The sequence below is a fragment of the Hibiscus syriacus genome, unplaced genomic scaffold, assembly GCF_006381635.1.
Source record: "Hibiscus syriacus cultivar Baekdansim isolate YM2019G1 unplaced genomic scaffold, ASM638163v2 tig00001802_pilon, whole genome shotgun sequence".
Lineage (NCBI taxonomy): Eukaryota > Viridiplantae > Streptophyta > Magnoliopsida > Malvales > Malvaceae > Hibiscus > Hibiscus syriacus.
The window spans coordinates 220,388-292,476 of NW_024061891.1; the positions used below are offsets into that span (position 1 = coordinate 220,388).

General features: G+C 34.7%; 3 protein-coding genes, 1 long non-coding RNA gene and 3 pseudogenes across 4 annotated transcripts; 5 read left to right on the plus strand and 2 right to left on the minus strand.

Annotated features, from left to right (window-relative positions):
* Positions 1-9,628: 9,628 nt before the first annotated feature.
* On the minus strand, positions 9,629-12,134 carry LOC120134278 (polyubiquitin-like). Its single transcript, XM_039150735.1, has 2 exons — positions 11,991-12,134; positions 9,629-11,197 (listed from the first exon to the last, which is right to left on the minus strand). The coding sequence occupies exon 2, from the start codon at positions 11,195-11,197 to the stop codon at positions 9,824-9,826; it is 1,374 nt and encodes a 457-aa protein (XP_039006666.1). The 5' UTR covers positions 11,991-12,134; the 3' UTR covers positions 9,629-9,823.
* A 3,991-nt stretch (positions 12,135-16,125) lies between these two features.
* On the plus strand, positions 16,126-17,307 carry LOC120134298. The gene is made up of 4 exons (XR_005517155.1): positions 16,126-16,219; positions 16,315-16,388; positions 16,478-16,521; positions 16,863-17,307. It is a non-coding gene; the product is annotated as an uncharacterized LOC120134298 (long non-coding RNA).
* Positions 17,308-17,864: 557 nt separating this feature from the next.
* LOC120134289 (insulin-degrading enzyme-like 1, peroxisomal) lies at positions 17,865-18,532 on the plus strand. Its single transcript, XM_039150740.1, has 3 exons — positions 17,865-17,985; positions 18,104-18,215; positions 18,371-18,532. The coding sequence occupies exons 1-3, from the start codon at positions 17,883-17,885 to the stop codon at positions 18,393-18,395; spliced, it is 240 nt and encodes a 79-aa protein (XP_039006671.1). The 5' UTR covers positions 17,865-17,882; the 3' UTR covers positions 18,396-18,532.
* A 1,999-nt stretch (positions 18,533-20,531) lies between these two features.
* LOC120134193 lies at positions 20,532-28,688 on the plus strand (annotated as a pseudogene).
* Positions 28,689-36,263: 7,575 nt separating this feature from the next.
* Positions 36,264-43,805, plus strand: LOC120134304 (annotated as a pseudogene).
* A 6,120-nt stretch (positions 43,806-49,925) lies between these two features.
* On the plus strand, positions 49,926-52,177 carry LOC120134212. The gene is made up of 4 exons (XM_039150691.1): positions 49,926-50,347; positions 50,440-50,726; positions 50,809-51,344; positions 51,398-52,177. Exons 1-4 carry the CDS (start codon positions 49,926-49,928, stop codon positions 52,175-52,177), a joined length of 2,025 nt encoding a protein of 674 aa, XP_039006622.1.
* A 785-nt stretch (positions 52,178-52,962) lies between these two features.
* LOC120134313 lies at positions 52,963-54,608 on the minus strand (annotated as a pseudogene).
* Positions 54,609-72,089: the final 17,481 nt, after the last annotated feature.

Here is a 72,089-nt window from a genome sequence, read left to right on the forward strand (position 1 = left end):
TTACAGCCATCATAAATAGGATGGAAGAAGGAGAAGTAGCGAGAATTGGCGCGGTCGCAAGTGTTAAAGTTACCAAGCTAGGGAAAAGACTTGGTCTGATTGATGGGATCAATGCAGCCAAGTAAAGATTGAAACGTGACGAGACTGCGGGTGTCAAAGCAGTCGAGCATAAGAAGGGATTCGGTGCGATAGCAAGAGATAAAGCCGTCAAGCCGAGGGTGTAAAGTGAGCAAGTCCGCTCATAGTATGCCAGGATAGAGGCGTGGTCCAAGTTGAGGCATCTCAGGCATAAAGGGACACTTAAGGAGTATGTGAGTCGATTCAAAAAACTCATGCTCAAAGTCCTAAGTTTGACTGAAGAAGATGGATTTTTCACCTTCATGTTTGGATTGAAGCCATGAGCAAAGAGAGTGTTGGAGCAAAGGGAAGTCAAGGAGTTGTCTAAAGCCTTGACAACCGTTGAGTCCATCAAAGAATTTGGAGTCAATAATAACAAGACTTCAAAAGCAAAGCCGAAAGCTGAGGATAGCGGTAAGAGATTCCATGATAAAGGCAAGTCAGAGGATGAGGAATATTGTTCCCCGAGTAGAAGAGAAAATCACTCAATAATGAACCAGATGGTGAGTGTGGGGAAGATGTGTGCACTCTTGGCACAAGTTCGAGTGTCAAAGATGCTAAGCCAAGGGTAAAGGTTGAGCAAACGAGGAGGTACAGACTTAAGATGCCAGAAGTGTTGCAAAATTACCCAGAGGGGAGCTGAGACATCCAAGGTGATGGATGAGCCCAAGATCGAGTTGTCCAGAGAAGATGACGAACCCATGATTGAAAAGGCGTTGAGAGTTGGTTCAATAAGGTTCAATTCTGCCAAGGCGAGTAGAAGCTAAGTGCAAGAAAAGTTGTCTGTGTCCAAGGAGTTTGTCGAGCATGTTCGTGTAGAGAAAATGGCTTCAGAGACCATCTTAAGAAAAGGGTCGAAGCAGGGGCTTGCCGAGGATGTTCAAGTGAGGAACAATCCTTCAAAGACTAGTGGACAAGATTCGAAGGGAGCCAAGACGTTGAGGGACAAGGCAACCACAGAGAAACTGCCCAATAACAAGTGGGTTTACAGGGCGTTGACTACGGACAAACTGAAGTTGTGTTCAGCTTCAGTTGTCATGCTAGAATAACAAGACCAGAAATACTGCTGCATCGATCGAGGTGTGAAGACATATTAAAATCAGTCTTCAAGTGGGAGATTGTTGGAAGTCAAAATTGGGGGCTTTGGAAGTCAAAAATTGAAGCTGAAAATTATTGAAAAATTGGCAACACATGGGCGGCTAAAATTGGTCCAAATTAGGCAACCATTTTAGTTGAAAATTATGAAGGGATAATTGCATTTAGTCCCTACACTTTAAGGTATTTACAAGATTAGTCCTTAAGCTTCAAATATAAATACCCTAACTCATTTAGCTTCAAAATCATCCCAAATCATTTCTTTCTCCCAATACTAGAGAGCTTTCTTGTGAGTAGTGAGTGTTTTGTAAACACCTGTAAATTTTTTCTCTTCAGTAAAAGATTTGCAGCAGTTCGGAGACGTAGGCATAATTGGCTGAACTCCGTTATCAATTTCGGGTATTATTTTTCCGCTTTTATTTCGTATTCTCGCTAATCTGGTTATAGGGAATTTACTCGTTTAGTCGTTTATTTCCCAACACGAAGTAAAAATTTGTGATTACCTGATTTTAAACATCTGTAGTCCATGGCCAGGCTTGATTGGATTGAGTCCTAGTTTTAAATTGATTTTCAAATCAATGTCCAATTCACTTAAATTGGTATTTTTTTATTTAATTAATAATAAATTATAAAAATATATTTTATATGAATATACAACTAAATCTAATAATAATATATTATTCAAATTATATTTGAGTTGGACCTGTAATTTACAACTTTTATTCATATTTGAGAAAAAAATTAAAATCTTTATATTTTAAGTTCTCATTATATATGTGTGTGTGTGATATTGCTCCGATAATAACTTAATAAACCAAGTAAAAACAGCAATATATTTTAAACTATATAGTTTTTTAAATGCTTAAGTATACAAAAGGTATCTATTTTATGCATTTTTTTTCAGTTTAGTATCTAACGTTTATTTCGTTTCAGTTTGGTGTTTAACGTTTTATTCTATAATTTGGTGTCTTTTATATACTTAAGCCTTTTTTAAAAATACCAATGAGTTAACTTTCATACTAGACTCGGTAAACCTTGAAAGTTATATTTAATAAATATATGGGTAAAATGGATTACATTTTTAATTTAAAAATTAAAAATAATAGTATATATAATGAAAACCACAAACCCTAAAATAGTTTTCTTTTAATCTCCTTAGATTTGTGATTTGTCCATAAAAGTATATTCTACATGTTTTGGCAAATGGAATTACTTATCTATCCTCAAAAGCCTATCGTGTGTACTTTGTTTATTCGTTTAGGTTTATTTAGAAGAATTTCCATTCTTGTGTTAAAAGAAAATATTTTAATTGTTTAAATATTACCACTCTAAAATTAGAAAGAAAAAAATGGGCTAAAAATTATGTGAATTCTCCAATCCACTTTTTTTTTAAAAAAAATCTTAACTATTACTAGTATAAAATAATCACTACAATTTTTTTAATTCAAAAAATAATAATATAAATGCAAAAAAATCTAAAAAAAAATCCAATAAAGACTTCCAAAACAAGGTGATTTAATTTTAACTAATTAAGGCACTAAACAATTGTTTTAGTTCATAATTAAAAAAACAAAATTGGGACCCATCATCATATTTCACTTTCAAAGCTCCTAAGAAATGGACATGGAAGGAGCATTGGTTCTAATTTTGACAACTAGAAAGCAACTTTGAATGTATTATTATATGCAATAAAGATGAGAAAAGATAGTCCCAAAATTTGGAGATTTGGGCATGTAGGGATGAGTTTGCACCCTTTTCAACTTCTATTTCATGGGATTGTCTCAAGAAAGGCGGGCTAATATACGGCGTTATCGGATACATTATAATATATTTAATAAATTCAGTTTAGCGCTACCTGAAATATCGAGTAATAACAATGTTGTAGGTGGAAATCATGAAGAAAATATTAAAAAATTTGGCAACCGGCAAACTTAGCTTGTCGGTTTGTGTCGATACAAATTAAAAATGTATCGATCCATAGCAATATAACAGGTAAAAATATGATAAAACCGGTGTCATTATGATAAAACCGGTAAAGCGCTACCGGATATATTGAAAGTGTCGATAAATTAATATAAGTGTCGACACTTTTGTAATCTAAAAGATAAGAAGTTATAGCGCCTAAAAGGTGTCGATACTTTATAAAAATGTGTCGATCCATAGCAATATAACAGGTAATAATATGACAAAACAGGTCTCGAAATGATAAAACCGGTAAAAAGCTACCAGATATATTGAAAGTGTCGATAAATTAATATAAGTATCGACACTTTTGTAATTTAAAAGAGAAGAAGTTATAGCGCCTGAAAAGTGTCGATACTTTATACAAATGTATCGATCCATAGTAATATATCCGGTAATAATATGACAAAAGAGGTCTCGAAATGATAAAACCGGTAAAAAGATACCGGATATATTGAAAGTGTCGATAAATTAATATAAGTATCGACACTTTCGTACTTTAAAAGAGAAGAAATTATAGCGCCTAAAAAGTGTCGATACTTTAAGAAAATGTTTCGATCCATAACAATATAATAGGTAAAAATATGATAAAACCGGTATCGAAATGACAAAACCGGTAAAGCGCTACCGGTTATGTTGAAAGTGTCGGTACTTTAATAAGTACGCGTAAACAAGTATCGACACTTTAAGAGAAATAGGTAAATATCCTCTCGAAAGTATCGACACTTCACATAAAAGTATCGACACTTATGTAATTGTATCGAACGCAATTACATCACCGAAGCATATTTAATCTGATCTCGATGTAGAATCCGACCAAATAAGATTATGCAACGCCCCTGATTCGTCTACCAAGTATGTCACAAAAAAACTCGGGATCATCATGTTTCTTATAATCAAAGTAAGCAATAAGCGCATTCACATCCCCATCGACGATTTCCTTTGCTTTGCCTCTTTGAAGTGCATTGTAGAGGTCTTTATGTGTAAATCCAACATTATGATAGCCCCCTGCCTGCTGCGTTAAATAGTTCATCACTTGTGACGTGCCAACACCGACCTCTTTCAATGTTGTTGCCTCATCGATATCAGCCTTACTTACAGCTCTATTAGAATGCATAAATGGTGTCATAGCAGGTGTGCACAATGCATGATTATGTTTCTGATAAGACTTACTTATAACCCACTGATCGTTTGTATTTATTGCTGTAACTACGATTCTAGCCTTGCATCCTGTTCTTGTGATTGGCGTATGAGCACGTTGACGATCAATGGTATTGACTTTTGATACTCGAAACCCTTCTTTGGAACAACAAAATTCTTGTGTCTTCACATTTCCTTCCATGTCAAGCCGTGTTGTTCCCCGACATGTACTAAACCCATGTTCCCGTGCGAATTCCTTGTAAAAGTACCAAGCTTGATCACGTGAAGAGAAGAGCTTACCAACCAATATGTCAGATTCATCAACATTATGTACTTTATTGCATTCCTCGGTTGGCTTAACATTGTCTGCATCAGTATGATCCATGCAAAAATTTTGTTGTGCAATTTCAGTGGTCCCAACAGGAGTTGATGGAGATGTATGTAAGTAAAGGTTCATTGAACAACATGTTTCAGTGGTGCTTTCAATAGGATGTGGTATTGGTAGTGGTGGTAGTTGAAGGGTGGGTACAACATTAAATTTGCAGGACATATTCAGGTATGTACAATAACTACAGAATTCAATAACTTTAAAGTAATATGTAAAATTACAATGTAGGTGGTAAAATTAGACTATTTTAATGACAAATGATATAATGTAATAGGTAAATTGACAATGTAACCAGTAAACATATACCGTTTAATTATAAAACAGGTTAACATAAAGTATCGACACTATTAGATTTTGTGTCGATAAATATAATGTAATAGGTAAATTTCTAATGTAACCGGTAGAAATATACCGGGTTCATGAGAGAATAGGTCAACATAAAGTATCGACACTTTGTTTAATTTGTGTCGATACATTTTTTCAAAATGAATAGCAAACGAGGTGTACGCATAAAGTGTCGATACATTTTTAAAAAGTATCGATCCTCGAAACATCGAAATCGATAATTATTATATAACAGGTAAATTTACAATGTAACCGGTTAAAATATACCAGTTAATTAGAAAATAGGTCTACATTATGTATCGACACTCTTTAAATATGTGTCGATACTTTTTTCCAAAATAAAGCACAAACGAGTTGCACGCATAAAGTGTCGATACATTTAAAATTGTATCGATCCTGAAAACATCGAAACCGATATTTATAATGTAATAGGTCAATTTATAATGTAATTGGTTTAAATTTACCCTTTTTATGAGAAAATATGTCAATATAAGCGCTACTTATTACATTATATAAGCGCTACTTATTACATTATATAAGCGCTACCTAATTTGTTATTGTACTTGATAATATTTTCGGTTAAATACCTATTTTATTATATAAGCGCAACCTATTACATTATCTAAGCACTACCTAATATGTTATTGTGCTTGATAATATTTTCAGTTAAATGATATAACATAACCGGTCTAAATTTTAACCGATCACGCCATTTTTAACCGTTTTTTAAGTGCCTCACACCAGAAGTTCCCTATTTCACCTTTGTTTTTTTTGACCGACCCCGAGGGTTTTGTTAAATCAATTACAAAGAAAGTCCACTATGACAATGAGGTTTTTGTTTTCATTTTATTTTGGTACGGGGTTTGTTGAATTAATAAATGAACCTTTATATTGGCAGTAGAGTTAAAAGTTTGGGTAAACTATGTTATACGTCATTGAACTTTAAGGTTAGTTACAATAAACCAAAAGTTGATATTGTTTTAGTATTAAATTTTTAATTTGGTTTAATGTAAGTTCAAATTGTTAAACTCATACAATGTAATGACGTGGATGAATTTTTTTTCGTCATTGAATATAAATTTACTGACCCACACAGGTCACCAACCCTCTTTTGAACTAAATTTAAAACTGTCGCCTCTTTACCATTATCATTATTGTCTTTGCGACTTTTTATGACAATTAGTGGCATTGAGAATATTCTTCCATCATCACCGTCACCTCCGTTTAAATCATTAAGTCATTGTAATTTTTTTTTTTTACAATCACACAAACAACCATTAGCTCTCAACCACTCGAGCCACCATCGAACTAAACTCCCATAACCCTTCACCTATAATCATAATCATAATTGTCATCATTCTCACTAAACAATTATAGATTAATATGAATTAAGTTATCTTAGTGGTTAAAGAGATTGTTGTTATCCTATAGGTCCCGAATTCAAACACTAATGATTATACATGATATTTAAGCGTTCATTGTTAAATTTTTGAAAGTCTTTAAAATAAATATTATCACTTATAATAACTTTAAATTCATAAAAAAAAACCAAAGATATACTTTAGCATAAATTCAACAATCTCACAACTTTCCAAAAGTTATATGTTCCTTTAACCAATAAGTAATACCAAAATCAAAATACAATCAAATTTGACCCCAAACTTGCCCACGCAACAACCAAGTAAAATCAAAATCTAGAAGAAAAAAAAAGTTAGAATAAAAAGAGAAATATAAACAATTATGTTAGCTCTAATGAACAATCGAAAAATGGCAAGAGAGGGTAAATTGACATTTTTTAAATTTTGGTGGAAGCAATCGAAAAATAAAAATTTTGCACAACGATTTAGAGTGGTTCGACTTCTAAATTAAATCTACATCCACTATCTTACCTATCCACACTAAGGATTTCTCAACTCCACTAGATTTGCAAACCTTTAAGGATAAGGTGTAACCTTACAAAGACACACAACGTTTATACCTCAAAACCTTGTTTACAAACTTTCCCAAAGAGAAATTACAAACTTAGCAAACAAAAGAAAACTTCACAAACGCAAATGAGTTTGCAACTAATTAAACACACACCCAAATTACACTTGAGCAAGAATAAACAAGAAGCTCACAAGTGTATTTACAAAGAATTTGACAATTTAGCACTAAAAACTTTTTTGATGTTGAAATGATCTTGCAATTAACTTTCTTGTTGCTCTCCATTTGAATCTTGGTCTATTTTATGTCTTCTAACATCAATCTAGCTGTTTGGAGTCATTGAGGATTGAATAGATCCGTTAGATTCATTAATTTTGAGCATTTAATGCTTACATGGACATTTGATAGCGAGACTGAGCCTTCCAACTGTCAAATTTATAGCTGTTAAACCTTTAGTATCAATATTGCATGAATCTGTATCGATACCTACCATTCGGTCTCAAGACTGGGACCTTGGTATTGATACCAAAAACCCTTCTGGAATATTGGTATCGAGACTGCTTGAGTGGTCTCGATACTGACAGTTGATTTGACAAAAATTAAGTGTTTTGAGCTTAAAAAATAATGTTTATAAAAAGCGGATTAACTCAAAAACACTTGAATTATTTTTAACACTTAAAAATACTTTAAAATTGTTTATGACATTATTTATAAATATTGTGAAATAACAAATTTTAACAATTTAAAATATTATAATAATCATGTTATATCAAAATCAAAATTTAGTTCAATAATCTCCCCTTTTTGATACAATAAAACTTTTGTGAAAAATTAATTTTAAAAGATTTTTCATATTTTGTGAAAAATAAGTCTCCTTAGAAAACTAATTTATGGCTATCAAATTTACACGTATACATATTTCTCCCCTTTTTATATTATAGCAAAATCAAATTAAACTTCAAAATATAAAATATGTTAGTGTAATAGGGAACTCAAATATTCAACATAAAATAATCAAAAGTCAAATTATGTTTATCATAAAATAATCAAGTTTAAAAGCATAATATCAACATCAATAATTCAAACATCAATCCATAAAGTATCAACAATAAGTATCAAACCTAAGGTAACATAAAGTTCCAAAATAAGTCATAAAGTGCATAAGTCCAAATCAAAATGCAAATGTCCTAAAATGTCAAATAAATGCCTAATCTTCCGGAGGCGGTGGCGAAGGAGAATGAGGCAACAAGTAATGATCCATGGAAGCCATATTAACACGTAAGTCCCTGAAGTTTCTCTTTCTGCCTAGTTGTCCTGGCAGTGGTTCCCTTGCGCCGTGTATCTATTTTGATTTCTGTACGACCTATAATGTTGAAAAATGCCTTTCGGCTTTCAGGAGAGGTGGTAAGGTTACCTAAAGGTGCTTCGCTGCCAGTAACACTCAAGGTTCTCGAGCATGAATTGTTCCACTTCTGTCCGATCAAGGCTAGTTTCTTCCCTTCCTTTTAGGCTACTTCTCGTAACTCGACTATGGTGGCTTATTGAATGCATTTTTCTATGGTGCAGCATATTATCAACAACATTTCATTTGCACCAATCGGCCTTCTCAACATGTTCAACAGCAGCGGTGCAATGGATCAGTACGAAGTGCAAACAACAACATCTGCCGAGAAATCCCAGTTCTTCGATGGCGAGGTTTCCTCAGAGTTGACATCATCTCTCAGCAACAACTGGTGTCCAACCACGAGGATCAGCCTAGAATCAGGGGTTGTGGGAGGTTCGGTGCTTACTCATCACACGTCCGTTGAAGTGCAGCATATTTAGACTCGAATCCCTACGAGCAGTCTGTACATCTCCTCCGATGGGACCGGCAGAGTTGGTGTTACCAATCCAGTGGCTGGGTTATGGATGTATCTCGACGGACATTGAAAGGAAGAAAAGAATGCCTCAAAATTTTATTACCAATAAAAAACCAGACCTAAAAAACCAATGAACCCATTACAAAATTACACCGAAAGCGCAATACATCAATCCGCCATCTTTAACCAATTCTAGATATAGCTAAGCTGCTCCACAACTAAAGCAGCAACCTCCTTCACCAATGTGGTAAACAGGGGCGAGCAAGATCCAGGCTCCTTAATCCAATTTGGTAAACATGCATCGTAACATGGATGACTTTTGTTAATAACTTAAATTTAACTAGAATCATCTTTTCATTTTAAAATTGAATATTATTCATTTAAATATAATAATTTATATTTCAAAAACATGGTTTGTTAGACATCAACATTTCAATTTTATGTCACTTTCAATTTATAATATATAATTTAAAATTTAAATTTGTAATGTCAAACCATGAGAAAGAAAACAATTACCTCGATCAGATAATTTATGGATGAACGAGTTCATTTATCAAAATAAAAATAACTACATGACATTATTGCATTGTTACGCTTTTACTAGTAAAAGTTGTTAAAAACAAATGGAATGTGCAAGTTTTTACAGGATGAAGAGGCTTAGCACACACTGAATTCAACGAATTCTATAAAGTTAAGATTCATTTCACGAGGAAGTCTTGTGCATAAAGAAAATGACAGCTGAAAATTCCAAATGCAGAGATCGTCCAGAAACATCCACAACAAAACGCAAAATTACTAAAAGCCAAAGCAAATTCGTTATTATAGGTCTAATAGAAGTAAGCCATTATGGCCAACCAGATTTAAAGCTGAAACAGCCATCACACAAGCAACCCATTCAAATCTGAAAACCAAACATATAGCTATAGTTCAAACAAGCTTAGACATCATTTAAAGGCCGAAAAGGCCACCTACAAACACAGACCATCCTTACTTAGAAACCACCGCGAAGGCGAAGGACAAGATGCAGAGTGGACTCCTTCTGTATGTTGTAATCTGCAAGAGTTCTCCCATCCTCCAGCTGCTTTCCAGCAAAAATCAACCTCTGCTGATCTGGTGGGATTCCTTCCTTGTCTTGAATCTTTTCCTTAACATTGTCTATGGTGTCTGAACTTTCAACCTCCAATGTTATTGTCTTCCCGGTTAAGGTCTTTACAAAGATCTGCATCCCACCACGCAAGCGTAACACCAAGTGAAGGGTTGACTCCTTTTGGATATTATAGTCTGCCAATGTCCTCCCATCTTCAAGCTGCTTGCCGGCAAAGATGAGCCTTTGCTGGTCTGGGGGAATACCCTCCTTGTCTTGGATCTTTGCCTTCACGTTGTCAATCGTGTCTGAACTTTCGACCTCCAAAGTGATGGTTTTCCCGGTAAGAGTCTTTACAAAGATCTGCATACCACCACGCAGGCGCAACACCAAGTGAAGAGTCGACTCCTTTTGGATATTATAGTCAGCCAACGTCCTTCCATCTTCAAGTTGCTTGCCAGCAAAAATGAGTCTTTGCTGGTCTGGGGGGATACCCTCCTTATCTTGGATCTTTGCCTTCACGTTGTCAATTGTGTCTGAGCTTTCAACTTCCAAAGTGATGGTCTTTCCAGTAAGAGTCTTCACAAAGATCTGCATACCACCACGAAGGCGGAGAACCAGATGGAGAGTAGACTCCTTTTGGATGTTATAATCAGCAAGAGTTCTTCCATCTTCAAGCTGTTTTCCTGCAAAAATCAATCTTTGTTGGTCTGATGAGATTCCTTCTTTGTCCTGAATTTTGGCTTTCACATTATCAATGGTATCCGAACTCTCGACCTCCAATGTAATTGTCTTTCCGGTGAGAGTCTTGACAAAGATTTGCATGCCACCACGAAGACGAAGCACTAAGTGGAGGGTGGACTCCTTCTGGATGTTATAGTCAGCCAGTGTCCGACCATCTTCAAGCTGCTTTCCAGCAAAGATAAGCCTCTGTTGGTCTGGAGGGATTCCTTCTTTGTCTTGGATCTTAGCCTTGACATTATCAATAGTGTCAGAGCTTTCAACCTCCAAGGTGATCGTCTTTCCAGTCAGAGTCTTGACAAAGATTTGCATACCACCTCGAAGTCTAAGCACCAGGTGGAGCGTGGACTCTTTCTGGATGTTGTAGTCAGCCAGTGAGCGGCCATCTTCAAGTTGCTTGCCAGCAAAAATAAGCCTCTGTTGGTCTGGTGGTATTCCTTCCTTGTCTTGGATCTTTGCCTTCACATTGTCAATGGTGTCCGAACTCTCCACCTCAAGGGTGATGGTCTTGCCAGTGAGGGTTTTAACAAAGATTTGCATCTATTAAATCAAAGGATCAAAAGAAATTAGTATCTCAACAGTTCACAATATTAGGTAAAATCAAACAGAAACAAACCATAAATAAGAATCTAAGAACGTGAATTATAAACCATCCATTATATTAGGGAATTTAGAATTAAGAAAAGGAATTCCGCAAGACAATCAAAAAGCCCCCTATTTAATAAGGAAAACAAGATATTTAAAATTCTTAAACTGAGATAGGAATACTACATATCAAAACTCTAAACAAACCTAACCAGCATAAATAAATTAAATTAAATTTCCAAGAACACATAGTCCACAAATTTGAAAATTTTACATGTTTACAACTGAATCTAGACAAACAAAGTTGATTCATTAAGAGATCTATCAATAATTTTAACTATCCTCATTTCAGGCAACACATTCAAGATGATATGACTAACAAACAAGTTTTGCTTTATCAAAAATATACAAAATCGAATCAGTAATATTAAAGAAATTAAGACTTTAAATTCGTCAAGAGATCCGCCAATCATTTCACCATATCCTCAATTCAGGCTAACATATTCAAGATAATACGATTAACAAACAAGATTCGATTAATTAAAAGTGATAAATCCAAAATTCATAGAAGCCATTAAACTATCGAAAGATGGAACAGAATTTAAAGCAACTATGATTGAAAATTCCCAATAAATTAACAAGCCTCTTTTCAGGTATAATATTGAAGATAATACGATGAAAAAACAAGATTCTCTTGATTAAAATATAAAAAATAAAATCCATAACTAATGAAAAAAAAACCGATTACCTTGAAAACCTAATTGGAAAAAAGCTTTGAAGCGTTGAGAATGGAATTGTCTGCCGATCGAGGAAAACTAAAGTGGCTAGGGTTGGGAGATTTACGCCTTTTTTTATAGATGGGATTTGCCCACTTCGTGACGATATTGTCAAAAATACAACCTATCTGTTCCTGCCACGTGTACTTCAAACCCGAATCCCGCGCTCAATTTTTTTGTTTGTTTGTATAAAATAGATAACATAAATAGCAAAAGCTTAAATATAGGCATTTATCTATATTTTTATGCTTTATATAGCATCCTTAGAGGTGTATTTATATCTATCTATATTTAAATTTGTGATTTAATTTGTAATTACAATAATGATTAAAAGAATGATTATTATTCTTAAATGTCACAGGTTTAAACGACTGAGTGACTGAAGTATTTAGAACATATACTATTTTATAATTACTTAACTTAATAAAAAAATAATAGTTTAAAAATTTCAAAGATAATTAATATTATTATAATTTTATGTTTATTTTTTATATTTATCTGATTAAAAATATATATTTAAATTATACTTTTTAGGTGTTTACTATTTTTATCAAAATAAACTACTAATGTTTCATAATTTCATTCCATTGTTTGTTTTAAGGTTGATATGTTACAAATGATTAAAAAAATCTTTTAATCGATGAATGCCTGACACGTGGTACATTTTAAATGATCAACACTATATATTAAAAATAAAATTAAATGGATAATTTAATTAAAAAAATCAATCCTATTCTTTTTCTCAACAAATAATCCTCCCTAAACTATTTTAATATCATTGTCGATTCAAATATTTTTAAACTTGGTTATATTTACTGAAATTATTTTTAGTTTACTATTACACTGGTTTAAATTATTAAAATTTTATGATTAAATCAGGTGTATTTTTTTAAAAAGGGTATAGTTGACTTCTAATGTTGCACTGATACGGGTACGGGGATGAAGACGAAAAACGACAATTTCTAAAATTACAGTGTACGGGATGGCAATGGTATGCCATATAAAATATTTTTTGATTAAGTTAAGGTGATTACAAAGTAGTATTTATTCTAAATATTCTCAACCATTTGACAATGAACGCTCAATCACCCTGCTTATAGGAACAATGATGATTCGTTTAATTATTGAGGTAAGTTGGTTCACGCATGCCATATAAAAAATTTAAAATTATAAATAGATGTAAGAAATCATAAATAAAGTCAAGAATACATAGAAAATTTGTGTAACACTCTAATCTAACCCTAATTAAAATCCTAACATTTGATACTTTTTCCAAATCCCTAAATTAATTTTAGTGGCTAATTCGAAAATATTGTAAAAATTATTTCCATATTCGAAAGCCCTAGAAAGCTCAGTGATTAACTGACAATTATACCAAATATTCTTTAAATTCTATTCTACCTCTTCTTCCTACCCGCGGCCGCTTCTTCTTCCTTTCCTTTCTTTTCCATATTCGACAGAACCGATTGGAGGCAATTCCGGTGAAAGGGTTGTGTAAGTTTTTCCAGGAGACAGGGTCGGAGATGCTTTAATGGAGAGCTTGTGAGAGCCTTGACATGTTTTAAGAGAGCCATTGTTGAAAGCGAAGTATAAGAAACCAGGGCGAGAAGGGTGTCGCTGCAAATGGTGTAAACAAAAACGACACCGCTTTGGCCCGCCGTCCCCATGAAGCAAAGCTGCCAAACTCACAACGTTCAAACCACCGTCATCCTATAAATCCTCTCTCTTTTATCAAACACCCCACTCCCTTCCCTCTTCGTCTCAGCAAACCCACCGTCGAACACCATCCCGATACTCGCCAAAATTACCACTGAGGACATCTTCGAAACGTCAGATAAGATTGACCGTCTTCGAATTAGATCAATCATACTCTACCACCTGACATGTCTTCAATACGTAACCCAGCTGTCCCCGTACTCATAAAAAACGTATCATGTACTTGAAACGGATTCTTTTCCGTCCTCGTGCTTCTTAAGTTGACTTTCTTAGATATAATTAAATATTCCTTTCATAATAATTTAATTATAATATAATTAAAAAGTTACACATATAATAGACAAGCAATCTTATAACTGTTGAAATTCAAATTCGAAAGGATTTATTTGATATGTATATGATGTATCAACTAATTAATTGTTAGCTAACTTTGAATAAAAATTTTAATGCGATGACCCATAAAGCATGGGGCTAATGGTGAAGTAAAATCATTTGTATAACTTGTTTTTGGATAACATTCCTTTTATATAAAATTTAGGTAAAGGGGTAGATGAAATCTTTGTACTTATTTTTAAAAAATTAATGTGAATTTCGAATTATTTTTATTCTTAATGCCATCCTCAAATTTAGAAAAATCTAATATGTCCCTTTGACTAACGTTTTCCTTCGTTGATTGTTATGGTACAGACGTAACACTTCATAGTGCTGACATGACAGTTTATAGTGGTTGTTACATGGATAATGACGTTAGGGGTGTGCAAATCCGGGTACCCGATTTTTGGGTACCCGGAACTTCGGGTCGGTGATTTATCGGTCCGTGTCCCGACCCGGATGTTACCGGTACCCGATAATTGGGTACTCGATACCCGTTTTTCTTTATTTTTCATTTTCAAATTATTAATTTTAAAAAAATATACACAAATTTAAATGTTCGAAACTTCGAATTACATAATGTAATATCCGAACATAAAATTTAAAAGTTTGAAATACAAAATCTAATAATCTATAATATAAACAATTCATTATATATTATATTATATTATATATATATATAAAATAAAAACTAATCGGGTACCCGGAAAAACTAGATTTTGTGACCCAGGCCCGACCCGGGAAATGTCGGGCCAGGTACCCGACACGGTCGGATAATTTTTTTTAGGTTCGGGTCGGCGGATCGTGTCAACCGGGTCGGATAGTTTTGCACACCCCTAAATGTCGTGACATATGAGCTAAATTATTTTTTATTGAGTTCGTGTTTTTTAAGTTTAGAGATTTATTTCATTTTTTAAATATTTTAAATTTAAAATTTAAACTATACAAATATACAAAAAAATAAACATAAAAATACTAAAAATAAAAATTAAATTACTAAAAATTAAAAAAAATATTAACTAGGGTGATTAAAAATATTAATGTTAAATAATTTATTAAATTTAGAGGCGGGTTCTAATGTGAGTTTTATTTTGTTTAGTAATATAATTATACTATTATGGTTGTACATGTCAATTTTAATGAGAACTTTATTTTATTTTTATTTTGTAGAGACAAATTTTCTATACCTTAAAAAAATAAATATTAGGGATGATAGAAAAACCTCAAACACGTGGAGTTTATATGCACGTTGACTTTAATAGAGTTGTTTTAAATAGAAATTGATAGGGTAGGGTAATTTTCTATTAATTTTTTTGAGATCGTGTTTAGATGAAGTTTACTTTTTCTTATTATGGTATATTTACTAAAATGTTATTCTTAATTGTATAACTATTTTTTAATATTTTTTAATTATATAATTTCATGATAATTCATCCAGTTATTATGTTTATTTAATTCAATGTTATAAAAAACTAGAGATAAAAAAGGTTAGGTTTATAAAAAAATAAAATTTGTGCAAGATGGACTGTTTATATAAATAAAATCAAGTTAAATTTGAATTAAATAATAATAATATAAAAGTTTAATATTTTAATAATTTAATTTTTGTTTTTGGTATTTTATATATATATTTTTTGAATATTTTTACATTTTAAATTTAGAATATTTTATTTTTCTAAAAAATCAAATAAGGCAATGAATTTTAAAAAAAATCAATTTGATCATTGAACTTTACAAAAAAATTAATTTAATCCATTTGTTATGTTATCAGCAACATCATCAATCATTATGGATGCCACGTCAGCATTGTAGATCACTATGTCAACATTATGAATTATCATGTCAATATCGTAATGATCAACGACGAAAATTATTAGTCAAAGGATCACGTTAGACATTCTTTTTCTAAATTTAAGAGCTACATTAGGTGCAAAAATTATTCGATGGCCACGTTAATTTTTCTTTTTTAAACTACAAGGGTATCAAGTACCTTTTTGCCTAAAATTTAACCCGACTTACAGCACGGAGGCAGCATAAATGCATTCACAGCTTCTGAGATGACCAACTATTACTTTGATGTCATCACTGATTGCTTTGAAGAAGCTCTGGACCGGTAGATGTTTGTGCAATCTTTCTTTGGATGTTATTTTCATCGATGTTCTTGTAATTTACGTGAGATTGTGTATTTTCGTGTCAGTTGCTCTTTAGGTTTGCACAGTTCTTCATCAAACCATTAATGTCAGCTGATGCTACCACGAGGTAAATTAAAGCTGTTGATTCTGGTTATCTCTTTGGTTCTTGGTTTATTTTAACACATGGATTTCCTCTACTTTAATCCATAATTAATCAACACAATCTTTTCCTTTTCTAGAGAACCAGAAAAACTTATTGTCTGATGTGTGGAGAATGAGCCAGGTATTATTTGCTTATTGTTGAATCAGTCCGTCTACTGAAAGATTGCAAAATCTAGCTCTGAACTAATTTAAAATGTTAATAATTTTTCCTTTATTGTTATTAGTTTTTCTGGAAGAAATGGATCCTAGAATTAGTCCCCCATCTCCCAAATCCCAATTGCAACTTCATTATTTTATAATTGCACCCCCGTCAATTCCTTTTATGGTGGTCATTGTTATCACTTTTGCTTTAGTGATTAAAACCAAAGCCCAAAATCTATTGTCTTTCATAAGAACATCTTGTAATGTTCTCTATAAATCACGTAGAAAATTCCATTTTCTGCATGTGCTTGTCATGTTTAGGTTCTCATACTAATTTAGTGTTTGGCTGGACTTTTCACATGGAAGCAAGTCACTTACTAACGACTAATGTGATTAGTTCCTCAAAGTGGTGAACTGAGCTTATGTTGGGAAGTGTTGTCTCATCCTTTGATGTTGATAGACGAGGATGATTGAATTACGACGTCATTAAGGACTGTTAATCAATTGCTTCTTCAGGTCCTGTTGAGGGCTTATGGTGTGCATGGTTATTGTGGTTCCATTGCTATTTTCCTTAATAAGCGAAAGATATCTGTGATTATTAAACACACTGGGTTGCTGTTTGTATTTTAGCGGTTTTCGTGAATCGCCATGCAATTTAGTCATCTCAATTGGTTGATTTATACCATTAAAATAGGTTAATAATTGTTAGAGTAAGCACACTTTTAGAAGCTTCCCATCTTTGTGTTTCTTGAAAATAAATAAGAATTCTCTGGATTCTGCATAGTTGGTCAATTAACCTAGTGACATTGGAGATGAATTATCACAAAACTGAATGAAAAGGTCCATAATAAAAAACCATTTATCATGCTGATGACAACTAATTTAGCATTTATTTATATATATATTCACCCCCAAGACTTCTGTATGGATGTCTTTGATTCTGAGATGCTTTTACTTTTTTAAAAAGATGCTAAGGTTTTCTTTATCTTGCCTGGATTTCTTGGATGGATTAGATTTTAAGTTCTTAATTTAATTACCCTACTTACTTTTCGAGTATTCTCTTGTTTTTCAACATTCCTTCAGTATGAAAGGGTAGGATCTTGCACTGGATCTTAATTTTGAGATACAGATGTATATCTTTCTTTCTCAAACAATTTCTTTGGTTTTCTTCCTTTTTTGTTCTTTTATTCTGTTGGATGTCTCTGATATTTCCCCCTGATCTCTTCACAGTTTACTGGTCTTTCTTTCGGCGTGTTTTGAACTTGTAAAGAAAGAAATGACCTCTAGTCCATTTTCTTATGCCCATCACTTGTTCAGGTACAGGGAACTGGGATACTCTGGATGTTAACCAAAAGCAAAGGGAGTAGAACAAGGCAAGAACTCCTTAAATTCTATAAAGAGAAATATTCAGCCAACCTCATGCATCTGGTCGCGTATTCAAAAGGTTAGTAACTAAAATTACAGCAATTTAAATTTAAGTCTGGGGAGTTTGGTAAGAAGAAAAGTTGTTGCTATAGTTCTTCGAATCATCAAAATCACAATTTCTTTGTTCTATATTTCAGAAAGCCTTGATAAAATTCAGAGTCTGGCCGAGGACAAATTCCAGGAAATTCGAAACTATGATAGAAGTCATTTCCAGTTTCCCGGTCAGCCTTCACATCCGAACACCTTCAGGTATACGGTGCTGTTTATGTTGCCTATGTATTGTCTATGCGCTATGCTTGTCAAGTTTCGAGAAAAGAAAGCAAACCCCTTCCGCAAGGTTCAATATTCGAAAAGGGTATTTTTTTGGGCTCTTTTTCTGCTTATTTTTTCTTTTGAATTGTCAGATTCTTGTCAGAGCCGTTCCAATAAAGCAAGGCCACAAATTAAGGATTGTATGGCCAATCACTCCAAGCATTGTTCATTACAAAGAAGGGCCATGCAGGTATCTCGGTCATCTCATTGGCCATGAAGGAGAAGGATCTTTATTTCATGTCTGGAAAAAATTAGGTAGGTTGCACGTCACTATATGCTTTAGGTAATCCAGTTTGGACATATCTTAAAATTCTTGTCCCCCTATAATTCGGGATGCATCTTTTTAAAATCTACGTTAAATGTAGACATGTTTTACTTTTTGGTTCTCATATTCACAAAATACCAGTCCATGCATATCCGCGGGTGAGGTAGATATTAGAACAAGATACAGTTACAATATGAAAGAATACGAGTCATCTTAAAATGCCTTGAATGCAGGTAAAAGAACTCACTCAGAAAAAGTAGTCCTGTAAATAGGTTTGGACTCTGACACTAATTCCTAAGAAAGTCAATAACAAATATGGTATTACTTGGGATGAACAAAATTTAATTTGACTTGAAAAAAATTGAATTTCAAGTAACTTAATTGAGTTATTTGGTTTTTTGAATTGTTTGATTTTTCAAATCGAGTCGAGCTGGATATTGGTCCTTGACAACTCGAATAAACCGAATAACAAATTTATGTAAATTCCAGTTTGGTCCCTGACAGTTTTGAAATATGTATATTGGTCCCGGTCCTCCAATATTGGCAGAACTATTGGCTATTAAAAGGGGTTTGGAACTCTTCTTGGAGTCTCGGAGGGATTCAAAGGGGAGGCTTATATTAGAGTCCGATTGTTTAGTTGCGTTGGAGTGGATTAAAAATCCCGGTTCTTGCACTCCATTGTTTGAGTCTGTGGTGAAAGAAATTGTTAGTACTGTTATGAATAGGGGTGTTTTTGTTAGGCATATTAAGCGATCTGCAAATTATGAAGCGGATGAGTTTGCTAAGTTAGGGATTGGTTAATGTTGTGTTTTCTGGTATATGAATTGGTCATTAGTTTTGTGGATGTATTGTGGTTGTAATTGGTTGGCTAGGTACTCTTGATGTACTTGGTATTTTACTAATAAAATTTTGAGGTATTCCTTCCAATGTCCGTTGAGTTATTTTTGTAGTTTGACGGTTAAGAAGGTGGTCTATTTTGAGGTATTCTTTTCCTCCTTCCAATGTTACTAATTGATTAGTCCAACTTAGGATTCCGCAGGGATTTCTGCATTTGAGATAGAATATGAACGTTGGATGGAAGAACAAAATAAACACATATGTGAACTGAGGGCTACTGACGCTTCGCTCCCCACTGGAGCAAAATGGTGTGTTTTCATAGATAACCTGAGCAGAAGAGGGCCGAGAAGAGCTCTATGGGAGCGGTTTAAACACCACGGCAAGGTTACTAGAGTGTTTATTCCTTTCGTTAATAGGAGGCCAAGGTACAAAGATGCGAAATTCGTTTTTGTTCATTTCGAAGCTAAGGAGGATACGCTCAATGACATAGATAAGCTTAACAATGCTATGATTGATGGGAGAAGGATTTCTGTTGCGGTGGCGAAGTATCAGAAATGAGTTGCGCAGAAGAAAAAGGTGAAGGTTGATGGGGAAGCACCAAGGAGGGAAACAGGAGACCATCCAAGGAGATTAGAAGTTAGAACGGCATCTTTTAACAAGTTTTGTGTTGGAAGATCTTATAAAGAATCATTGACGGGAACGAGGGAGGATCAAGAGGGTGATGGAGAATGGAAGAAGAGAGGTGCTGGGGAGACAAAGAGTCCTCTGAATGTGTTCATGCTTGTGGAAAAGGGAGTGGATTAAGTTGTCATTGACAGGTATTCTCAAAGCCACAATTTAGAAGCTGCCTGTTCGCCAAATGCAGTACTTTTCTTACCATCCTAAGGAGTAAGGACCAAAAACCTTATGGATTTTGTGTGATCTGTGATAAAAAAAAATTGTTTGAGCGGCTTGTCTTCCCGTAAAATAAATAAAAATATGCAAGAATAGACTTCTGACATGTATCACTTGCTAACACATGCTATTGGATAAGGACTGGTAAATGTTTTTTGTTAAGCCTTTTTATTTAAGTTCAATTTATTGGTTCATCAATGGAGCACATGATTTAGAAACACTTTTTTTGGTTTATTAATACATTTGCTAATACCGTTATGCTTTGCCTTTGCATTCTTTTGTTTTACCAGGAAATGGTAATTAAAGACTATCAAAATTTCAAGTTCCGGCAACCCTATCAACAGGCTATGTATTATTGCTCATTAATACTCGAGGACCAAACATGGCCCTGGACGGAACAACTTGAAGTTTTGCCTCATCTTAATGCAGAAGACCTTGCAAAATTTGCTCCAATGATTCTCTCACGGGCCTTCCTAGAGTGTTACATTGCAGGTTTGCCATTTTTTTTCTTGCCTCTTCACTTCAGTTGCATTCTTTATGCATCTAGTTGTACTTGCTTGGTTTTAATATTCTATTTCTTTTGCTTTTACTTATTTCACTCATAGGAAACATTGAACATGAGGAAGCCGAATCAATGATTCAGCATGTTGAAGATGTGTTCTTTAAGGGTCCAAACGCAATATGCCAACTGCTGTTTCCATCTCAATTTCTAACAAATAGAGAGATCAAACTTGAAAAAGGCATGAATTACTGCTTCAGTAAGGAAGGCCTTAATCCAAGTGATGAGAATTCAGCCTTACTCCACTATATTCAGGTAATTGTGTTTGTCTGGAGAAATAAACTTTTTGGTGATCCCATCTTGAGTGAATTTTCATTCAGGAACCTCTTTATCATCTATAAAGACAATGATGTTAAGTTTTGAATCAATGCATAACATGCTGAAAAGTAACCAATTGATGCCATTTTCATTTAAGAAAGTATTTGCTCTAAATATTGGAGCTTTAGTTCAGACAACTCGTCCTGAAAGGACATGTCATTGATGTTTAGCTTATTCATGTTTCTGAAGATATTTTTCCTTGACCAATAGTTGAAATGTTGTATCACTCATTTATTTAACTCAACCTGCTATGACTTTGAACTTTCCAGAGACCATGTGCTGGGTACGGAAATTGAAAATCTTGTATGTTTCTCTATTGGCTCTTATGATGGTGCAAAGCTTCATGAACAAACTTCTTGATGTATGTCAGTACAACCCTAAAACTCTGAAAGGAACATATTTGTGTTGAATAAGAAAATATATATTTGTATATGGAAGCAACATTGGTTTTTCTAAAAAAACATTGCATTAACATGTGGAGGATATGCTTTAGGCCTATAATTATGGGAAATACTTTTGGTCTCTACTGCTGATTCTGGGATATCTAGGGGACAAGCACATGGTCTTTCCATTAATCAGATGCCAACATAGTTATTATTTATTTATTACAACTTTCTAGAACCTCTAACTGTAAGGCTCTGGTTTTCAAACATCTGAGGAATGCTCTGGTTACGCCAACTTATCTCTAAATATGTAAAATGCTTTTCTTCCTTTTCCTTTTTTTGGCAAATGAAAGGATACCTAGGGCTTAAAGCGGTTGCTGCACTTGGAAGGTCAACATTTTTGCTATGATTTAGTTATTACCTCTTTAGTTCTCAGTGACACGATTGGATTTTACATATCACCTTCCTTCCCTGCCCCCATAGAAAAACAGAGCCTTATTGTTCTTTCCTTTTGTTTCTATTCTAGTGCCTGTTTGTCTTTTTTGCTTGTTTTGTGTGAGATTGTGCTGCATCTTGATTATCTGGATTTTCTGTTGAAAATTCAATATTAGCCTAAATAAGTTCACACCTAAATTAATGTGATGTCATTGCTTACATCAATTTAGTTTTGATGTCATTGCTTACATCAATTTAGTTAGGTGAAAATTAAGTATTTTTCTCATGTTTTAATTTCAATGGTTTAGATTATTTAGTGCTTATTTTAATGAGTGGTTTAGATTGTTTCTTGTAACCTATAAATATCCTACTTGTATTTGAGTTTTATCATCCAACAATCAAAGCTTAATTATAAGCATTTGAAAGCTTTCTTAAGAGTTCTTCCCTTTTGCAATTTTGTGAGATTATTCTAAAGAGTTTTTTCTTCTTCTCGATCAATTAGAGTTTTTACTCTATTTTGATTCAACAATTGGTATCCGAGCCACGTTTTTAAGGTCTCTTGAAATTCTGAGTATGCTTTGTGGCTGCAGTTTTTAACTGATCTTCCACATCAGAAAATATTTCTTGAGTTATTGTCGGGGTTATTACAAACCTTGTGGAGCTTCTTTGTGTTTAGGGTAATTTAGTACTCTGTACGTTTGTTACTCAAGCTTGTTCGGTGTAGTCAAAGCCTTGCCGTTAAGATGGGTGATCTTCAAGTAGTTGGAGGGATCAAGAAGCTCAACAACAAAAACTACAACACGTGGGCAACATGTATAGAGTCATACTTACAAGGTCAAGACCTTTGGGAGGTTGTCGGCGGTGGTGAAGTTACACAACCGGCGACAGAAGATGCCAATGGAATCTTGCGAAAGTGGAAAATTAAAGCAGGCAAAGCAATGTTTGCTTTAAAGACCACAATTGAAGAAGAAATGTTGGAGCACATTCGGGATGCTAAAACACCAAAAGAAGCATGGGACACTTTTGTTACACTCTTTTCGAAGAGGAACGATACAAAATTGCAACTTCTCGAGAATGAACTTCTATCAATGGCGCAACGCGACATGGCGGTTGCCCAATACTTTCACAAGGTGAAGTCGATATGTCGCGAAATTTCAGAATTAGATCCGACAGCTGCTATTGGGGAAGCCAGGATAAAAAGAATAATTGTCCATGGTTTGAGACCCGAATATCGAGGGTTTGTTGCCGCTGTACAGGGATGGCCGACACAACCATCGCTTGTTGAGTTCGAAAATTTGCTTGCAGGTCAAGAAGCCATGACCAAGCAAATGGGAGGAGTCTCGCTGAAGGGTGAAGAGGAAGCGCTCTACACTAGCAAAAGCAGAGGCACTTTTCAGCGGTATACTGGCAGTGGATCTAAAAAGGATGGTGACAAAGTAAAAAATTACCAAGGAAAAGGAGGCCCTCATTCAGGGGGAGCATCCAAGAATCGCGGTAATAGTAGAAAGTTCGATGGCAAGTGTTATAACTGCGGGAAGATGGGTCACATGGCAAAAGACTGTTGGACCAAGAAAAAGCCTGTTGAAAGTAATATTGCTACTTCTTGTTCGAAGGAGAATAGTGAAGATGGTTTGGATGCTGAAGCTTTATTTGCTACGGAGGAAGAAGAATTAGCTCTCACGATAACAATACCAGAACGGATTGACTACAAGAATGATTGGATAGTAGATTATGGCTGCTCAAATCATATGAAGGGTGACAAACAGAAGTTACAAAACCTGTCTGAGTATAATGGAGGTCGTGTGATGGTGACAGCTGACAACTCAAGGTTACCGATAACTCACATCGGTAAGACAATAGTTACGCCTCGATATAATACTAATCAGGTGTAACTCCAAGATGTTTACCATGTCCTAGGAATGAAGAAAAATTTGCTATATGTGGCTCAACTAACATCATCAGGCCATTATGTCTTATTTGGTCCCCAAGACGTGAAGGTTTATTGTGACGTCAAAATCTCAGAAACACCAACAATGGAGGGACGACGTTTGGAATCAATTTACGTGATGTCAGCAGAGTCTGCATATGTAGACAGGACAAGGAAAAATGAGACATCAGATCTATGGCATATGCGGTTAGGTCACGTTAGCTATTCCAAGCTAAGTGTGATGGTGAAAAAGTCGATGCTTAAGGGGCTTCCTCAACTAGACGTGAGAACAGACACGGTCTGTGCGGGATGCCAGTATGGTAAAGCACACCAATTACCATATGACGAGTCGAAGTTTAAAGCAAAAGAACCGTTGGAGTTGGTTCACTCTGATGTGTTCGGACCGGTTAAGCAACAATCAATTAGCGGTATGCGGTACATGGTAACATTCATTGATGACTTCTCCAGGTATGTGTGGATTTTCTTTATGAAAGAAAAATCTGATACTTTCTCAAAGTTTAAAGAGTTCAGAGACTCAGCTGAAGGAGAAGTGGGAAAGAAGATATGTTGCTTGCGCACAGACAACGGAGGAGAATATAGATCAAACGAGTTCTCTCAATACCTAAGGGAATGTCGAATACGTCATCAGTACACTTGTGCCAACACGCCACAACAAAAATGGTGTAGCAGAAAGAAAAAACCGGCATCTTGCAGAAATTTGTCGAAGTATGCTACATGCAAAGAATGTACCTTAAAGGTTTTGGGCTGAAGCAATGAGGACTGCAGCCTTTGTGATCAACAGACTTCCTCAACCAAGGTTAGGATTTGTTTCACCCTTTGAGAACCTATGGAACATAAAACCTACAGTTAGCTACTTTCGAGTATTTGGCTGTGTATGTTATGTGTTTGTTCCTGATCATTTACGGAACAAATTTGACAAGAAAGCTGTTAGATGTATCTTTGTGGGATATGACAGCCAGAGAAAGGGGTGGAAATGTTGTGATCCAATTAGTGGAAGATGCTACACGTCACGAAATGTGATATTTGATGAAGCATCTTCTTGGTGGTCCTCAGAGAAGGAGGTGTTGCCATATTCGAGAAGATCCAAATGGCGATGATGTCGAACAAAGAGTGACTCAGAATCCTTGGCAAACTGGCGTGTATCAACAACCAAACGAAGAAGGTGGGCCTAGTGAAACAGAAGAATCAATTCCACAATCTCAACTCCGAAGGTCAACAAGAATACGAAGGCCAAATCCCAAATACGCCAATGCAGCCATAATTGAAGAAGCGACGGAGCCTGAGACGTTCGAAGAAGCATCGAAGAGTTCTGAGTGGATGACAGCTATGAAAGAAGAGATCGATGCACTTCAACAAAATCAAACTTGGGATATTGTACCAAAGATAAAAGATGTGAAACCCATATCTTGCAAATGGGTTTACAAGATAAAGCGCCGTCCAGATGGGTCAATTGAGAGGTACAAAGCGCGATTGGTAGCTCGTGGTTTCTCTCAACAGTATGGACTAGACTATGATGAAACATTTAGTCCAGTGGCGAAACTTACAACCGTACGAGTCTTACTTGCACTTGCAGCCAACAAAGACTGGAACTTGTGGCAGATGGATGTGAAGAATGCTTTTCTTCATGGAGAACTAGATCGAGAGATCTACATGACCCATCCAATGGGTTTTCAGAGTCAAGATCATCCCCTGAATATGTGTGTAAGCTGCGAAAAGCACTCTACGGATTGAAACAAGCACCTAGGGTGTGGTATGGTAAGATTGCTGAATTTCTAACGAAAAGTGGTTATTCAGTAACACCTGCAGATTCTAGCTTGTTTGTCAAAGACAATGAAGGTAAGCTAGCTATCGTGCTAGTGTACGTGGATGACTTAATCATAACCGGTGATGATGAGGCAGAAATTCTTCAGACGAAGGAGAATTTATCAGTTCGTTTCCAAATGAAGGAACTTGGACAACTTAAGCACTTCCTTGGTCTAGAGGTTGATCGTACACACGAAGGAATATTTCTATGTCAACAGAAATATGCTAAAGATTTGTTGAAGAGGTTTGGAATGCTCGAATGCAAGTCAAATTCAACGCCAATGGAACCAAATATCAAAATGTGTGCACATGAAGGAAAATATTTGGAAGATGCAACAATGTATCGACAATTGGTAGGTAGTCTGATCTACTTAACCTTGACCCGACCTGACATTTCTTATGCAGTTGGTGTGATGAGTCGGTATATGCAAAATCCAAAGAAGCCTCATTTGGAAGCAGTTCGACGAATACTGAGATATGTGAAGAATACAATTGACTATGGTCTTTTGTACAAGAAAGGTGAAGATTGCAAGTTAGTTGGTTATTGTGATGCTGATTATGCAGGAGATCATGACACCAGGGAGATCAACAACTGGATATGTGTTTAAGCTTGGCTACGGAACAATTTCTTGGTGTAGCAAAAGACAACCAACGGTATCATTGTCAACCACTGAAGCTGAGTATCGAGCAGCAGCAATGGCAGCTCAAGAGAGTACATGGTTGATACAGTTGATGAATAATCTACATCAACCAGTAGATTATGCAATTTCGTTGTATTGTGACAACCAATCGGCAATTCGGCTGGCGGAGAATCCTGTCTTTCATGCAAGAACTAAACATGTGGAAGTACATTACCACTTTGTTAGGGAAAAAGTTTTGCAAGAAGAGATTGAGATGAGGCAAATCAAGACAGATGAGCAAATTGCTGACTTGTTTACAAAAAGCTTGAGTGTTGGAAAGTTTGAACATTTCCGTCGTCAGCATGGCGTGATTCAAAGAATGGAGGCTAACATTGAGGGGAGTGTTGAAAATTCAATATTAGCCTAAATAAGTTCACACCTAAATTAATTTGATGTCATTGCTTACATCAATTTAGTTTTGATGTCATTGCTTACATCAATTTAGTTAGGTGAAAATTAAATTTTTCTCATGTTTTAATTTCAATGGTTTAGATTATTTAGTGCTTATTTTAATGAGTGGTTTAGATTGTTTCTTGTAACCTATAAATACCCTACTTGTATTTGAGTTTTATCATCCAACAATCAAAGCTTAATTATAAGCATTTGAAAGCTTTCTTAAGAGTTCTTCCCTTTTGCAATTTTGTGAGATTATTCTAAAGAGTTTTTTCTTCTTCTCGATCAATTAGAGTTTTTACTCTATTTTGATTCAACACTTTCTTTAGTTCTGATGTGAATCACATTTGACTGGTCTGGTCAGGTTCATTGTGATGATTTTATACTGAATGTAAAACTTCAGCATTTTGCTCTTATTGAAGCAACCTGCCTTCCATCAGCTTAGATCCGTAGAACAACATGGATACATTACTGTTCTTATGCAGAGGTATGAAGAAATACCGCTTATTTTATTCTTGGATTGGTCTGCCAAATTTAAAGGCCTTTAATTGTCTCCCATTAGGAATGATTCTGGTATCCATGGGGTGCAGTTCATTATCCAGTCTACAGTAAAGGTGTATAGCAGGTTCTTTCTCTTGTATATACCTTTTTCCTTGTTCATTTAACTTAAGAATACGATCTCTCTTAACAGGGCCCTGGACATATTGATTCGAGAGTTGAGGCATTGCTTAAAATGTTCGAGATTTCCTTTTTTTTTTTGGGTTTTTATGGACTTTATTTTGAACCTTCACGACAGGCCAAGGTAAATTGTGAGATTATAGAATCTCAATTGATTCGTTCATTGGTTGAATGTCAAATATTAATTGAATTCTGTGTAAAACCTAAAATCCAAAGTTTTCGTTTCCCTAGCCCATCCGCCATGAATCTGAAGTTAAACATCCTGCCATGCACCATTGATTATCTAATAATAGGTTAGGGCTTTTGTCAAAATGATTCATGTTGTGTTTTCTTCCTTGTGATGGCTTTTCTTTGAATTCCAATATAGTCGATTGCTTGAGAATTTGATTTGAAACAGTTTAGTGGATTTGATATATACATAATGATATCTTTGTTGACAATTCAGCTGCATAACAATTAGAAAATCCTTTTGACTACTGAATATATTAGTTCAATTCTTTTATGCATTTAGTAGATTAAGGAATTTCAAACTAATTCCAATAATATTTTAGCAACATTCGACGCAAGATTGAATGCTTATGACTTTTGGGTATTCCATTCCATTTCTTTCTGTGTTTCGGTGAGTGTCCTCTAATCATAAACTGCCAACTTGTTACACAGAGCAATGTAAATGCATTGATCGATATGAAGCTTGAGAAGTTCAAGAATTTAATGGAAGAATCTCGATTTAACTGGCGAGAGATCCTCGATGGGACTCTCAAGTTTGATAGGAGAGAAGCTGAGGTATGCCCCCATCGATCTGATATTTTCTAATCACTGAAAAGGGAATTCATCTACTTCAATCTTTAAGTAGTTCATCTTTACCACCTGTTTCTTCATCTGCTTCGATCTTTAAGTAGTTCATCTTTACCACCTGTTTCTATCAGGTTGCAGCATTAAAGAAACTTACACAACAAGAGCTGATAGACTTCTTCAATGAAAATATAAAAGTGGGTTTAAAACGAAAGAAAACACTTAGCGTGCGAGTGTTCGGGAACCTACATTTGGCCGATTTCAACTCGCAGAAAAGGGAAGCAGATGAACCAAATACAATTCAAATTGATGACATCTTCAGTTTTAGAAGATCACAACCTTTGTATGGTTCATTCGAAGGAAACTGTAGTATAAAGGGTCGTCCCTTGTTGAACGAATACAAAAATTAGGCTCGCTTGCCCCAGTTGGTTTTCATAGAATTGTATGTCTGTGATTTTGGTTATATCGTAAGTATGGAATGTAATTCATTGATAGAATTGAACGTGTAACTCTATGTTATTGTACTTTGCAGTGTCAAATATGGATGTGTTTGTAAATCATATATTTTTGGTAGTTTTGCGATTTAATTTGTGTTAAAATAGGTAGAGTTGTAAAGCTTCTGGCCTAAAATTTGCCATGTATCCCACGCATAGACCGTTGATTTTGGGGAGTTTACCATAAACAGATACATTATTGTAGTTCTATCATGAATTGGCTACTTGATTACAAGGTGATATTTGTTTAAAATCTTTCTTGGTCATTGATAAAATGTGTACCCCTGTAAACAAAATTGCTTGAACTTAAGACCTCTAGGAAGAGTAATACTTGTTAGGTATGGCTCATATACCAATTGGAGGACAAATGCTGGAGCGGAGTTGTAACCTAAATTTGAAATTGTACCGGAGTTACTCTTATATACCGTAATTGTAACCTAATTTTGGATTATTGCGAATAATAAAGAGAATAGCTGCTCATCGCTCCCGAGGACGTAGGCACATTGTCGAACCTCGTTAAATCTTGTGTTCTTTATTTGTTTTATTGCTTGATGATTTCCTGAGTTAATTAGTCCATTTTCACAACAATTGGTATCAAGAACAAGGTTTGAGATGGTTATGTCAGGTGCGAAATTCGAAGTGGTGAAGTTTAACGATCATGGTAACTTCGAACTATGGAAAACAAGGGTAAAGGATTTGTTGGCGCAGCAAGGATTTTGAAGGATCTACGAGCTCAAAAGCAGAATCAATGAAGGACGATGATTGAGAAGAACTGCAACAATGAGCGGCAGGAACCATACGGTTATGTTTGGCAGATGAGGTTATGTATCACGTAATGAGTTTGTCATCTTCAAGAGACATATGAAAGAAATTGGAAAGTCAGTTTATGTCCAAATCCCTAACGAATAAATTGTATCTAAAGCAGAAGTTGTTTAGACTGAAGATGCAGGAAGGTCATGATTTGACGGAGCACATGAATGTCTTCAATCAAATAATTACAGATTTGGTTTAACTTGATGTGAAGATTGAGGATGAAGACATAGCAATGATTATGTTGTGTTCATTGCCTTCCTCTTACGAACACATGGTGACTACTCTTACATATAGGAAAGAAACAATCAGTGTTGAAGAGATTACTGCAGCCTTGTTGGCTCACAACCAGCGAAAGCAAAATGCGGCGGAAAACTCTCCTGCTGATAGTTTATATACTAAGGGTAATCAAGACTATGGAAGAAAATCAGAGAATGAGGGGTCTGAAAAAAGAAATTTAAGTTCAAAGTCTAGGGACAAACAGACAATTCATTGCTATAAGTGCAAGGAGTCAAGACATATGAATAGAGATTGTCCAAAGAGGAAAAAGAGTACTGATGAGAAACGTGATGAATCATCCAAGTTTGTGAATGTGGTGCAGGATGACAATTCAGATTGCAGTGATGGTGGTATGCTTTCTATTTCAACAACTCAATTGACGGATGCATTGATTCTTGATTCAAGATGTTCTTATCATATAACGCCTAACAAGGAGTGGTTTTCGACATACATATCTGTTAATTCTGGTTCTGTCTATTTGGGTGATGACAGATGTTGCAATATTGTTGGTATTGGTTAAGTCAGAATTAAGATGTATGATGGTACTGTTAGGACATTATGTGATGTTAGGCATATACCAGATTTGAAGAAGAATCTAATTTCCTTAGGCATTTTCCATAAGAATAGTTTTATTTTTAAGGCAAATGAGGATAGGGAAACCATTAGAGTTGTTAAAGGTGCATTAATTGTGATGAAAGGAAAGATGACTGGAGGGAATATCTATAAACGGTTAGTGTTGAGATTTGCGGAAGCTCGAATCGACAACCGAAACGGTTTGCAAAGAGGAGTCGAAATGGTTTTTGTGTTTAGGGAGTAAGGAGATTGAAAGATAAAGAATTGCACAGTGATTTATAGTGGTTCGACTTCTCAACCAAGTCTACATCCACTACCTTAGCTCCTCACCAAGGATTTTCCAACAAATTCACTAATTTGTTCTTTCTTTTTCAAGGACAAAGAGATAACATTTACAACTCCCTAGTTTTTCACGAGCTAAACTAGAACATTTCCCTAGCTTTTCACGGGATTAGCTAGAATCTTTCCCCTTTACAAAAGGATAAACGAAATAAACAAATAAACCTCTCTAAGGTAGGTGTTTACAAGAATTAAGTTCACAAGAACAAATATTTACAAGAGAAAGGAAAATAAGAATAAAAAGTTCTTCTCTTGTGTTTGATTGCTTGGATAGTTGTTCTCTTATTTCTTCAAGTATCCTTAGCTTGTATTTATAGCTTGGAATGTGTTTGAAGTCATATCTAGCCGTTTGGGGATTATTTTTCTACAAAAATAGGCTACCCATAACAGGGTGTATCGATACACTATCAAGGTGTGTCGGTACCCCTTCATTATATTCAAATAAACTAGCCGTTGTAGCCAGGGTGTATGGATACACTACAGGGTATATCGATACACTAGTGTATAGATACACTCATAGGTGTATCGATACACTATTTGCACTCTCTAGTTTTTCACGGGCTAAACTAGAACCTTTCCCTAGCTTTTCAAGGGATTAGCTATAACATTTATCCTTTACAAAAAGGATAAAAGAAGTAAACAAATAAAACTCTCTAAGGTAGGTGTTTACAAGAATTAAGCTCACGAGAACAAATATTTACAAGAGAAAATAAAATATGAATAAAAAGCTCTTCTCTTGTGTTTGATTTCTTGGATAGTTGTTCTCTTATTTCTTCAAGCGTCCTCAGCTTGTATTTATAGCTTGGAATGTGTTTGAAGTCATATCTAGCAATTTGGGATGTTTTGAAGCCGTTTAAGGATTATTTTTCTACAAAAGCAGGTTGCCCATAACAGGGTGTATCGGTACACTATCAAGGTGTATCGGTACACTATCAAGGTGTATCAGTACCCCTTCATTAAATTCAAATAAACTAGTTGTTACTAGGCGTTGCAGCCATGGTGTATGGATACACTACAGGGTGTATCGATACACTAGTGTATGGATACACTCATAGGTGTATTGGTACACTATTTATATTTGGTGTTTGAGCAGTCATAGGTGTATGGATACACTGTAGGGTGTATGGATACCCTTTGACACCCTTTAACATTTTTTCAAATCCAAATTTAATGGACTTTGAATTATTTTTGAAACCTTTTTTAAACTTTGAATAAATTCAATTCAAGTCCAAAAACATTTTGCCTTAAATTTGTTATATCGAAACATAATTCAACAGTTAGGGAGTACAGTTGTAGGTGGAGTTCATTCTGTTGAGTCATATGATGATGATACAAAACTATGGCATATGTGTCTTGCTCATCTTATTAAACGTGGAATGGTTGAATTGCATAAAAAAGATATGTTGCATGGTATTAAAAGCCGCAATCTCAATTTTTTTCTTGGTAAATAGACTATAGTTAGTTTCAAGATTGGAAAGCACAAAACTGAATGGATTCTTGATTATGTGCATTTTGATGTATGGAGGCCTACCAAAAAATCATCATTGGGTAGATCTATGTATTATGTTATATTTATTGACGATTGTTTCTAGGAAAGTTTTGGTGTACTTCATGAAATAGAAATCTAAAGTTTTTGCCAAGTTCAAGTTGTGAAAAGATGAGGTAGAGAACCAAACTGGTAGAACGATCAAGTATTTGATGACCAATAATGGCACAGAGTACACAGATTCATAGTTTCATAAATTTTGTGAGGAGCATGGGATTCAGAGACATTTTACAATACGCAAGACACCACAACAAAATGGTGTTGCATAAAGGATGAACATGTCATTGAATGAAAGGGTAAGATGTTTGAGACTGAATAGAGGACTTTCAAAAAGCTTCTGGGCAGAGGCTGTGAGCATGGCGTGTTACCTCATTAACAGATCATCGAGAGCATTATTGGGTGGCAAGGTTGCAGAAGAGGTATGGATGGGTAATGCAATTGATTTTGGTCATATACAAATTTTTGGTTGTCCTGGTTATGTGCATATACCTAGTGATGAGAGATCAAAGCTTGATGCAAAGTTAAAAAAAGTGCATTTTTCTGGGGTACAAGAAAGGTGTCAAAGGATACAAGTTTTGGGATCCGATTGCAAAGAAAGTGGTGATCAATATAGATGTAGTCTTTGATGAGTAATTAATATTGCAGCTGAACCAAGACAAGGCAGTGATGGATGTAGAACAGTATCCAGTAGCAGCTGAGAGAGAGGAAAGTTCTAGTCCCAAGTTTTGGTGGTTCTAGTACAATTGATTTGCAGGATTATAAACTAGCCAGAGACAGAAAGAGATATATGAATATAAAAGCTCCAAACAAATTGGGTTTTGAATACATGGTCTCTTTGCACTTCACAATAGTAGTGATGATCCAACTACTTTCCAAGGAGCTATTACTAGTCAAGAGAAAGGAAAATAGATGGCTACAATGGTTGAGGAGATGGAGTCTTTGTAGAAAAATCGTACATGGGAGCTAGTTCTTCTTCTAGGGGGAAAGAAGGCTATTGGTTGCAAATGGGTGTATATTAGGAAACAAACAGTATCAGAAAAAGAGGACGAAAATTTCAAGTCTCGATTGGTAGCAAAGGGTTTTTCACAGTAGAAATGAGTAGATTATGATGAAATCTTTTCTCCTGTGGTTAGACATACTTCAATCAGGGCAGTATTTGCATTGGTAGCTAGTTGGGATTTGCATTTAGAGCATATGGATGTCAAAAACTGTCTTTTTGCATGGTGATTTAGAGGAACAGATCTATATGCAGTAGCCAGAAGGGTTCACTCAACCTAAACATGAGCATTTGGTTTCCAAGTTAAAGAAATCTTTATATGGGTTGAAATAGTCTCCAAGACAATGATATAAATCGTTCGACTCTTATATGATTAAGATTGGTTGCAAGCAATGTGAGTATGATTGTTGTGTTTATGTTAGGTGCCTTGATGATGGTTCTTTTATTTTTCTACTACTGTATGTTGATGATATGTTAATTGCTGCAAAGAATATGCATGATGTTGTTGGTTTGAAAGCTTTATTGAGCCGGGAATTTGATATGAAAAACTTAGGTGCTGCAAAGAAAATTCTTGGAATGAAGATTCACAGGGATAAAGGCTCAAGGAAACTGTTGTTATCTCAGCAAGGCTATGTTGAGAAAGTGTTAGACAGGTTTGGGATGAGCAATGCAAAGCCAATAAGCACTCCATTGGCAAGTCATTTTAAGCTTTCTTCAAAACAATGCCCTAAGAGAAATAAGGAAGTTGTTGACATGGAAAATGTTTCATATGCCAGTGTTGTTGGTTGCTTGATGTATACAATGGTATGTACTCACCCTGATTTAGCTCATGATGTTAGTCAAGTTTGTAAATACATGTCTAAATCAGGTAGGCGACATTGGGAAGCATTCAAGTGGATTTTCAGGTATTTGAAGGGCACTGTAGAGAATGGAATTGTTTTTGGTAGTCAGCATGATAATCTTTTGGTTGTAGGATATGTGGATTCAGACTATGTAGGTGACTTGGATGATAGAAGATCTGCAACTGGGGTTTTTTTTACTCTTGGTGGAGCGCCTATATGTTGGAAGTCAATTGTCCAGTCAACTGTGGCATTATCTACAACTGAAGCAAAATACATGGTAGCAACTAAAGCTGCAAAAGAAGCTTTATGGCTTAAAAGACTAGTAAAAGAATTGGGTGTTCAGCAAGGTGGAGTTCAGTTGCATTGTGGCAGCCAAAGTGTTATTCATTTGGCTAAGAATCAGGTGTATCATGCTAGAACTAAGCATATTGATGTGAGGTTCCATAAGAATAGAGAGTTGATTGCATCTAGAGAGATATTGTTATAGAAGGTTCATACTAGTGAGAATATGCAGCTGATATGTTAACCAAGCCAGTTACTACTGACAAGTTCATGCATTACTTGGATTTGTTGAATGTTTACAGTTACTAGAGAAGTATGGTAGCCCAATCCACTTTGATGTTTGATAAACTTCCGACTTTTTTTATTTCATTTCCTAAGGGGCAGGATATTCGTCAAGGTGCAGATTTGCTAGGTATGGCTCATATACCAATTAGAGGACATATGTGTGTGTGAGAAAGAGTGTGAGCGAGAGAGAGAGATTTAAATCTAATGAATGAAAAACCAAACACTATTATTTTAATTTGAGAGAGAATTTTCATTTTAACTCCTAAATTTTATTTTTGAAAGGTAAATATTATATGAAATCATCGTTATTCTTATGGTTATTAATTATTTCTGGTACAACGTTTATATTATTCGGATCCTCTCCTCGTAGGCCTGTAAATGAATTGACGTTCAGTGAACCGTTCATGAACCGTGCGGCGGAAAGTTCGTTTATGTTTATTTTATTTATTAAATGAACGAACATAAACAAGATTTTGTGTTCGTTTAATTAAATGAACAAACACGAACAAAGGGCTCGTTCGTTCAATTACGTTCGTGAACGTTCAATTATATATTCGTTCATTTATGTTCATTTATGTTCATTCATTTATGTTCGAACAAAGGGTAAATTGAATATGTTACGAAGATTATTGAAGTTGTTTGGATTTCAAGAATATTGTTTTGTTAAACAAATTAACTTTAAGACTTTATTATGTTCATATAGCTTATTTATGATTTATGTATGTTTTTGTCGTATTCGAACAAATTAACTCTAAAGTTGAATGTTATATTAATGAATTTTAAGTTGTTTACTTTTTTTTACATTCATTTGTTGTGTTTGAATAAGTTTGTTTTTTGTGTTTGTGTTGTTCGTTTATGTTCGTTTATGTTCATTTATTATGTTTTTTTATGTTCGTTCGTTTGTGTTCGTTACGTTCGCTTATCATTTAAATGAACGAACATGAACAAGTTATATTCCTTAATGAACGAACATAAACAAAAAAAATTGTTCATTTATGTTCGTATTCGCTTATTTGTTCGGTTAAAGTTAAATGAACGAACATGAACATACCTCCGTTCGTGTGCGTTCGGTTCGTTTAGAAGACTATCTCCTCGTCATTTATGAATGAAGAAGGGATGGGTATATATCTAACCGCGGTTGTGGTTGTTAAGATAATTATACATCAATAGTTTATTTAAAGAAACATTTAACTTTTACGGAAATGAAAACATATTTTCAAGTGTAATTTAATTTGCATAATTGAGCGGTTGCTTAACTTGTGGGGAAGTGTAAATCTAAAATTAGAGGTTTATTGTATGGATGCTTATCTCGGAAATTCTAGGAAAATAAAAGATAAAATTAGTAAAAGAATACATTGAAGCTAAAGAGGAAGAAGAAGCAATATCAAGATGGCGCCGTTTCCTTGGTTCCCGGATCTTTTCTATAACAATCAACGACTACTTTATCTGCCACAAGCTCATTTCCCATTCGCTTTCAAATCCAGCCAAAGAGGCATATATCACATTCATCTTTCTTTTCTTTTCTTTTTTCCTTCTTATCTTTTGAGTTGCCAGTTTTTCATAGCTCTTTCCCTTCTCTTCCTTAAACTCGTAGGGATATCTCTCTCTAAAGTAACGTTCTCGTCTTCTTCTTCTTCTTTGATCATCGTCTGTTTTTGTTTTTCTCTGCTATAATCAAGGGCAACGCCATTGCCTTGATCATTTCCTTTGTGGGGTTATAAATCATCTCGACATCCATTTTTTTCGTGTTTCGTTTGGTGTTTGTTGATACGGGTACACGCTTGATAGTGTCTCGGTTTTACTGGGGTTTTTTTTATCTGCGTGTGCATGATGTTGTTATCCAATTTTCTGATTGATATTGTCTTTAAACTCTCTTTTGCTAAGTGTAGGAAGCTTTTAATATCATCAGCTATGGATGTGATTTAATTTGTTTGTTGTAACTCGTAACCACTGACACTGAGCATTGGAGATTAAAGAAGACCTTAGATTTTATTCTAGTTTTGAGCGATTGTTTGGCTCATCCAATTCAATTACATTTTTCTTATTGATCCCTTGATTGATAGAGCAGGATGGCATGTAACTGTTGCTTACATTGGCTTATTGCTAAAGACTGAAAAACCGAGCCGTTATAGAAAGCAAAACTGATTTGAGCTTTTTCCCTGGGTTGTATTATTATTATTATTATTTGGATTTGAGCTTTTCCCTGGGTTGTATTATTATTATTATTATTTGGTAATGTAACTTAATTTTCTTGCATCATTTGATTCCTGTATTTTCCCCAGTAAGTTTTTTGTAACTTACAGACAGCTAAAGGTTGGATTCTTAATCTCAGTGATACAGAAGAATTCCTAGAAATGGCTAGCGCTACAAAAGTTGTGGATCCTGCATTTCAGGGAGTTGGTCAGAAACCGTATCCTTAAAACAAAGGATTTATATAAGTATATATGTCTGTCATTCTTTTATACGATTATATGGGTATTTTTTGGTCTTTTAATCATAAGAGAACTGAAATCAAACTGCAATCTTTTCCCAATTACTAACAAGAAAAAAAGGAAAAAGTAAAAAAACTGACATTCTCTTTTCTTCTTGTTGAGGTCTGTGCTAATGTTCAGTACTTCTCCTGATATTTTGTTTGCATAAAGGCTGTTGGACTTAACATCTTGTAGTGGAATTGAAATCTGGCGTATTGAGAATTTTCAGCCGGTTCCGCTTCCAAAGTCTGACTATGGAAAATTCTACATGGGGGATTCTTACATTGTCTTACATGTATATAATCTACTTGTCTCTCCTTTACCAACCATATGAGATACATTTCTACGTGGACCATTTCCTTATTCCATTTTTTGCATGTATTTTCGTAGACGTCACAGGGAAAGGTTGGTTCCTATAGGTATGACATACACTTCTGGATTGGGAAAGATACCACTCAGGTTTGCTTTTTCTGCATCTTCTTATCTTATTTTGTTAAGGATTTAAATGTTCCTTCAAATGAACTAAAACAACATTTTGAGATAATGTTTCCATATGCAGGATGAATCTGGAACCGCTGCTATCAAAACCGTTGAGCTAGATGCAGCGCTAGGAGGCCGTGCTGTGCAGCACAGGGAACTTCAAGGCCATGAATCTGATAAATTTTTGTCATATTTTAAGCCTTGCATTGTACCATTGGAGGGTGGTATTGCTTCCGGATTCAAAAAACCAGAGGAAGAAGTGTTTGAAACACGGTTGTATGTCTGCAGAGGAAAACGAGTTGTCAAATTGAAACAGGTATCCGATGATCCTTACATAAGCTTGATGAGCATGGATACAAAGAAGAAAGAGAGAGAAAAAAGAGTTTCCTGAAATACTATTTTGGATTATGCTCTTGCAGGTTCCTTTTGCTCGGTCTTCGCTGAATCACGATGATGTATTCATCCTGGACTCTGAGAAAAAGATTTATCAGTTCAATGGTGCAAACTCTAATATTCAGGAAAGGGCTAAGGCATTAGAAGTAATCCAGTTTTTAAAGGAAAAGTATCATGATGGAGTGTGCGGCGTTGCAATTGTTGGTAAGGATGATACATTTACAGTATCGATTGATGATGATGTTTTTCCAGATTTTCTACTTCCTCTGCAAGTATTAATTGAATTTTGTACAAGGTTTACTTTATCTTACTCTATCTAAAGACGCAACTGTTTTAATGGTAATCATCCTGACAGATGATGGAAAATTGGACACCGAATCTGACTCCGGTGAGTTCTGGGTCCTGTTTGGTGGTTTTGCTCCAATAGGTAAGAAGGTTAGCCGTGAAGATGATGTTATTCCCGAGGATACTCCGGCTAAACTTTATAGGTATCTTCTAAAATTTTGTTAAACACTGTTACCATGCATCCTATTTGTATGTTGGTGATGATACTTCAGTTTTGTTGTGATTGTAACCAGATTACTAGAGGCCTGTAGGCTCAACTTCTTCCCCTAAGGAAATCAGCATATAAATTAAGCAAATGTTCTTAGATATTGTTTAGAGGTCACAACGATAAATCGATTATCTTTATAAGCAAGAAATCTGAAGTCGAATACTTTAATGTGCTGTCATGAGACAGCATTATAGATTAAGGCCAGAAATCATTTAAATGTGCTCGATATCAGTTGCTTCTTTTTCCTTGTCAAGAAATGAAAGGAGAAAATGTTGGATTTTGTTAACTAATGATTTGGAATCACTGATTCCTGTAGCATAACTGATGGCAAGGTGACACCCATAGAAGGCAAATTATCGAAAAGCTCTTGGAAAACAACAAATGCTATCTACTAGACTGTGGTTTTGAGGTTTTTGTTTGGGTTGGAAAGGTGACACAATTAGAGGAGAGAAAAGCCGCCAATCAAGCCACTGAGGTAGAGATAGAGAGAGGCGTGGTACTGGTTTCTTTATGTACATCAAGAATATGAATTCTCATTTCCGACCTTTTATCTCCAGGCCTTTATTGCTAGTAACAATAGACCAAAATCAACACGCCTAACCCGTCTCACCCAAGGTTATGAAACCAATTCATTCAAGTCCCACTTCGACTCTTGGCCGGCTCAATCTACAGCTTCTGGGGGTGATGATGGAAAGGGAAAAGTAGCCGGTACGGATCACTTAAGAGTCTACAATTGATCCTATTACATTGTGTGGTTAACATTTTTTGAATACCACTATTTTACTGCCAGCTTTGTTGAAGCAACAAAAAGTTGCTGCCAAGGGGGTGACCAAACCTGCTCCTGCAGTACAAGAAGAAGTTCTTTTGCTTGAAGGCGGCGGAAAGTTGGAGGTCAAGTTAACAGTTTTAGTTAGTTATTGATATTTGACTTATAGACAAAATATTTATATGACTATGTTGTTGCTTGTTTTTCAGGTATGGTGCATCAATGAGGGTTCGAAGACGCCGTTGGAAAAAAGAGGATATTGGTAAATTTTATAGTGGAGACTGCTATATTGTGCTTTACACATACCACTCAGGTGAGAGGAAAGAAGATTTCCTTCTTTGCTGGTGGATTGGAAGGGATAGCGTTGAGGTAATTTACATTGCTCATAGTTGGTATTGAATAATTTAAATAATAAGCCCAATATATATCTTTCGACTTGTTGATTTTTAAGTGTCAGCAATAAGTTGCCTTCTAAAATTCGTGCAAGTCAACTTGGACTGCCATTTTTTTTATTGTCTGCAATAAGCTGCAATTTGATTATCAATATTGATTTTTAAGAATTGCTTTCTAGCTCATTTACTGGCGACAGTATCTCCTTCATTCGATTTGTTCTCTGCGTTGAATCTAAATCCCCTCTTTTCATTATTTTCACGTTCACAGCTTCCACACTTCATCTGCTATAGGAGAAAGTTCATTTTCTAAAAGTACATATGTTTCTTAATTCAGGAGGACCAAAAGACGGCGGTCAAGTTGGCTAATTCAACATTTAACTCACTTAAGGGGAGGCCTGTTCAGGTACTATATTACCTTTGGCTGAGTACTGTTAAAATAATGCTTTTGTTTCTAATGGATGCTTCTTGCAGGGTCGTATATTTGAAGGTAAAGAGCCACCCCAATTCATTGCACTTTTTTTCAACCTATGGTGCTCCTCAAGGTATTCAATTTGACCTCAAACTTTTAGAATCTTACTATCAATGTACCATTGCATGGGGATTTTTTTGGATTGGGATCGAAAGTTATCAGTTTTAGCATGACTGATTCCCATTTAGGGTGGCCTAAGCGCTGGTTACAAAAAGAGTATACAAGACAAAGGCTTGACTGATGGAACATACAAAGCAGATTCCGTTGCTCTGTTTCAGATAGCAGGAACTTCACCATGCGATAGTAAAGTACCGCAAGTTGATGCGGTATGCATTAGTTGGTTTTTTCTTGTCACGTTTTCCTTTTTAAATTTTATTTGGTTGGTTTGGTTTTTCCAAAAAATATCATGCAAACAAGCAGTTTAATTTTGTATTGCATCCAAGTAGTTTAAGACTCTTTAACATTTTCTGTTGTCACCCTTTGACTGTACAATCTCATTTGATGAAACACCTTATCCAATTTGAACTTTTCATAATGCTATTTTCATAATCTTTTCATTATTTTACTGGTAGTGAGGTACGAGCTACTTTTATTGGACATCAAATGTGTTGTGATGGCTGTATTCCTGATAGGTTTTTTTTATGATGTGTTGAATGACTGCCTATTCCTTTTGTAACCTAACATGTATACTGCTGGATATCCCTATTCTTGGATTTCTAATCATTGTTTAGGTGGCAAAATCATTGAACTCGACTGAGTGTTTCGTCCTGCAAACTGGACCTTCAACAACTTTCACTTGGTTTGGAAATCAAAGCTCCAAAGAACAGCAGGAATTGGCTACGAAAGTTGTTGAATTTTTGAAGGTATACTCTACAGAAAGTTATTTACTTTTTGGCTCTTCTTGTGACACAAGATTAAAGCACATAGGCTTTATTGAGAAGCCTGGTAATAACTTGATATAGTTACAGTTTAATATTGCCTTCCCTTATGTCGATCGATCATCTAATAATCTTTTGTATTCAGCCAGGAGTTACTCGGAAACATTGTAAAGAAGGAGCAGAGGTTTCTGCCTTCTGGTCTCCACTTGGTGGGAAAGACAGTTATTCCTCCACCAAAAAAGAACCTGATGAGACTGTCAGGGATCCCCACTTGTTCAGTATCTCTCTTAATAAAGGTGTATTTTTCAACTAAAAACGTGATTTGCTTTGCCTCAGTTATTAATGAAGAAGCTTATTACCATTCTAACTTCCATTGTTTTATCTTTCCGGACACGGATGCCTCAGGAAAGTTCGAGGTGATTTTTCTTTCTGTAATTTAAAACTTGTTCTTAATATATGCAATATACATATCCAAAGTCCTCTATGTGTAAGTTTACATTCCATTGTGCAGGTTGAGGAAGTTTACAATTTCTCGCAAGACGATCTCTTAACTGAAGATATTCTGGTACTCGACACGCATGCTGAAGTGTTTGTTTGGGTCGGTCACTGTGTAGACACCAAAGAAAAACAAAGTGCTTTTGAAATCGGCCAGGTAATACAAAAACTTGAAGTTTTTCCATAGTAATATCCTTTTCGTTTGCCCGTCATTCATTTTAGAAAATTTCATGCAGAAATACACAGACAGGGCTGTATATCTAGAGGGTTTGTCTCCAAAGGTTGCACTTTTCAAAGTTATTGAAGGAAACGAACCCTGCTTCTTCACTGCATACTTTTCATGGGATTCTCATCGAGCTATTGTATGTGTTTCCTTGACTAGATTAATGTTATATCGCTTTCATTTTTATCAGCAACAAATTGAAGTTATACTCTCAGTTTATCTACATAAACTGGGATGAAATTTGATAAAATGCAATTGAAACGCTTTTAACAAATGCCATTGTTTTCCAGATATACAAATGTTTGAATGCATGTATAGAGAGTCCCTATGATATAGCTATACCTGTAACTTCGGTTTCACCAATTTCTTGTTTGCACCTAAAAGGGTCAAAAGTAGTATAGTAATGTTATATGGCTCAGAGAATTGATTAGCATAGTGCACTTGTTTTAAAGAAAGTACTGTTTAATCCTTCCAAAAATTAGACTTCGAGGATCATCTTATTGAGAGCATCTTGTATCTTGTATGAGACATTCATTACCCTGTTAATTGTATGCATTCTCCGAAAATTTTATGAAATGCCCTGTTGTTTTCTCTAAGCCTTACAGCTCTTTGTATGGCATGGTTCATCCTTTCTTTCATATGTATTGCTTCCACTGCATCTGTTTGATATTTATGCTTTTGATGTTATCTGTCGAACACAGGTGCTTGGAAACTCGTTCCAGAAGAAGGTGGCATTGCTCTTCGGGGTTACCCATGCAGAGGTAATTCCTTTGCAGTATATTAATTTTCTGTTTAGCATACAGACATTTAGATCGTAAATGTCGAATCGAAAGTTCAGTGAGAAACAAGGGCTTTCATTTCGGAAATTTATTTCTGTTTTCCCCATCTGCTTTCAGTTAGCTTCAGCCTGATAATGCATCTGTTTCCCTTCGTTTCGATTGTTTCGAAGATTAGTTCAGCTTATTTTCATATATAATGATCATTACTGAAGTGCTGTGTATTTTGAGAATTCAAAGCATTCATTTAGGTTGCTTATTACAGCAGCAGGATAAATCTGATGGAGGTCAAGGACCTAGGCAAAGAGCTGAAGCTCTAGCTGCCTTAACATCTGCATTTAACCCATCATCAGACACCAAAACCTCAGCTCCGAAGCCTTCCGGCGCTGGCCAGGGATCACAGCGAAAAGCCGCTGTAGCTGCTCTCTCCGGGGTTCTTACAGCTGAAAAGAAGAAATCACCTGACGGATCCCCTAGAAAATCCACTAGCAGCCCTCCTTGTAAGTACCCTTGTACTCTCTGCATAAGACCAATACGTCTGATCTCGGTGCAATTTCCGATATGTAAAATCGATATACGTTTTTATGCATAATTCTCAAACTGTGTCTGATGAGATTGTGCAGCTGATGCTAAGGGTGAACTGGATCCTTCGGAAGCGCGTGATTCTCAGGAGACAGCTGAAGCCGAGACAGGCGAAAACAACCAAGAGACGGGTGATGCTGGGGATGAGGGTGAAAAACGTACATATAGTTACGATCAACTGAAGTCCAAGTCCGAAAATCCTGCTCCTGGAATTGACCTCAAACGTCGAGAGGTTCGTCCCACCATCGATGTTTTTAAGCTCACTCTTATCCTTTTTTCCGAATCATATCGGTATTCTTACTCCTTTATCTTTGATTCATCAGACTTATTTGGCCGACGAGGAGTTCGAGACAATATTCGGGATGACAAGAGAAGCATTTCACAAATTGCCAAAGTGGAAGCAAGACTCTAAGAAGAAGGAAGTCGATCTGTTCTAAGTGCTTCTCAATGCATTCTTCCTAGCAATCCCTCTTCAATTCTGCCCCATAAACATCGTTTCATTGTTATACGATGCCTGGATTACCATTTTTGTTCCGTATTTTCCGTTCCGATTAGTATTAAGATCGACTCCGATGTGACATGGATTACCATGATCATATATTGTAATGTTTTGCAGGCCAATAACATCCTTTGGTTTGTTTGCAACATATCTCATCTCACCTTCTCGGTTAATCACTTAATTGAGTTAATCATATAATATGACTTTCATGCTGATCCTTATTGGTCGACTCATCTCTTGATCAAAGACCCAAGGTTAACTTGCCATTTTAATAGTGTAAAAGTTTGCGCCAGAATCTCACGCATGTAATTTTTCCAACAGACCCTTCTTTTTATATTCTACAATATTTGGGGACCAATGAACAAATTTGACAGCTAGCATTTGTACAGCCAATCTTAAAATGTCACTGTCAAATAAAAGAAAAGGAAGGCTGGCCAACTAAACCCCCGTTATTGAATGCATGCACTGCAGTTTCCGTACCCCCAACTTTGAATTCTCTTCATTTTCTGGACTCATGATCTGTGCATTTTAGTACATGTTTTTATATCTAAATAGTTTTAAATTTTGCGATATATATATATATATATAAGGCAATAGACGAAGTCTGAAATTTAATATCAATTAAATCTTTATTTTAACCAAAATATTATTTATGAAATTAATCTAAATTTTAATTTTTAAAATAATTTAATTCGACTTGTTAAATAATAGCTCATATAAATACATAACGATCCTTATTGATGGGAATAAGATTTTAAAGTTTAAAATTAATTTTTATCTTGACCGTTTAAATACTTTACAAAAACTTATTGAAACTAATCAACATGTAAATATGTTTTTTATATTAAAATGCTACATGTGCAGTTCGAGCCAATGATTTCAACCGTTAAAAATCAAAATCAAAATAAAAAAAAGTGGGTGTATACGAACCAACTTATCTCATTGATTAAAGAAATTATTATTATTTTTAAAAGTTACAGATTCGAACACCAACAGTTATAACATGGTGATTAAACGTTAAGTATTAAATGATTAAAATTATTTAAAACATATAATATTTTTTAATCACGTGAATTTAATAAAATAATAATAATAAAATAAAAGGTAGGCGTAAATGTTCATGTATGATTCATGTGAGCTATAGGGTGTCGGTGGGGATTGGGTTTTGCATATGTCACCTGTCTGTGACACTCAACATTTACCATCCACTTTATAGCAATTTGTTTTATATTTTATTCTCATTCCAAACAATGGTTTTTAGAACTAGATCGATTAGCGAACAGGTAATGCTATCGGTTCACTGGTTCAACCGGTCGAATCGGTCCGACCGGTCGAAAGAATCAGACGATATCATAATTATTTAAAAATTTAAATAAAAATACCAAAAATATTTAATAAAAAATAATTTTTTATATCACAAGTCATATTCAAAGCAAGTCATAACATATATAAGTTAAAAACCATAAAATCAAGTGAAACAAAATTATTCAAATTAACTACAACATAATATTTAAGGTAAAACATATTAAATAATAAATATAATTATATAACTATAATTAAAAAATAAATTTGGGATTAAAAAATCATAACAAAATGATATTGTTTGGTTTAATTTTTTTTTTAAAAACAATCTCACATGGCTAAGAAACATAGAAGAGCATCCCAAAAGTCTAAAGAGTAAAAATATGAAAACAAAACAATCTCACATTGCTAAGAAACATAGAACCGCATCACAACTAACTTCTATAAATAATATAGGTAATTTGACATTCAAAATCATGGAGCCTTTTGGTGAGCATTGAGTGAACTATTCTTTCACTTTAATCAAGCTCGAATTTTAGGCTTCAATCGAGCTTCTAATTTTTTTTTAGTTCAAGCCTTTTTGAGTTCAAGTTTCAATATTATATTTCGAGTTTGAGTTGAACTTGATAATTTTTAGCTTGTGAGTTTGAGTTGAGTTGAGCTTACTTTTAAAGTTTTCAAGTTCGAGTCGAGCTCAGCAATACTCAAGTTCGACTTGGCTCGTTTAACAAACGACGTTATTTGGTTTAATTTTTTTTTAAAAAAAATCCGGGTTTTCCCGGTTTTTCCCGATTTTTTTCAGTTTTCAGCCGATCCGGTTCGAACGGTTCAACTGTTCTGGCCGGTTTACTAATAACGGTTCAACAGATTTAGATTGAATCGAACAAAATAACAATTCCCGGTTAAACCGAACGATCCGATCCGATTTTCAAAACAGAGTTCCAAACGCTGCTCCATCCTCCCTCCTTCCAAGTAATTTCTTCTTTGTTAATTCCGTACAGCAGGGAAGATTGAATGTCAGAATCCGCATTTCAATATTTATTATTAAAATTATTTTATAATTTTAATTTTTTAATATTATTTTGCTTAAGAGGAAATAAAATTTTATTTTATTTATTTTTTTAGTTTTAAATTATTTAAATGAATTTAAATTAAGTGCACGAATTATCTTATCTTAGTAGTTAAAAAATCGTTGTTATTTTTAGAGGTCACGAATTCGAACACTAACGATTGCAGCAAGGTGATTGAACGTTTATTGTCAATGGTCAAAATTATTTAAAACATATATTAGTTTATAATCATCTTAGCTTAATCAAAAACTTAAATTAAATATTTAAATTTTAAATTCAAACCAAATGTAAATTTTGAAAATTTAAATAATAAAAAATTAATTTAAATTATATCAATTTTTATCTAATAGTTTATTTTTATGATTTATCTCTATTTTTTTTAAAAAAATCATTTTTCTCTTTATCTCACAAATTTATTCGCTATCATTATCTAACTGCAATTCTTTATTTTCAAAATATATTAAATAAAAAATTATTTAAATTTTATATTATATTATATTATATTTATTAAATACAATTAAAATTTTTATTTATATATGTGAAAATTATGATATATATATATATATATATATATATATTATAGATAAATAAAAAATTATTTAAATTAGAATCAATTACAATTTATATATATTTAATTTATTAAATACAATTACAATTTTTATTTATATATGTGAAAATTATGATATATATATATATTATAAATAAAAAATTATTAAATTAGAATCAATCCATAACATAATATTATAAAAAATTATAGCTAAATTTTAAAAAATCTAATAAAATATATTGAATTTGACCTAAATTTATTCTAAAAATCAACTAATAATTGGAAATAAAATTTAAATTATAAATTAATACACAATAATTCAATTACCTCAATTTTTTCTACCACTCTTATGAAATAAACACTCGTCCATAATCCCGATACTGTTAAAAAGAGAGAAAATCTTACTGGGAATACCAATCACATACTTAATTTCCTGCCCTCCGCACGTGATTAATTTTTTATATATAAAAGACTGTTTAACGGCATAATATATATATATATATATATGAACAGTAACAATATTTTAAGTTTATATGTTGAATGTAATAACTTATTGGCATTACTTTGACAGCGGAGCAGAACTAGATCACGGTCACGTCCACATCCACATCCACGTGGTGCTAATCAACATGTTCGCGATTTCCTACGCCTGTAGTTTGAATTTTATACTTCATCGGTCATTCCTTCAAAAGAAAATATACTTATCAATTACTCTCTTTCAAAATACATTCCATGAACAAGAAATGCAATTATATAACAAAAGGTCAAAATTGTAAATAAAAAAATATATGTTGTTTTTATTAAATATGTAACGTGTTTGCATAGAATCATTTGATATATCTTGCTTATAAGTAAAGGAAATTGACTTTTACATAAATCGAGCAATCTCGGTGGTAAGTGAATATTTGTCATTCTTTAAGGTAATATGTTCGAGAAAAAAAAATCTAAAAATATAAGTATTTAATGTTAAATGATTAATAATTATCTTTAAATAAATACTAAATTATATTTTTTCATAAAAAAATTGGTTTTTGAGGACACATAATGGTGGAATAATTAATATTTTTAAAAGATTTATATACAAAATGTGATTGGCTATAAAGGGTCGATGGTTTTTTTTCTTTCAAAAAGGTATATGATAAGTTGTTTTTGTTCTTTAGTTCTTCTTTCTTTCTTTTGGAATAAAGTGGGAGAAAATGAAGAAGGAATTTTAGCAATGTGTAAACAATTTTCATTATTGGGTCAAATCAATCACAAAGGTCACCGTACTCAACTCATTTACTGTGGAAATTGTAGTTTAACATTGATTGCACCTAAATTCCATTGTTCCTATACCATGAATGGTTGAATTCTTTATATAAATTAATTTTAGTATAAATTATATGTTTATTTATTGAACTTTAAATATTAATTTTTTTCATTCCACCGTTTACTCAGTAATGAGATGTTTACGTGACTTATTTTAATAATAAAATATATCACGTGTTTACTCACTGAATTTTATTCTTTCTCATATTGCACTTATTGTACTTTTAATTTTTTTTCAATTTTAATTTAACAGCTTTAAAAATTTAACAGTCGAGTGACAAAAAAATTAATATCTAAAGTTAAGTGAGTAAATTGAAAAAATTAAAAGTACAGTGAGTGAAATAGGAGAGAGAGTAAAATTAAGTGAGTAAGCGTGTAATTTACCCATACCTTTAATATATTAAAATTTATCATTTTTATAAATATATTATTTATTTTATTAATTAGTTTGATCTTTGATATTGTCAGTTTTACAAATACGATATTTAATTTTTTTTATAAATTAAATATTTATATTTATTAAATCTTATATCTTTGATATTTATATTTATTAAATATACAATAAAATAATTAACATTAAATAATTTAAAAATAATAAATAAAATGAAATTCATAATTCACATTATACTTTTTAAACATTTGACGTTAGATTTAATAAATACGAGTACCAGATATGTAATGTTTGATGTTATAGGCACCAAATTGATCAAAAGAATATATGTATCACATTTATAAAAATGATAAATTAATGTATCAAAATGTGTAAGGTTTGACAATAATAAATATTGCTTTACTTTAAAAAAATTATAGTTATAAAAATATATAATGATAAAAAATATGAAATAAAAAATCCAAGGTCAAATTATTTGATTTATGTTTATCGTTTTCTTTTACAATTTAACTATAAAAATGTACCTGGCAAAACGACATCGTTGCTTGCTTTCAAGCAAGTATAGTCGCAGAATTCATTGCCCAATCAACTAGGTGAAAAATTGCAAAGTAGATACCCATAAAATATAAATTAAATACGATTTTGGTGTAATGAAACTTTTAGCTCCTCCAACTCCTAAAAATAGACATTTTAATCCTTAAACTTTTTTCTGCCAAATTTGACATTCATTTTTTTATTTAACCAACAAACAAAAATATATCGGATTTCTTTATAATTTATATATATATATATATATATATATATATATATATATATATATATATATATATATTTACAAATGTTGATATTTTATAATTTTTAGCAAATTAATTATGTTTTCATATATTTTGGAAATATTTTTATAATTTTTAAATATTTTATCTTTTTAGTTTCATATAAAAAAATTACTAGCCCATTAATTCTGCTTCTTTCCTGATATGTCTGATTTCCAGAGATGCGTGGAAGTATTGGGAATCTTTGATCATCAGTTTACTGGCCCTTTATTCACCTGGTCTAACAAACAGCAGGATTCTTACTTGGCTCGCAAGTTGGACCGTGTCCTCATCAATCCTAGCTGGGTTATGGCTTTTCCGTCCTCGGTGGTGGAGTTCCAAGCTCCTGGGGATTCAGATCACTGCCCGACCCTTGTCTGGCTTAATAAGGATGCCCCCAGTGATAAGTCGAAACCTTTCAAGTTTTTTAATTTCTGGGCTTTGCATCCAGATTTCCTCTCTATTGTTAGTGATTCGTGGCAGCTTCCGGTTCTTGGAAATCCAGCTCAATCTCTTTTTTGAAGCTCAAGCGTTTAAAATGCCGTCTCAAAGAACTTAATAAGTCTCACTTTCATGATATTTCGGGGCAGGTTCAGGCGAAGAGAGATGAGCTTAAAAGCATTCAGCTCTCCAATCTATGTTCCGGTTCTGTTGGCAATTTTGTTATAGATGAACTGGCGGTTGAAAGAGATCTTCGAGCCCTTAGCAAGCGGAGTTGCTTTTCTACAAACAAAAGGCTAAAGTGGACTGGATTAAGGATGGTGATCAAGGTACTCGTTTTTTCCACTCCATGGTGGCCAGCAGAAGGATGAGCAACACTATCCGAGTCCTTTATGACCAAGATGGGGTTAAATTGGATTCTTTCGATCTCATGTCGAATGAGGTCATTCGTTTCTTTAAGAAGCAGCTCGGGATGGTTGACCCGAATGTCAAGTGTTGTAATGCTAATGTTATCAATGACCTTCTTGATTTCTCCCTGCCAAGAGGTGCTGCGGATGCTTTAATCAAAGACGTTTCTGATGTGGAGATTAAAGATGCTATTTGGGGGCAAGATAATAACAAGTCCCCTGGGCCGAATGGCTTTAATGCTTACTTCTTCAAGTGTGCTTGGCCTATTGTTGGGAGTGATTTCGTGGCAGCTATTAGGTATTGTTTCGAAAATTCTTTTATGTTACCGTCTTTCAACGCTACTGCTGTAGTCTTGGTCCCTAAACCTCCAACTGAAACATGGTTAAGGATTATAGGCCCATTTCTTGTTGCTCGGTCATTTGCAAAACTGCCACTAGGATTTTGGTGAATCGGTTGTCTGTTATCTTCCCTAGCATGATCTCTATGAATCAATCCGCTTTTGTGAAGGGGAGAAGCATTGTAGATAACACGCTTCTTGCTCAGGAACTTGTTAGAGGCTATTCTAGGAAGAATATTTCGCCTAGATGTGCTCTTAAAATAGATTTGCAAAAGGCTTTCGATTCTTTAGATTTTGAATTTGTGAGAATCATATTGCATGCTTTGGGTTTACCTGAAAAATTTGTTGGCTGGATATGGACATTTATTACAGGGCCTAGCTATTCAATTGTCCTTAATGGTAGCCTAGTTGGATACTTTAAAGGTGCCCGGGGTGTTAGGGGACCCTCTTTCCCCTTATATCTTTGTTATGGCTATGAATGTTTTATCTAGGCTTTTAAACCTAGCTGCTGCTAAGGGGGTGTTTAAGTATCACCCTAAGTGCAAAAAAATGGGGCTCCCTCACCTTTACTTTGCGGACGACTTGCTCGTTTTTTGTAAAGGCTCCATGGACTCTGTAGTTGGGGTGCAAGCTGTTTTGGACATTTTTTATTCGATGTCGGGTCTTAAGTTGAATGCTAGCAAATGTGAAATTTATCCTGCTGGAATTTCTGCTCAGCAATGTGCTGCTATTAAGGACATTACCGGTTTTACATTGGGTAGTCTCCCGGTGAGATACTTGGGTGTTCCGTTGGTATCTAGGAAGTTATCTGTGAAGGATTGCCATAGCCTCATTGATAAAATCAAAGCTAAATTGAATATATGGGCCAATAAGCACCTCAGTTTCGCTGGTAGACTACAGCTGATTCGGGCTGTTTTATTTAGTATGGCAAATTTTTGGTGTAGGCAGCTTATCTTGCCTAAGGAGATTATTAGAGCTATTGAGCAGCTATGTTCTAGATTTTTTTGGAAGGGATCTGATATGCCTGTGAAAAGTGCTCGTGTTAGATGAAGGAAAGTTTGCTTAACAAAGTCTGAAAGGGTTTGGGTGTACAGGATATTGGTGGTTGGAACAAGGCATGCATCGTGCACTTAATCAAGAAACTTTTAGCCAACGAGGGCTATCTTTGGGTGGCTTGGTTGCGGTTCTATGTGATAAAAAATGATGACTTTTGGCAGTTGAACATCCCCAATAATGTTAGCTGGAGCTTCAAATGCCTTTTGAAATTTAGACCTGCTATATCTCATATTTTTACTGGCTCGGTTTCTGACCTTAGTGTGAGACAAATCTGGGAAGGCATGCGTGTCACAGCGCCCAAAGTCCCTTGGCAGCACTTGGTTTGGTTCTTGGGGCGTATCCCCAAGCAGAGTGTTATTACATGGATAGCTTTGTTAAATCGTCTTCCTACGTGGGTAAGACTACAAAAAATGGGACTTGTTATTGATGATGTCAATTGTGTTTTGTGTGGTCTTGAGGCAGAGTCTAGGGAGCACATATTTTTTGGCTGTAGTTTTGCAAAAGGCCTTTGGGGATTTATCCTTGCTTTGTGTGGTGTGTCTCGAATGGTCAGCAGTTGGGATGGAGAGCTGGCTTGGGCGATTCACTGCCTCAAGTGTAAGTCTCTCATTGTTATGATTCTCAAGCTCGCCTGGAATGCTCACGTCTACTGCACCTGGAAAGAGAGAAACATCAGATTGTTCGGGGGCAGCCCGAGGCCGTTGGAGGCTGTTCTGCAAGACATTAAGGAAGCCGTTCAGATTCGTTTGTCCGGGATGCCTGTTAATAGAGCTGACTTGAGAAATGCTGGCCTATGCACTAGTTGGGGCATTTCTTAATTGAATCTTTCTCCCTTTGTTTCCTGCTGTGTTTTTTGTTTTGTTTTGCTGGTTATTTTATGGCTGCTGTTTTATGAACTCTGTATTTTGTAGCAGGTCTCCTGTTTCTTGGGTAATGAATGGAATTATCCAAAAAAAAAAATTACTAGCATTACCTAATGAAAATAATTAGCACTGCCTTAACAAATTTATTACTTTTTTTCATCGGTTAATTTAAAAATTTAAGGTTATTTTCTCTTAATTTAAGGGCCAAAATTGTTTTAAAACCTACAATTTTTTTACTCCTTTATTATTGTCTCATACCTACTTGACAGACTAAACCGTACCAATTTTTTTTTCATTTATTACAAAATTTATGTATCTGATTTATAACATAAATTATTACCATAAAAATTTAAAATTATTATTTATTTAAAAATTATATATTTTTTATTGAAAATTTATTGTCGACTTATAGAATTGTATAAGTTCAAATTCACCCCTTTTAACATAAGATATTACGTCCGTCCTAATTATGAATTTAGAATATATAAAAAATGGATTCAAAATTATTTAATTACTAGAATTATAAATTATAAATTACTAGAATTATAAATTATATATAGAAAATTAATTCACAATTAGGAAATATTAACAAAATAACAAAAGGAAGAAAAAAAGGTTGATCATACAAACAAAATTATCTTCTTTATTGGGCTAGTAAATCAATCCCTATAATCTAAAACTATTTATACATTAAAAGAAGAAAGAAAGTTATATATATTTATTTATTTTCAAAAGGCTAATTAATATATTATATTTTTCTAACAATCCCTATAAACGTAAGAATTTGTTTCCGATAAGCACATTAGCTGCATAATTATGGGATGAAGATCATGATTACTATTACCACGTTGGATTATTAAAAAATCTGCTGCAGCTGAGTTGGACCTGGAACCCGTGAGTGAACTCGCTTCCTGAATGGACTCGCTCGATGTGATCACATCAACATTCTTCAGTACATGCCCATTGCCGACCAGTTGACTCAAGATTTCTGACTCGGATATCGAATTCTTCTTCTTCTTATGCTGCATGGTAGCTCTAGCAATCTCCGTCAACATTGCATTGGCTAACCTCCGAATCCCTCTAGCTCCACCCATCAAAATGGCCGAGTTAATTTGAGAATGAGACTGGGTTTATCCGAGTTCCTCTTGCCATGCTTGCCGGAACTGCTTTCCTTTGTTAACAAGTAAACAGACTCGGGACTCCGATTCCTGACACGGCCGAGTGGGTCACTAAGTACCATCAAGCTTTTAACATCCAATAACATTATATGCTTAAAATTCCGCCTGATTCTTCCTAATAGCATCGGATAACAAGCCCATCTTCTGAAACTCATCGAAACGTGATCTAAAAACCCAGCCAGCGAGTTCTCTGGATCCAACTCGTTCACATCGAATCCCACAACCGAGCCGTAAGTCAACCGAGTTGACTCACCTTCAGCTTCAGTTGAATTACTAGAATTCCCTCGGGCCCCCTTCTTTCCCCAAATAGTCTCCCCAACCTCTTTCTTCCCAGATTTCCAAAACTGGGTCGAGTCAAAACCGAACACCGAGTCACGGTGACCCTTACTATTAGGCTCATTGTAGTGTTGAATGAGTTTCAAGAACGAGTCGTTCTCTTCATGAATAACGTTGCTGAATGTCGAAGTTGAAGAAGCAAAGAGAAAAACAATGTCGGCTTTCGAAGTGATACCGGACCTATGCAAGACTCTCAAGAAAAGCCTGAGCTCATCTTCAGTCAAACCTTCATCAACATGGCCGACTATAAGATCGTTCATGGCTTTCGTCCCACGTCTATACAAAATTCCCATCCTCTGCAAAGCGAACGAAGAGGGAGAAACACTGGGTTTCTGCTTGACGCTCAGTGGTTTATAATCCCAAATCGGGAAGAAGCCTTTAAAGGGAGGAGGAGGAAATTGAGTCTTCTGGTACAAGATTCGACGAGGGTTTTTGATGGTGGGAGAGGGTTCAAAAGTAGAGAGAGTGAAGAGTAGAAGAGTGATGAAAACCAAGAGAAGGCAAATCGAAATGGTGAATTGAGCTTTGGAAGAAAGGAGAGTGGAACTGGTTCTTCTTCTCATTAACCTTGTTGTTGGTGTAGTATTAGTGGTATTGTTTTGGTCATTAATGGCTGTGGAATCCGATGTGATTTTGGTTTGATCTCCTCCGCCGTGGAAGAACACCAAGAGTAAACCCATGACCTTGCTTTCTTTGTTGCAGTTGCTGGTATTGGCGCCTGGTTTAACTGATGCGAAACCCATTTTCCCTCTTTCTATCTATCTATTTCCATTTTCACATCTTCTGTTCTCATGGCCTAAGATTTTTGGCTGGAAGTGGGGTGGGACTATTGTTTTCACAAGGGCATATGGAGGAGGCCGAAGGCAAAAACCTGCGTGGCTCAGGCCAATCGCTCTCTGCCTGTCACTAATCCTTTTATTTGGTTGAAAATAATGTGATCACTTTACAAGTTATAAACTCAATTTAATTATTTAGTTATTTCATTATTATTTTTATAAATATTTTATATTAAATATGATAAATTCTCACCTATGTAATTGATTATAATAAAAAAATAAAGTTAATTACACTACATGTCCCTAACTTATAATCTTTATTCTAAATTGGTCGTTAAATTTTTACATTTTTTGATTTCATCTCCACACTATGACTTCTATTTTAAATTAGTCTCAAACTTTTGAATATTCTAAATTTATCTCCCAACTATAATCCTCATTTCATATTGGTTCCCAAACTTTTGAGTGTTCCAATTTCATCTCCAAACTTTTGAATGATTTTGGGAGACATTATCATGCTCAGAAGTTTTGGGATTAATTTAGAATGATAGTAAAAATTTAGAATGCTCGAAACTTTTGAATGATTTTATCAGGATTGGATTTAACGTCGTTGCGAATGATTAAGATGACGCTTCTTTGTTATCCTGTTGATATTCTCTTCTTTGGACCATCAGATTGAACTTAGATATGCAATTAATGTTCGTAGATAATTTTCTGAAAAAATTTGACTCTAACGTGTGTTTGTCGATGATCTTTCAATAGTTTGATATCTTGTTTTGGTCCATTTATTAGTGCAATCATATATATTTGTTTCTATCATTTGTTCACATTTTTTGATGGGTTTATCATATTTGCCTTATATGGTCCTTGTATGATTCAAAGTGACTAATTTTTTGTGTCAATAGTTTTAAGATAATATTTTATTTATGTGATTATTTTACAATTATGATTATAAACTTTGTTATAATTTTAGATATATTTTTTAAATTAGTTATGTAGATGCTTGATTTGTCCGGGGTGTTATTTGCATTTAATCGGGTTTTATTATTATTGTTATTATAATTTTGGTTATTATTATAAGTTTGATATTATGTAGTTATTAATATATATATATAGCTAAGTAATTAAACAATTAAAAAAATTTAAAAAATACACTAAACATTTATTTGATTTTAACAGGCCTGAATTTAAGGAAAAAAAAGGTTACAACAGTCCTCCCAGAAGCCCGAGCCAGCACTAGGATCTGTCTGCCATGCCTGTCGACCACTCTCGAGCAGACCGAGACTGTCGCAACTGCTCGATTCCCCATCACCCGTGCCCAGGCTACTGCCGCCCGTGAGCAGCTCGCGCCCGTGACCTGCAAACACACCAAACAAGAAACAGAGCAGAAGGTACAGAAAAAACAAAGATGAAATCAACTAGAAATAACAACAAGAGAAACACAAAAAAACAACCATCAACACAAAAAAAATAGAAAGCAAGAGAAAAAAAGATCAACCACAGCAAACGAGAGATCCACAAAACAAAGAAAAACATTCATAACCAGAGAGTGAAACAACTGAAAAATAGAAAACGAAACCCGTACCTTTATTCGTCTGAAGAAACTCACTCACATCGCTTAAGGCCAAAGCCACCACCAGTCGTTAAGGTAACCTCTTTTGACCTTAGATCTATGTTGGTTTTAGGGATTTAGGAGGGTTCTCAATGAGGTTTAGGTTTGGCTTGTGAGTCTAGGTCCTGAGCGAGGGGAGATGAGGGTCATCGGGTCTTGGGTTTTCTCGGCGAAGCCTTGAGGGAAGAAGAAGGGTGGTGGTGCATGGGTCTTGATTTTGTCGAGATATTAGAAGTTTTGGGTTCAAGGTTGTTTTCGAGGTTGAGATCGTACCGGTGTGGCTCCTCACCGGAGCTCTAGGAGGGGTGGCCATGGCAGCCACGGTGTGGTTTGGGTCTCGTTGAGGGTTGAGGAAGAAGGGATGAGAGAACGGCGAGGGTCGGTTTAAGGATGAAGAAGATAATGAATTAGGTTAAAAAAAATTTACCCTAAGTATCAAATACATCCAGTAACCAAAACGGCGTCGTTTAGAACTGAGCAAAAAAGGCAACGCTTTGAGTCCGGGAGTGATGCGACGTCGTTTGGAATGGGTCGAAACGGCGACGTTTTGAGAGTTATATCACATCCGTGTTTTAGGTCGTTAGGGGTAATCAGGTGCGAAGTCCAGTATCTTTTAATTAATTATATTTTAGTCCTTGAGTCAGTCTTTTCCGTTTTCTTAATTCGGTTCTACTAGTTTACGCGCATTCTGTTTTGGTCACCAGCTTATGTTATTTTTCATTTTCGTTTATTTTGCATTTAGCTTGTGAGTTTTGATGTTTGACAATTTAGTCCTATGGCAGACTTGAGTAATGTACTAATCAATTTGTATTTTGGTTAATAATTTGATGTTTAGCTATTTTCATCCTTTATGGTATATATTAAATTCAAGATTGGGTTATTCACAGTAGGTTTTTATTTTATTTTAATGAATGTGCGTGTTAATGTATGTATACATATATCGTATAAATGCACTTTAGCATAGACAACATTTTAATGAAAATAAACATTATTCTAGTCATAATTTATTTAGCATGAAAGCCCTTGTAACATATTAATAGGAGTATGATAGGTTTAATAATCTTAGAATATTAAGAATTTAAGATTTCCTTTGTAAAATAAATAACCATAAATGCATGTGAATATTTTATTTTAGACTTAGATGTTATTTCAAATGTGTGACATTAATTAATTAATTTTTGTATGATACCCACATCAGCATAACTTGACATTATTACATAATTGGATTAAGGGTAATACTCTCTCAATTTAAATTCGTTTTAAGTGGGTTGTCTTAACTATTAGAGGTTCACTTCTAACGATTTTAAATTAAAAGTTTATCTCATTATTGACACCTAAAAATTGATTGATCACTGTAAAATTTGGGAATGGAAGAAAAAGAAATGTTCGACTGTTTAAATTTATCGAAAAAAAAGTTGTTATAACTATTTAAGATCTGGTCTCGATGTTTTTAAATAATCGAATATTCTTTATCTTTCTAAAGGTTTGGTAATTTTTAATTTAATCTATTTTGTGCTTTTAAGTATGGTAAAATTTGCATGTTATTGTTTTGTTGGGGATCATAAATCAAATTAAAATTGAACTTGTAAATTTCATTGCAAAGAAATTAATTAATCAACGAGGTACCGATTTAGGGCGCTGTGGGGGTGCTAATCCTTCCCCACGCGTAATCGACCCTCGAACCCATTTTTGGTAACGCATACCTCAATTTGTTGTTTTAATTAAAATTAATTTTTATTTAAAATGGCAAAACGTTTTTGGGTGTCCAATCACACCCTAATCAAAGATTGGTGACGACTCTTCGAACCCGTGTTTTCATTGTAAAAGAAATTCCAAATTTTTGAAACAAGAGGTTTTCTAAAATCGCATTGTTTTTAATTAAAAATTCAATCGTAAAGAGAACAATTAAAAATGACGTGGTTTTTTAAATCTCGTCCCCACCTGTGATAAAAATCGTTTCGACAGCTTGGTGACTCCGCTGGGGACGTTTTTTAGAGAGTCAGGTCTATAGTCGGTTAATTGTTTGTCTTTGCAATTGAAAGTTATAAATTCGGTCTAATTTGGTTTTTGATCCCCTATTTGGTTTTAATATTGTTTGTTCGGAATTTGATTAACCAATAAATAGTTGTACTGATTTGTTTGTTAATGGTTTCAGATTAATTATGTGTTTAAAGAGAGTTGATATTTTGAGTGTTTTGAGAATATGTGTTATTTTATTTTTTTCTTTTCCTCACACACTGCACAGTTGCATTTGCATAACATGAGCTAAAACCCCGCTCTGTCCTATTTAAGTAGGAGTGAGAGACTACTCCCTCGTGTGGTTTTCACCTCCGCATGGGATAGTGGATCGCTCCTGAAGCTCACACCTTATGGTACTCGTGATGGTAATCACCTCCGTATGGACATAAGGAGGTGTGTTCCCTCGAAGTTAAACTCGATCCCTAAAGCCTATGATAGGCCAGGATTAAGGGTTCGGCAGCCCAAGAGGGCACTGACAAGGACAATTCGAGGACCTATTGCTTTAGAACCTAACCCAGCACATAGAGCCTGAATTTAGGTCGAGCCTGACCCGAACCTTAGGAGTCCCGTGAGGAGGGTACACAAGGAAAAGTTTTTGAGTCATTTATTTTTACTTTTTGAATAAATGTATGCGAACTAGAAATCATGCGGTTAGGTTTATTTTCTCGAACAAGCATGCGAATTAGATATCATGTGGTTAGGATTTTTTGTGAATAACAAAGCATGGAGGTAGGTATCATGTTGGGTAAGATCTACTAAGCATGATTGGGTAGTCAGCATGTGAGGGTAGGTTTTATTTGTTATAATAGTCATTATTTTGTTGTTTATATTATGTGTACTAATCCATTTTTTGTTTTATGTCTATTTTGTTTTGGATTTATTGCATTTGCATCTTCATGTCATTCAAAGGTGTTAATTCGCAAGTGATTGACTAATAAGAAGGCTGGTCATAATGAGGTAAGAAATTCTTAACCATGTAGTCAAAATCGGGAGATCTAGAGGCATTCAAATGATTCATGAAGGACATACGAAGAATGAAGAAATTTGAACCTGATTGAAGATCGATTCATGAAGAAGGACATCAAATGAATGAACAAATTTGAACCTGATTGAAGAACGATTCATGAAGAAGGACATCCAATGAATGGAGTTTGAAGTTGATCGAAGACTTATTTCAAAGGAGCGAAGGCCAAAGATGTTCCCTCAGGAGATAGATGCAGTAATACCAAGGACGAGAAGACCCTTCACAAAGACATGAAGACCACTTTGCATTGAAAGTGAATATGAAGATCCCCATATTCAATTTAAGGACGTCCGACGTCGCCAAAGGTGATAAAATACGCCGAAAACTGAGGGGTGCAATGTTAGATTCCATGAATAGTACAGTTCAAGAAAATGAAGAAATGAAGAATCACAATTGTATTTTGATTACATGGTGTAATGAAATCTTGTTGTCTAAATGAGGGTTGTTCTATGGTGGTCACTTTTGGAATTAGCACCTTTTGCATTTTCATTTGGCATCCACATTTGCATATGCATTGTATGCATTTATTTAAGCATTTTACATGCATTAATTTTGAAAACATGGAAATAACTTATGGGAGGTTATATGACAGTAATAACAAGATCATTCATTCATATTGTTCCTCATCATCACGAACAAACAATGGAAGCAATTGAGCAATCTAATGAGAAATCACAAGATCAGTTGCAAGAGTAGTTGGTCGGGTTACAAATAGATACGAGGAACCAAGCATCAGGTTCTCTGTAGGACACATCGAATCAAATGATCCATGTGATGACACCACATGTTGCTGGTAAAGAGAAAGTGGAGGATAAAGGAAATCAATCTCGTCAAACTGGTACATCAAGAGTGATAATTTGCCCTGGAGCATCTAACTCAAACCAAGGGAAGAGCCTCGTCAATTATGGACAGTTTGAGAACGAATTGAAGCGGTTGAATGAAGCCGTTAAAAATATGAAGGTCGTTAATGCCTCTCACAAGGAGTTAGAAGCCAAAGAACTCAGTTTGGTCCCTGATTTGGTCATCCCACATGAATTTAGGGTACCTAATTTTGAGAAATATGATGGCACCAGTTGCCCTCTAATTCATCTGAAAATGTTTTGCAAAAAGATGGAAGGTACTTAATAATGATAATCTGTTGATTCATTACTTCCATGATAGTCTTGCTGGGCCAGCTGTAGTATGGTATAACCGCTTGGACAAGGAGCAAATCAAGATATGGGTCAACCTAGTTGATGCTTTTATGGGGCAATATCAATATGTTAAAGGCTTAGCCCCAAAACGTCATGCCCTTCAGAGGATAAGTATGGGAGCTACTGAGAGCTTTAAAGAATATGACCTAAGATGGAGAGGAGTGGCAGCACAAGTTCAGCCTCCTTTACTAAAAGAAGAAGTATCATGTATGTGTCACGATTCTCTTCCATCTCATTTTTTTGAGTTAATGTTGGGAAATTCGACGAATGACTTCAAGGATCTTATGATGGCTGGAGAATTAATTGAAGATGCAATCAACAAAGGAAACTTGAAAGTCACTTCCAAAAGCTTGAGAAATCAAGAGGGAAGAGTTGATGAGGTGAATGAATGTCATGTCCAGAGCTCCCACAGTCGTAAAAGAAAAGGGGCAGTAGGGTGCTCGAGTCGTCCGAAGAAAGTCCCAAGATCGAAAAATACTTTGAAAGTGTTCCAAGCTTCTATCTCGGATTTGTATCCCATTTGGTTAAAGGTCATACCTTATACTAAGGCTAATGAAAGTGAAACCAAACCCTTCTGCTCACAGCTATGACCGAGATAGTGCATATGATTTTCACTTAGGGGTATTGGGGATTTCTACGGGGAATGGTAGGCCGATGTTAAAGGAGACATAGATGCTTGTGGAAAAGGGGACATTGACTCAGGAATTGGTGAAACAATGGATGACGAGCTCGAATGGGGCACCAGGGCCAAATGTATAACACCCGATCGAGTTAAACGCTGCTGCATCAGAAGAATAATGTGGCATCCTAATTATGTAAAAATCATTTTGTTCATCAAAAAACATTTGTCATTTGCAACATCGTGTTTGAACATGTTTTTGTCGTTTTCTCAAACTTTTTGAAAAGATTTTTAAATTGAACTTACGTCATTTTCCAAAGGTCATGAGCAATGAATCAAGTTTTAATCTTGTAATTCTTTGAATATCAAGTGAGTTAAAGGTTGTTTTGCTACTTCATTAATTATATGCTTTGACAAGAGGCAAGATTAGACCTTCCATGTCTCGTCTAAAGCCAAAAGAACCGTTGTTGGGTTTTTTACCCAAAATAACACCGAGACTAAACATTGACATCACTTCCCCAACCTCAATAAATCTTAAGAGCATGATGAGGACCTTTTCTGCGAGAAAGACAAGATGGAGTGTTACAGATCAAAGACATGCAAGTACCACGTAAAAGAAGAGGAAATAAATGGAGTCATTGGAATAATTCTATCATGCATTAATTATATTATTTTCACGTAAATAAGGTTAATCTTGAATATACGTCCCCCTGGGGATACCTCTTTTACGAAGACTTCCATGTATGAGATGATGAACGGCTTTGTTTTATTTATCCCTTCAAATATATATATATATATACCCCTTGTTGTCCCCTTTTGAGCCTATAATATTTTTCTTCTGATTCAACCCAAACCAAGGATCACCCTCCACACTGGGGGGCAAAAGTGAAGAACATCTGCTTGCACGAGTGAAGATTATCAATCCGGATTTTGCTACAGAAGCAAGTCATGACACCATGAGGCAGGCCAAATACAAAGCGCTCTAAGATTAAATTGAGTTGACATCATGAAGATAAAGAAGAGAAAAATAAAAAAAAAAGATAGAAAAGAAATTGGAAATGAAAAAAAAAGAATGATAGAAAACTCACCCAAAACTTCAAGACGAACGGTTCAAACATCTCAAGTCTACCGTGAAACATTGAAGGAAAAAAGAATAATAGAAGATGCAAGAGCATGTTCAAATCAGGCAGAGTAAGGTCGATGACAGCAAAACGAACTGATCCTTGGTTTGATGATCCTTAAACACTTTTGGGCCTATTTATCCTTTTTTTTATAACCGTGAGCCCTAGCCTACGTTACGTGCCTGAAAAGTCCCTTCTAATCATACATGGATTTCTAAGCGGAGGGACTATCTTCAGATTTTATTCTGCCCCTCAGGGTTAATTTTATTTATAAATATATTTTTAAAATCTTTAATGCATGATAGGAAGAAGAATAAAAGGAGGGTTCAAGACGTAAAATTTTAGATGACGTCTTGAAACCAAAGGAGAATTCGAGTTGAAAACCTGAGAAGGCTGCTCGAACATAAAGATCGTCAACCACTGTACAGAAGGGTGATCTTATATATCTCTTGATAAAGCATCCCACAGTCCAAAGGCGCTCACGAAGACTGAGAACCAGTGAACATTTCCAGAAGATAAGCAAAAATATTTGCCTTATCAGATCAATAAAACGCCAGAATCAAGGATGCAAGAAGCTAACCTGAAACACATTTCCTTCCCAAGTTAGCCTAAGCTTTTTGTCAGCATAAATCTTTACTCTTTTCAAATGTATATAATTTTTGAAGGATTAAAAGAAAATTTGACTTATTTGATATTCATTGAACTCTTGTTTTACAATTTGTTTTGATTGTGAGTCTGAAGAAAATAACAGTATTTTTAAATTTGTTCATAAATTTTTCACATTCCCTAAAAATAAGAGAAAAGGGAAAAACATTTTCAAACAGGACAGTTTCAAATGTAAAAGGTCCTTGAAGCTGGTGAGGCTCATTGTTCCTCCATTGGAGAAGAAGAATAAGCGGTGTCAGAACAATAAGCTTTTTGATTGTGAAACATATGGTCTAAGAAATCAGAATGGATGAAGAACATTTTCTTGGGATGTCATTGGTAACCCATCAAGAAATAGATGCTCGCCATATTTGAAAGGGGCACATATCTCAGCCCGAATGAAAATGCATGACATTGTGTTATAAGGGTTGATCACTTCTTAAGTAGTATAAAGAAAAGCCCTCAAACTATTTGACACTACTGTTTAGTGACACCAAAATGAAAACATTCAAGTCATGATATGTTGGGGCACGACTGTACCCACATCATGTTGAGATGACAAGATTCAGACCAAGGAGGCATAAAGAATGAGCCTTACAATTTGAGGTGATGGGGCATTTTGAAGGCCCGTACCAGTTAAGATAATGTTGGGCATGACTGAACCCACATCATGTTGAGATGACAAGATACAGACCAAGAAGGCCTTGAGAATGAGCCTTACAATTTGAGGTGTTGGGGTATTTTGAAGGCTCGTACCAGTATAAGATGATGTTGTGGCACTAGTGAAGGCCCGTTTCAGCTGGAGATATTAATATGGGGCATCTTTAGAAGCCTATGAAGACCTGTGAAACGATCATTGCTTTGAAAAAATAATTCCAATAGGGCAGAAATGTATGAAGAGTGAAAATGGAGAAGCAGTGATAGTGGGGTTTAATGTATATGATCATTTTGTCAATCATTATTTGCATGATTCTTATGATTTCCACTGTGTTTTGGTATCCTTGTAATACCATACAAAACTCTTAAGGCTATGAAAAGAGCTTCTCTGGTTGAAAGATATTAGTAGAAGCCACATGAGGAGATGAATGTATTATCAAATGTTTCATGAACCAGAATATAGTGCTGAACCAATAGCGTTGAACCAATGTTGCATTACCTAAGATGAGGATTATCTTCTACAACCCCATGGTTGAAAATGAGAAATATTGGTGACATGAAGAATTGGGGTAGATCCTCCTTGTGATGTATTTTAAGAGTCAAATCAGAATAGACATAACACTCCTTTTGATCTTTACGGAGTTTGGCATAGTCATATGCATAGTCTCCAAAAATGGGGCAACACAGTCATATTTCTGACCGTAGCAAGAGGTTAAGAGAAAATGATTTCTGTGAAATAAAGACACAAAACAAAGACGACTAGAAGATAGAAGAATATTAGACGGATCTTCACAAGTACAAGTTGGGAACTATGAGTTGCTACACGGGTAATTGAAGCAGACCCTTGAAAGAATGATCAAGTAGAAGAAGATCGAGCTCACCACTCTGGAGCCAAGTGAAGATTGATTCAACATTTATGCATTCATGAAAACATCATTTGCATAAAAGAAAATGCATTACACTGATACATTTTATTGCATTAGTGTTTCATGCATAAGCACTTGATTTTGACAAATCTTCTATTGAAAAGGGAAGATGTAGGATATTAAAATTCCAACGATTGAAAGAAAGATTTCAAACCTCAAACGTAAGGAGTTACGTCTAAAGAGGCATACCCCGAAGAACAGAAAAGTCTAATCCACAGAAGAAGCATTACTCTGAAGTGAAGACCATCGGTGTAGAAGAAAAACAAGGATTTTCGTGTATAAAGAAAGGAATCAATCGATTAAAGTGACTTACACGCAGTAGATTGGAGCAAAATCAATCTTAAGCCTTCACCGAAGAGTAGTGAAGCAAGTCGATCTTAAGTCTTCACCAAAGAGTAGTGAAGCAATCTATTTTAAACCTTCTCAGAAGAGTGTTGAAGCAAACCATCAGATCATCATATGTAAAAAAATCGAGTACAAAGAATTCGATCATTTGAGTAAAAAGAAATGTGCACAAGGAGTCATTAACCGATTCAAGGTCCCAGGAAGGGAGAGGTTAAATGGCATCCAAGTCAAGGAAGACTCTTGCATTTAGTTGCAGCGAAACAAGCTCTCACAAGAGAAATGAATTCGAAAAAATTCTCTTAAATTCTAAATTTCTGAGTATAATGTTTTTCAAATCTTCAAGCATACACTAATTAGTTGTATCGTTTGATTTTTAGGTTTGACCTTCGAAGCAAACCAACTTAACCCTTCACAAGAAAGTAGTGAAGCAAAGAAGATTGTTCGAGTTCCATACTCCCTAAAGAAAGAGGGAGCAAACCTATTTTAAAAGATGTCCGAGTTCTATACTCCTTAGAGAAAGAGGGAGCGAACCCGTTTGAAGAAGATGTTTGAGTTCTATACTCCCTAGAGAAAGAGGGAGTAAACCCGTAAGAAGAAGATGTTCGAGTTCCATACTTTCTGAAAGAAAAAAGGGAGCGAACTGGTTTGCAGAAGATTATTCGAGTTCTATACTTCCTGAAAGAAAGAGGAAGCGAACCCGTTTGTAGAAGATTATTCGAGTTCTATACTTCCTGAAAGAAAGAGGAAGCGAACCCGTTTGTAGAAGATTATTCGAGTTATATACTTCCTGAAAGAAAGAGGGAGCGAACCCGTTTGCAGAAGAATATTCGAGTTCTATACTTCCTGAAAGAAAGAGGAAGCGAACCATTCGCAGAAGATTATTCGAGTTCCATACTCCCAAAAGAAAGAGCGAACCTGTAGGAAGAAGATTGTTCGAGTCTTATACTCTCTGAACGAATAGAGAGCAGACACGATTATGAAGATTGTTTGAGTCTTATACTCTCTGAAGGAATAGGGAGCAGACACGATTATTGAAGATTGTCCGAGTCTTATACTCTCTGAACGAATAGAGAGCAGACACGATTGTTGAAGATTGTTCGAGTCTTATACTCTCTAAACAAATAGGGAACAGACACGATTATTGAAGATTGTTCGAGTCTCATACTCTCTGAAGAAATAGGGAGCGGACACGATGTTGAAGATTGTTCGAGTCTTATACTCTCTGAAAAAATAGGGAGCAGACACGATTATTGAAGATTATTCGAGTTCTATACTTCCTGAAAGAAAGAGGGAGCGAACCCGTTTGCAGAAGATTATTCAAGTCTCATATTCTCTGAAGAAATAGGGAGCATACATGATGTTGAAGATTGTTTGAGTCTTATACTCTCTGAAAAAATAGGGAGCATACACGATTATTGAAGATTGTTCGAGTCTCATATTCTCTGAAGGAATAGGGAGTAGACACGATTATTGAAGATTGTTCGAGTCTTGTATTCTCTGAAGGAATAGGGAGCAGACACAATTGTTGAAGATTGTTCGAGTCTTATACTCTCTGAATGAATAGGGAGCAGACACGATTGTTAAAGATTGTTCGAGTCTTATACTCTCTGAAGAATAGAGAGCAGAGATGTTTGTTGAAGATTGTACGAGTTCCATGCAACCTGAAAAATAGGGAGCGAACCCGCTGATCGAAGGTTGATCAAGTCCTATACTCTCTAAAAGAATAGCGAGCGGACACGCTTTCCGAAGATTTTTTAAGTCTCACATATCCTGAAGTTGTAGTGAAGCGGATTTACCTTTTTGAATTTTTCACGACTGGACAAATTTGACCATCTATTGATCTTTGATCTATTCTCGTTCCACGATAATGAACAAAGAGGGGCAGTTATAGATGCTTGATTTGTCCGGGGTGTTATTTGCATTTAATCGGGTTTTATTATTATTGTTATTGTTATTATAATTTTGGTTATTATTATAAGTTTGATATTATGTAGTTATTAATATATATATATAGCTAAGTAATTAAACAATTAAAAAAATTAAAAAATACACTAAACATGTTATTTGATTTTAACAGGCCCGAATTTAAGGAAAAAAGAGGTTACAACAGTCCTCCCAGAAGCCCGAGCCAGCACTAGGATCTGTCTGCCATGCCTGTCGATCACTCTCGAGCAGACAGAGACTATCGCAACTGCTCGGTTCCCCATCACCCGTGCCCAGGCTACTGCCGCCCGTGAGCAGCTCGCGCCCGTGACCTGCAAACACACCAAACAAGAAACAGAGCAGAAGGTACAGAAAAAAAAAGGTGAAATCAACTAGAAATAACAACAAGAGAAACACAAAAAACCTACCATCAGCACACAAAAAAACAGAAAGCAAGAGAAAAAAAGGATCAACCACAGCAAACGAGAGATCCACGAAACAAAGAAAAACATTCATAACCAGAGAGTGAAACAACTGAAAAATAGAAAACGAAACCCGTACCTTTATTCGTCTGAAGAAACTCACTCACATCGCTTAGGGCCAAAGCCACCACCAGTCGTTCAAGGTAACCGCTTTTGACCTTATATCTACGTTGGTTTTAGGGATTTAGGAAGGTCCTCGGTGAGGTTTAGGTTTGGCTTGTGAGTCTAGGTCCTGAGCGAGGGGAGATGAGGCTCATCGGGTCTTGGGTTTTCTCGGCGAAGCCTTGAGGGAAGAAGAAGAGTGGTGGTGTATGGGTCTTGATTTTGTCGAGATATTAGAAGTTTTGGGTTCAAGGTTGTTTTTGGGGTTGAGATCGTACCGGTGTGGCTCCTCACCGGAGCTCTAAGAGGGGTGGCCATGGCATCCACGGTGTGGTTTGGGTCTCGTTGAGGGTTGAGGAAGAAGGGATGATAGAACGGCGAGGGTCGGTTTAAGGATGAAGAAGATAATGAATCAGGTTAAAAAAATTTACCCTAAGTATCATATACATCCAGTAACCAAAACGGCGTCGTTTAGAACTGAGCCAAAACAATAGCGTTTTGAGTCCGGGAGTGATGCGACGTCGTTTGGAATGGGTCGAAACGGCGACGTTTTGAGAGTTATATCATCATTCGTGTTTTAGGTCGTTAGGGGGTAATCAGGTGCGAAGTCCAGTATCTTTTAATTAATTATATTTTAGTCCTTGAGTCAGTCTTTTCCGTTTTCTTAATTCGGTTCTACTAGTTTACGCGCATTATGTTTTGGTCACCAGCTTATGTTATTTTTCATTTTTCGTTTATTTTTGCATTTAGCTTGTGAGTTTTGATGTTTGACAATTTAGTCCTATGGCAGACTTGAGTAATGTACTAATCAATTTGTATTTTGGTTAATAATTTGATGTTTAGCTATTTTCATCCTTTATGGTAATATTAAATTCAAGATTGGGTTATTCACAGTAGGTTTTTATTTTATTTTAATGAATGTGCGTGTTAATGTATGTATACATATATCGTATAAATTCAAATTAGTTTGGTAATATAGACAACATTTTAATGAAAATAAACATTATTCTAGTCGTAATTTATTTAGCATGAAATCCCTTGTAACATATTAATAGGAGTATGATAGGTTTAATAATCTTAGAATATTAAGAATTTAAGATTTCCTTTGTAAAATAGATAACCATAAATGCATGTGAATATTTTATTTTAGACTTAGATGTTATTTCAAATGTGTGACATTATTTAATTAATTTTTGTATGATAGCCACATCAGCATAACTCGACATTATTACATAATTGGATTAAGGGTAATACTCTCTTAATTTAAATTCGTTTTAAGTGGGCTGTCTTAACTATTAGAGGTCCACTTCTAACGATTTTAAATTAAAAGTTTATCCCATTATTGACTCCTAAAAATTGATTGATCAGTGTAAAATTTGGGAATGGAAGAAAAAGAAATGTTTGACTATTTAAATTTATCGAAAAAAGGTCGTTATAACTATTTAAGATCTGGTCTCGAAGTTTTTAAATAATCGAACATTTTTTATCTTTCTAAAGGTTTGGTAATTTTTAATTTAATCTATTTTGTGCTTTTAAGTATGGTAAAATTTGCATGTTATTGTTTTGTTGGGGATCATAAATTAAATTAAAATTGAACTTGTAAATTTCATTGCAAAGAAATTAATTAATCAACGAGGTACCGATTTAGGGCGCTGTAGGGGTGCTTATCCTTCCCCACGCGTAATCAACCCCCGAACTCATTTTTGGTAACACATACCTCAATTTGTTGTTTTAATTAAAATTAATTTTTATTTAAAATGGTAAAACGTTTTTGGGTGTCCAATCACACCCTAATCAAATATTGGTGGCGACTTTTCGAACCCGTGTTTTCATCGTAAAAGAAATTCCAAATTTTCGAAATGAGAGGTTTTCTAAAATCGCATTATTTTTAATTAAAAATTCAATCGTAAAAAGAAAAATTGAAAATGACGTGGTTTTTTAAATCTCGCCCCCAAGTTACTTCTGTTGTGAAAAATTTATTTAAATATTTCCGCAATATATTAATAATTTGTTTTTTTAATTTGTATATGAATTTTTTTAAAAAAACATCAAATTATTTTATCAAATATGAACTTATTCTTGAAGAAAATTTCTACCATTTTCGTGATCACTGGAGAATTTCACTTCTAGAACACGTGCTTAAACAAGAGCTGGCTATCCGTCAATGATTAATATATGTTTTTACTATTTTTTTCGATTCACTTGTCTTTTCGTTGTTGCCTAAGCGACTGTTTGTTTACTTAAGAATGATTAAGCGTTGAATGATTCAGAGACTCTGTATGAATTAACTCTGAATGTGACATGCTGTTTGATAATGGTACTTTGATGTTGAATCATTCAGCACTGTTTTGCTGAATCAGTCAGCACTGAATCATTCAGATGTGCGAAACAAAATAGTTTCATTCAGAGTCAAACAAACAACCCCTAAGTCATTTAATAAGATTTGATTTCTTAACATTAATACTTTAATTTAATTAATTAATTTTAATCTCATTATGAGAAAAAATTATCAAATTAAGGTGATTATAAAATAATATATGCTTTAATTATTTTTAATTATTTAATAATAATATTTAATCACCTTATTACAATCGTTGATACTCAAAATTGTGACTTCTAATAACAAAATAAAACAAAACAAAGAAAATTGATTTCTGCCCATTATTAAAGTTGAAAACAAAACAAAGAAACTGTTTTATAAATATTAAATTAATGGGTCGAACCGTTTATGTAATTTTGTATATTATTATTTTTTAAATATTTATACTTTATCATTACATATTTTTTAAAACAATCGTTATAAATATAATTGAACTGAAAATCTAATAGTAACAGCTTTTATTAATTCCGTCGGCTATATTAATTATGAATAAAAACGACAAGAAAGTATGTGGATCCAAGGCATGATTACTGCCGTACCGGGTAACCAGAATAACGTATTTCACCGACACTTGCGGCTCAACAGCCCACCCGGTCCGACAATCTCAATTGGATCCGCGTTTGTATCGTATACTAATATTATTATATTTAAATGCCCAAATGCTGACTAGACACGGGAAGGGTGAAGATGTAGCATAGTGGTACGTAATGTCATATTCATTGGCCACTGCCAACTCCCAGTCCCCATTACTAAGAAAGGCCAACGTTCTTTGCCTTTCAAAATGACTTGCATCTTCCTCTATATATTCATGGATAGATCAAAGAGAGCGGGTGTTGTTTTCTTAAAAATTTAAAATTTTATATTTTTTTATTAAAAATTTATTTTTATTTCTCTTAAAATTTTATAAGTTCAAGTTTATTTCTCTAAAATTTTATAAGTTCAAATTCGATCCTCTAAAATTTTATAAGTTCAAATGCGCCTCCAACTTTAAGTCTTGCTTCTGTCCTTGTATATATTACATTAAAAAACATATATTTATTTTATATTTATAGAAATTTTAAAACATTAATAATTTACATTATATAAATAATAAAATATTTTTTGGTTGTCATTTCGGTTTTTAAGGTTTTATCTTGATTAATTTAGATCGACTTGGGTTGCACACCTGATGTTTAGTAGGTGATCTCCCAACGAAAATTTATTGTATACACAGACTCGAACACGAGACTTACATAATAAAATATTTTATATTCATATTATATTGTTAATTTTGTTACCATACTCATATTTCATATGAGTTAATGATGAAGTAAAGTTAAACAAATGGAGGAAAAGTTAGCGTCACGAAAGCCTTTATTTCTTGGTAAAGATAATTAAGTAGTCACGAGACTTGAACCGTCACCGCTGGTGTCAGTCTCACTAGGATAAGTGGTAATGCCATTACTTGTTTTTGCATTAAAAAACATTTTTATGTTATATATATATATATTGTGACGATTATTTAATAAAAAATTGATAAATATAGCAACTAATATATATATATATATATATATATATATATATATATATATATATTAAAAAGAATAATAAAAATATTGTTTAAACATAATTTGAAAACTTTTAATGTACTTTGTTCATAATTATTTCGTACCCATTATGTAGTGAACGTAAAAAATTATATCCTAAATATGAATAGATGACACTTACAATGCTAAATCATATTGTAATAAGTTGGTTTGTGTTGGTAAGATGGAAGATTCGATTTGGAAATTGGTGTGGTATAAATTTGTCCCTCCAAAAGTTGAAGCATTTGCGTGTAGAGCAGTTCATCAAAGGTTGCCGATCATCATAAAACTGGAAAAACGAGGTATTCTTTGCAATGTTCAATCTTTTTGTATTTTCTGCAATCGTGAACAGAAAACAATAAATCGTTTGTTGTGCCATTGTGATGTTGTTTGGCAAGTTTGGCAACGATGGTGTAATGTGTGGAAGGTTAATTTAGTGTTTTCTATTAAGGTTAAAGTGTTGCTTGAGGTATGGTTTAATAAAAAAAATTAGAAGGAAAGTTCGGCCGTTATGAAAATTGGAATTTTTTGGTATGATATGGAAAATTTGGCTGTGCAGAAATAAAGCAAGGTTCAATGGGAGTGTTCTTTCGGTGGATCAAATTTTTAATAACGTCATGATTCAGATAGGGGTTTGGACGAACGTTTTATGGCCGATGTTGATACTGATTGTTCAAGATTTTATGTTAAGTCCTCATTCTATCATTCTTGGCGTTTGTTGATAGTGTTTTTATGTTGTTGTTCAGTGTTATGCTGTTGTTTTTTAGCAGGTTTGTTGAATCTGGTTTTCGGTGCTGTACTGCTGCGTCACATTGGTGGTGGTGTTGCGTGAGACCAGAATTTGCTTTCTCTTCAGTCCTAATTACAAGAAGCTGCTTGGTCTGTGTTGGCTTTAGTATTGGTTGGGTTGTGGATTGGTGTAGGGATGGGATATGTCTTGTATGATGTAAGAGTATTATTTGTA

Coding starts and splice junctions, on each gene's coding strand:
- LOC120134278 (XM_039150735.1), bottom strand. CDS start 11,197: ATGCAAATCTTTGTTAAAACCCTCACTGGCAAGACCATCACCCTTGAG.
- LOC120134289 (XM_039150740.1), top strand. CDS start 17,883: ATGTTAACCAAAAGCAAAGGGAGTAGAACAAGGCAAGAACTCCTTAAA. Junction 17,986..18,103: donor TCTGGTCGCGTATTCAAAAG/GTTAGTAACTAA, acceptor TCTATATTTCAG/AAAGCCTTGATAAAATTCAG. Junction 18,216..18,370: donor TCACATCCGAACACCTTCAG/GTATACGGTGCT, acceptor TTGAATTGTCAG/ATTCTTGTCAGAGCCGTTCC.
- LOC120134212 (XM_039150691.1), top strand. CDS start 49,926: ATGAGCAACACTATCCGAGTCCTTTATGACCAAGATGGGGTTAAATTG. Junction 50,348..50,439: donor AAACCTCCAACTGAAACATG/GTTAAGGATTAT, acceptor TATCTTCCCTAG/CATGATCTCTATGAATCAAT. Junction 51,345..51,397: donor TGCCTGTGAAAAGTGCTCGT/GTTAGATGAAGG, acceptor TTGGGTGTACAG/GATATTGGTGGTTGGAACAA.